Genomic DNA, 72,089 nt, shown 5'->3' on the forward strand with positions numbered 1-72,089 from the left:
AGAAAAAAGATATTATAGTACAAGATAGAGATTGTCGCTAGTGTTCCCATTGTCTGCCTTGCCGAACCATCCTTGCATCTGGTGGGTACACAACTGTCATGTTCAAAAGCGAATGTGTTAAGGTCAAACATTTTGTTACTCTACAGCAATTACTATGATACTCCGCTTACGCTCATGTTTACGACACAAATCTCAATTGTAATTGAAAATTTGCATTTAATATTAGTTTTAATTACTTGTAATGCAATTTACTTATAGAAAGAAAACAAATAAACTCTTTATATTGCTGTTTTTGTGACGATTTGTGGTTTTGAAAACGGCGCGCAGCAGTGACAGTGTAAACATTTGGACTCTACACATTTTGACCTTAAAGGCGGCAGCGGAGCTTCTCTTTTTCAGACACGCTTAACAAGATCCACACAGCGCATGTGTTCGAACTTCACAGAATGAGGCAACCAATGCAGAACTGGCTGAATGAGTGAATATTGTGCATAAGTCGCACTCATTCTGTGAGTTGCCAATGGCCAACAAGCAGTGTGCGGATCGAAGGAAACGGAATTCATCGGTCATCTCATGCTCGGCAGCAAACAATTGGCCATTGGAATGATGAGAAGTTTTGCGGGATTTTTTCTGAAAAAAAAAGCCAAAGGTTTTTTCCCCAAGCGGGGAAGTGCTTCGGCAATTCGAGTAGGAAAATCTTCGAAAAAAATTGAATTTTTCAGAGGCATGTTCGTGATATTCAGAAGCAAAATAAAAATGTGTTCTCGGCTATCATTTTTGAGCGGAGCAAGTTTAGCGTGAAAGTACAAACCGTTTGACAGTTATCGCCCCGGCATGTTTCGGACAGCGACGACAGCGACAATCTCTATCTTGTACTATAATATCTTTTTCACAGAATGACTAAATTTAAGTATTGTCGCGCGCCCACCAAATTGGAACGCGCGTGTGGGACACGCGACGTGTGACTCGTTCCCGACATAACTGTCATAATGACATGTGTGGCGCTGAATTCTTACGATGTTCATGAACACAGTGCACTATTCAAATATTAGTCGCGACGCTTGGAGATTGAGAAAATATATATTTAAAAGAAAATGTTTGTCCTTATTTCTGTCGGATCCATAATAATTTATTTTTTCTATCTGCCTCTCTTTCATTCTGCAGAGAATTTTATTCCTGTTTGCCAATTCGTCTGGGTTGAAGCATCGCTAAGCTTCAACCCAGGCAAAATGACATTTATGGTGGTAAGCTCCATCGAAGTTAATACGCCAATCGCGTATTATCATCGATTTTACTATCCAGCTTTTTACGAGCGCCAATGGCTGCCACAAATAGCCTCACTTTCTGGTAGGGATCAAACGATATGACATTTGGCTTGGGCCCTTTCAATAGAAATGACCCAAGCCAAACGTCAAATCGCCCGATCCCTACCAGAAAGCGAGCCTGCTTGCGGCAGCCATTAGCGTTTTTAAAAAGCTGGATATTATAGTACGCGATTGGCGTATTAACTTCGATGGAGCTAACCACCATTAGTGTAGAATCCACAGCAGAATGAAAGGGTTTATTCACAAATTTCATAACGCTTAAAATGGCTATTTTCGACACCCACCCACCCCCTTGTAACGCTATTTGTATGAATATTTTAAAAATTTTGTGTGAGCCGTAACATCACGAGGACACCCACCCACCTCCTTCAGCGTAATGAAATATGTGAATGGGCCCAAAGAGAGTCAACTTTAGTAATTCTGTGAATAATTTTATTTCTGAGTGTGCACTGAGGAAAAACCAAGGGGAATGCCTCACCTCGTTTCAAACAACCAAATCGGCTCAGTATGATTTTAATAGTTTACACTTGCTTTTCATACAGCATATGTCCTGCGTGCAAATAGGTTGTATTCATTATTGAGCATAATGATAAAATCTTAAAACATCATAAAAACATAAGGGGTCATGCACAAATTACGTCACGCTCCAAGGGGGGGGGGGGTCCAGCCAAGCGTGACAAGACTTACAAAATTTTCGGAGAACTCATACAAAAAGTGTGACAAAGGGGGGGAGGGGGTCGAAAAATTTGAAATTTAGCGTGACATAATTTGTGTACCATCCCTAATGAGTAAATTACGCACGACGAAAATACGCTCGAAATGCAGAATATGCTTCATTTTTATTATGAAAACATGACAACGTAGATCGATCACATGCGATGCGTGAATATGGTTTAGCGTCACCGAAATCACAAGAACTCCACGAAAAATGGCCGTCGTTGTAGCTGGACAAATTTGATCTTCTTCAACTTAGAAATCCCATTTCAAATAACCCATTCATCTCATTGCCTGAAGCTGCTGTGGTGCGCTGGATGATCCGTGATAGGTTCCTGCTCTCTTGTGGTTTTGTGGCCGGCGGAAAACTGGCAACGAAGATTTCACTGCGCTGAATCACATCATTTTTATTCCCGGATATCCAAATCAAAATATTGTGCTCTGCGAGATAAATCCACGTAATGCGATTATCTGAAAATGTCGGTATATCGTCGCAATATGAAACTCTCGATTTTTTCGGGCGAACGGTTTGTAGAATGTGAACGACCCACGGTACCCACGCTCATTTGACGTTTTCCACAGTTCCATAATTTTTGTTTGTCCCTTTTTATTCGATCGGTTTTGTTTTTGTTGTTTGCATCAACAGTTTGTTGTTGTTGCAAATTTAGCATCCAATTCGCAGCGATCCGAAAGTGATTTTATTACAAACTCGGTCACCGAAGTTCCCCAGTAAGTAAGTATTGTGATAACTTGAATTGAGTACGTTCACTCTCTGTAGGTACATACAATAATCTGAATTTATTATTTCCAAATCTAATCAAAGCCTACCACACAACGATAGCACAAATATCTTCAACAAATTCATCCGGCTTTCCGTGACATCAAGGTGCTAACGTCTTCCGAGCGCAAGACGCTCTTCGCCAACATTGTCCCCGTGCACGAGTGCTCCGATTTAGAAAACTGTTAGCATGACAACATCATGCTCCTGGGCCTCAGTCGCAGTATGTACAAGCACGCCGAGAAACACTTCCACGTGTACGTTAACTACTGCGAGCACCAAGCGAAGATCGATCGCACCCTAAAGAACGTCAAGGTGAACAAAACCGAGTTCACCAAAACGCAGCTGGAGTTGGAATCAGACCCGATTTGCTGTGGCCTCAGTCTGTCATCCTTCCTGATGCTTCCGATGCAGCGGATAACACGGATACGCCTCCTGCTGGACGCCGTTCTTCAACGACTCAAATCGGACGAAGACGAGTTCATCAGCTGGGAAAAGACCTTCGTAGCGAACAGATGTACGAGATGGAGATGATTTCGCGGCAGATTGAATTCCCGTCGCGGAATCGGTCCACCAGGCAGCGTGATGTGTAAGCTGGAGAGAAAGGGCGAACTGGTGCACTTGCTGTGGCGCGGTGACGACGCCAAACTCACCTTCGGCAAGAAGTTCGGCATCTACGCGTTTCTGTTCACCGATTTGATCGTGCTGAACAAGGGCAACGAAACCTACCTAGTCACGGACTACTGTCCACGTGCCCTGCTGACGGTCAACTCCGGCACAATTGTGCCTCAGCTGCCGACCAAGGAGATGCAAGCCATCGGAAAGCACCTGATTATAATGACGCTGATGGAGAACCACGAGGGAAAAACTATCGAAATGATCATCAACTGTCTATCGGAAACGGAACGCGAGCGTTGGCTCAAGATGACGGAACCCTTGTCCTCGGAAATCCTGACGAGAAGATCTACGAGCAGTGGGACTGAGAATTTACTGGAATGACTAGAATTCTTAAGCGTTCCCTCAAGAAATCTGTGAAGAAATCCTTGAAGAGCATGTATAATTTTGCACATATCTAGTTTCTAAAAGTGGCCAAAGGTTGACGGGAATGTTCCTGTGGTCGGAGTTATTCCGATGGATCACTGGGTCAGGCGGGGTGAGAAGGGTACTGGGCCTTTGTGCCCCTGTAGGAACGCAAATTTCAAGTTTCAGATTGTTTCCGGAATCGGTTATGATGTGGATTTGGAGAAAACGCAACAAGAAAACAACCATTTGAGAAACTACTAAATTGGATAACTATGTTTTCTTAATTTGATTACCATTTCTGGATCCCTGGGCGCCTCATATTAACTTTAAAGTGATTAATTTGTAACTAAACATCTGTGCGTTTATGGAAATGCATTTTTGTTAACTATTATGTTTAATCTCTACTTTTCAAGAATTGAAACGGTTTAGTATGCATCAAATCTATAGCCGGTTCTTCGTGGCATTAAGTCCGAGTGTCCTCCGGCCACAGGAATATTCCCGATTATTAAATTATTTTTTCTCTGGCAACTTTTAGAAACTAGGTATGTCTAACAGTATACTGACAAAAAATATTTGAATCCATTAAGTATTCGCTGAGTACCAGGAGCTCCTACAAGAATTTCTCCAGGGATTAAAAAGGGTCAAAAAAGGACCAAATTAGTACCAATAAAACAAACAAAAAATGCTTAACAGGAACTAGAAGATAAAATGTTTATTCCTCAGAGAATTTTATCAGACATTTATCTAAAAATGTGTCAAGATATTTGTTTTTAATTCCTCGTTAATTACGACAAGTATTACTTTCTTGGGTAACAATGTGATAAATTATACCAAATCCTGGTGAAATTATAATATAAACTTCTAGATGTCAAAATAAATGTTGGTATATAATAGGTCAATAATATATATTCATTTACGTAATGATGATTGATTTAATCCCCCTAAAGCTCCAATATTTATTGAAAGTAAAGTTGTAAAATGAAACAATAATATTTAAATTATAAGAAATAAGCATTAAAGCAGCATTTTTGTTTGTTAAGATATTAAAATTAAACCATTAATTCAATTAATAATCCTTCTATAACTCCTGGGAATCAAAAATAGAAAGGAGCTACTCCTCTTTTTTATTATTATTTTTTATTTGAATGATATTAATTTAGTTAAAAGTAAAATTTTGTTTATTGTACCTTGTGTATCAGGATTTATTAATAAATTAATTATTAAATTATTTTTTCTCGAAGTTTAAAACTTACTGTGGAATATTTTTTATGATAAAATTAGTATAGGTATTTAATTTATATGCATTATTTAAAATAAAAAGCTATTCAAGGAATTCGTCAAATAATAAATTCACCTATCTATCATCAAAAATATGTCTTTTTGAATTCAATTTAAAGTCTAACCTGCCCACTGATAAATTATTAAAGGGCCGGACTATTTTGACTGTGCGAAAGTAGTATAATCAGTAATTGAAGGCTTGTATGAATGATTGAATGAATTTTTATAGATTTTTTTTTATTAAAAAGTTAAAATGTAATTGAAAGACGTGAAGACACTATAGATTTTTAATTTTGAATAATTATAAAATTTATATTATATATAAAAATAAAAAAGGTATATTTTAATAAAAAAAATTCTGTTGTGGTAATAAAATTTAAAAAAAAACTTTCATGTTTTGTTCACATTAAATTATGAATATTTGATCCAGTTATTGATTAAAATATTAAGTTACGTTAGGGATAACAGCGTAATTTATGTTAGAGTTCTTCTGTTCGACCTATGAATTCTTACATGATCTGAGTTCAAACCGACGTTGGTTTCGATCTTTAATTAATTATTATACTATATAATACGAAAAGACTCTAATATAATAAATATAAATTTTAAATTTATGAACTATATTACTATTTTGGCAGATTAGTGCAGTAAATTTAGAATTCATAAAATTCAATCAATTATGAATAGTATTGTTTTATATAGGTTATTTATTATCATTGATTGGAAGTTTATTATTGGTAATTCGTGTAATAGTAGTGGTAGCTTTTTTAACTTAATTAGAACGAAAAAACCATACCAGAACAATTCTGTAAGCAGTCCAGAACAAGTCTAGAAGATCTAGAATAGTTCTGGAAGCATTCTAGAACAATTCTGGAAGCAACCCAGAGCCATTCAGGAAGCATCCCAAATGCTAGAAGTATTTTAGAACCATTTTGGGTGCATCCCAGAACAATTCTGGAAGCATTCCAGAACAATTCCGGAAGCATCCCAGAGAAATTCAGGAAGCATCCTAAAACAATTCTTGAAGCATTCCAGAACAATTCTGGAACCATACCAGAACAATTCTGGAAGCATTCCAGAACAAGTCTAGAAGATTTCCAGAACAGTTCTGGAAGCATTCTAGAACAATTCTGGAAGCAACCCAGAGCCATTCTGGAAACATCCCAAATGCTAGAAGTATTTTAGAACCAATTGAAAAAGTTCTGAAGATCCGATTCGTTGTGGTCCCTTTAATCGGCAATATTGCTCTGGTCAGTAAGACAACCGGGATCAACCTGAGTTTCAAGTTGTATATGACCGTTGAATTATCTTAGAATTTCTCTCAGAATACCGGAATTCATGAAGGGATCCATAATAACATTCCTCCAAAAGTGTTTTGAAGATTTTTTAGAGTTAATTTATAAATTTTTCAGGCATTTCATGAACAATTTGACTTGGAATGTTTATAAATAAATTTTCCTATAGTATGGAAACTAAGAAGCATTTATTTCTATGGATTAAATGCGTAAAAGTATCTTAGTGAAATTCTTTGTCGGTTTCTTAAAATCTTTCTAGATGATTCGTGTAGGAATCCTTCGATAACCTTAGCAATTTTGCGAAAATTTGAGAAGATAAATTAGAAGAATTTCTGAAGGAACCTGTAGAACAGTTTTTAAAAGCATATTCGAACTATCGAGAAACAGATTTTGTATGAGTCCCAAGTCAAACTTCATCAAGAATGTCCTGAGCAAGCTTCAAAAATCGTATTTTTGGAGGGTTCGTATAAAAAGATTATGGACTCATTCAAAGCAAAACTTTAGGAAGCAATTAAAAGAATATCTTGGGAAATATCTGAATAAACCCCTGAAAGAATTTAACAAGGAGTACAAATACGAAGATTATTATTGAGGTATATAAAGGACGAAGTCTGCCTGTCATCTGTAGTCGATTGCAAAGAAGCTTGGAAATTTTTTCTTCATACTTGCAAAAATACAAGATTTCTCCTAATGCTTCCAAAACTCAACTAATAATATTCCCACATAAACCAAAAGCTCTTCATTTGAAACCTTCAAGTAGACACGTTGTCACGATGAGCCAAATGAAGTTAAGTATTTAGGGCTCATGCTAGATATGAATTTAACTTTCAAAAATCACATTAAGGGCATTCAAGCCAAATTTAACAAATATGTAAAATGTCTCTATCTCCTTATTAATAGAAAATCAAAACTTTGTCTTAAGAACAGGCTTTTGATACGCAAACAAATTTTCAGGCCAGCCATGTTGGGTGCTGTACCGATATGGACTAGCTGTTGTAATACAGGTCGGACTCGATTATCCGGAGACTCGATTATCCAGGGATTCGATTATCCGGGATTCGATTATCCGGAATTTTAGACTCGATTATCCGGAATTTGTTTTTTGATGTTCTTGTTTTTAAATTTTTATGCATAAATCTGTGATAATTTGGTATTGCAATATACAATATGGTTTTGCAGTTTTGAACGTATTTAAGAAAAGGGGGGTTTGAAAAAGTGATTTTTTGTGTATGATGGTCAAAAAAAATTTTTTTTCTTGTAAAGACCCCTACTGTTCCTAGAAATAATTTCTGGCTACGCCCCCGCATCATATAAGTAAAACAACAAAAACAGATAATATAAGAAAGCTCCGCAAAGAATTCAAAATAAAATTTTGAAAATGATTCTGAAGCTTCCTTCCTGGTATAGTACCAGGATTACCAGGAGTTACATAGAATATCCAATGTTGAAACATTGGAACAAATGTAAAAAAAAAATTAATAATTTCAGGCAAAAATTCTTACAATCTTTTATTGTCACGATTAATGCGTTATATGTTTAGGTTATATTAGGTTAAGTATATTCAAAGCGTTTTTTTTTCTCTGAATCAACTCACCTGTAAAAAATCTGAACTGCTACGGCAAATGAAATGTAATATGTTGTTAACAAAATGTTAATAAAATCTTAAGTTTGTTTTACCAAATTAGGATGATAGTGTTGTCTAATAACACAGAACACCTAGATATAAGAAATGAATGTAATGTTTGGAATGATACTATTAAAGAAATAAAAAAAATATTGAGGTATATAACAATTTATGAAACTATTGCTTGAGCATTTTTTTTAAGTTCCATATGGATTCCATAAATTGAGTTTTGGAGTAGTATTGAGAAAAATCCCAGATATATTCAAGAACCTACACACCTAATTCGTTTATCATGAACTCGGTAATGCGAATCTCGGTTTTTCAATTTTAACCGAGATCAATCTAAAAAATTGTCAAGTTTCTTAGTTACGAAGCACGATTAACTTATACTCGAGATTTCTTGAAATTAATTTGTCGACTACTGTGCATATCTCGTTTAATTTAAGCCGAGATTCAGCATACATACTTAATTAAGTTTGTATGGAAGAGTTCGAAAAAGGCATTCCCAAAAAACACTTTAATATATTGTTGAGGAATCGACGGAGAAATTCGAGGTACTCCTAGGAACGATTTTTGGAATAATTACGAGGATAATTGAAGAAACACCTTGAAGAAATATATAGAGGAATATAAATAAAACCCCTAGAGAAATTGTTGGGAAAATGAGAGGAGCTTTCTCCAAAGTGGTATTTTGAAGAATTCCTGAAAAGATTTATTTAAATGATGAATCAGCTGACAATACATCAAGCAGAATCTTTTTGAGTTGCCTAAATGATTTTCGGCAGACTCCTCTAAAATTGATAAAACCTTCGAATAATTTATGGCAAGTTGTATTTCAAAAACCTGACTGTTCGGTGGACTTCATAAGATTTCCCATTCATCATGACGTAATTATCGTATAAATACGAATGCTGGAGACAATCTTTGAAGAATTCAAACACACGAATTACTCCCGTAGTAAATATTTTCCATCGTCCACTGGGGGCAAGCATTATCCTATCTGGCTACGCTCATGCATGCATGCAATCAAGCATCATCATCAGTATATTAAAACGGGATAAAGTATAATGAAAGAAAAGTTTTGACATATATAGAAAAAAGGGGACCCAGATAGCCGTAGCGGTAAACGCGCAACTATTCAGCAAGACCAAGCTGAGGGTCGTGGGTTCGAATCCCACTGGTCGAGGATCTTTTCGGGTTGGAAATTTTCTCGACTTCCCAGGGCATAGAGTATCTTCGTACCTGCCACACGATATACACATCCAAAAATGGTCATTGGCATAGTAAGCTCTCAGTTAATAGCTGTGGAAGTGCTCATAAGAACACTAAGCTTAGATGCAGGCTCTGTCCCAGTGGGGACGTAATGCCAGAAAGAAGAAGATATATAAAAAATCTGACAAAATCGGGGGCTGAGTAAATCGGGTCAGTACTATAATTTGTATAAATTATTTAAAATAAGAGGCTTAAATAAAGAATTCGGCACATTATATATTCACCTATTTATCACAAACATGTCTTTTTGAATTTAATTTAAAGTCTAAACTACCCACTGATAAATTATTATAGGGCCACAGACCCACAGTGTTTTGACTGTGCGAAGGTAGCATAATCAGTAGTCTTTTAATTGAAGGCTTGTATGAATGTTCGAATGAGTTATATATGTTCTGTCTTGTTTAAATTTTTTACAGAATTTTATTTTTTAATTTATAAGTCAAAATGTAATTAAAAAACGAGAAGACCCTTCTTCTTCTTGACATTAACGTCCTCACTGGGACAGAGCCTGCTTCTCTGCTTAGTGTTCTTATGAGCACTTCACCAGTTATTAAACTGAGAGCTTTCTTTGCCAAAGTTTCAATTTTCGCATTCGTATATCGTGTGGCAGGTACGATTATACTCTATGCCCAGGGAATTCAAGGAAATTTCCTTTACGAAAAGATCCTGGACCGACCGGGAATCGAACCCAGACACCTTCAGCATGGCTTTGCTTTGTAGCCGCGGACTCTAACCACTCGGCTAAGGAAGGCCCCTAGATCTTTGTTTTTGGTAATTATGATTTGAATTGATTTGATTCTGCGGAAAATTCATCTTTTCCCGGAGGAATCATCGGATTCTGAGGAATCTTCCGGTTTCTCGGGGGAATCATTCCAATTATTCGATCCACTTTTTTTAGGTGTCAATACGGAATGTGCAGCCGTATCAAGCTTTTCTTTTGAGGATTTGAGTTCCATTATTTTTTTCATAATCCTTAAACATTAGAGAAGAAGATCCCTTCGGGCATTGTTACTTAGTAAACGCAAAATAACACCCGGAGAAAGCGAAGGCTTGCCACCTTTCACTTTTCCTCCTGCTTGGAATAGATTAGGGTCAGGTGGCACTTGCTGCAGTAGTGACGATCTTCATGGGTGGCCATGACGACTCCGGCACAGCAGGACTCGCTGGTGCACTCACGACGTAGGTGGATCTTGCCGTGTTCATCGACCTTTTACTACTTGAGGACGGCAAGTTTGGCCTTCTTCCTCCTGTGCTTGATGTTGGGGTGGAGTAATTATTCTTCTTGCGCTTCTTGACATAACCGTGGAGGCGCAGCAATAAGTGGAGGGTGGACTCGGTGGACTCCTTCTGGATGTTGTAGTCGGACAGCGTGCGGAAATTTTTCAGCTGCTTGCCAGCTAAAATCGAACGCTGATGATCTGGCGGGATTCCATCCTTGTACTGGATTTTGGCCTTGATATGTCTTGCCCGTCACGGATCCTTCTCACCAGGAACGAGTTGTGTGGGGTGCTGATCTCCAACAATTTTGGATTTCGGCCTGAAATTAAAACAAATCGGATTGATTTATTGATGAGTTAATATAAAAAATCCATAAAATACTTATGTCGTTTTCGATTATTCCCGACGGTGCACCGTGCGAGTGTAACAATTGACACCGGAAAATAGAACGGTTTCGGTGCAATATTTTGACAGCGTATGATAGTATTAGTGAAGGCGTCAATCAAAACAAAATGTCATTCTTCAAACAGATAGAACAGCTGTTTCTGTTATTCATGATTTTCTGTAAGGGATTCGGAAACATTAGATTCGTTCGGGTTTTGGATAGTTTGTTAATGGTGTTTACAACCATGGCTGAATGTAAAATGTTTAAATAAATGTTTGGCATATGAACATTAATTTATTTTTCCTGAGAATTGATACCATGAATATATGCTAAAAAAATCAGAATTTTCATATTTCAATACTGTAAGGACTTATTTAATTTCATCGATCCTCTCTCTGGCTACTAATTTCGCCAAAACTCATACTTCCGCAATGTTTCTAGCTCACGATGCAAAAGCTGATTTTTTTATAATAAGGCGAAGAGAGCAACAGAAATCAATCATCATTAGAATTTAATTCTATTGGAAAATCAATGTCGATTACTCGTCAATATTTTTGAAAAACATAGAACCAGAGATTTTGAATTCCGTGCTTAAGATACGGGAACATACAGCTCCAGCCGCTGCTTATTCTATTTTGTTGGCATCCATGAGCAAATTTCGGAAAATTTGACCGAACTAAAGTGTTTTTAATGTATTACTGTAGTACTGGTTACATGCAATCCAAACATCTGAGAGAAGCCTTCCTTTTTTTAATATAAGTCGTAAAAGCTTCTACTGATGAAACATACTCAGTATATCTTATTATTCTTATAAAACCTGTATTTATTGTAGCATTAGTAAATACTAAGAATATTCAATTTCGAAATAAATACATTTTATCTGCGTAGTCGAAAATGAGCGCAAATGAAGATCTTGCTTGTTCGTTACCGAAAACAATAAAATCTACCAAAACGACCAAAACAAGAACACCACTGACAGTTAAGAACCATATATGTATTGGTAAAAAGAGTGCATTACCTGCTACACCCAGCTCGATCAGGGTGTAGGATTTTCTGCACCGGTGGCAATCGAGTGTAAAAACGGTGTGCTACCTGCGGAATAAAAGAACGGTTTGGGTGCAACTTTTGCTACACCGGTGGAAAAACGGTGCAGGCGGTGCAAATAAAGAAAAACGACATTACATTATAACGCCTGATGATAAAAAAAGTTGACAAGAAAAGAAACAACAAAACAAAACATAAAACTCGACAACGAACTGTCAAAAAAATAAACGTCAATCAGACAGTTCGATGTGCACGGAAATTAAACTACACGGAAAATGCTTTTACTGGGTACCCGACTGGTCCCCAAAATTTGAAGCCGTTTCTTCGACAGTCCAAGGTCTTACTCTTTAAGTCTATGGTGATGATGAAAATCACCAAATGTTTAGTGTCCTTGAAGGGCGAAAAAATCCAAGCCTACTTGAATTTTGACGTTGCGTTTGAATTGCGCGCATATCTTCTGCGGGTTACTGCAGCCGCTTGATGTGGAGTTAATATAAGCGCCGCAATAATATATTAATCGAACAGCTCTTGCTACCTTGAAAACGGCATTGTTCCGGATTTCAAATAGGGATCCAATAGCTTAAAAGACGATATGCTGCCACACAGTCAAATTTTTCGTCGCCAGTTTTCCAATGGCCACAAAACCGGGAGAGAGCAGGAACCTTTTCGAAAATTATTCAGCTGGAGCACCACAGCAACTTCATGCGAAGGATAAGAAGGGGATTTTTAATCTGTTCGTGACGAACAACCCCACACACTCAAACAGAGTGTGAAAGTTCGGTAAACAAAATCACCGAATTTGATCTGTAATTCACTAAATTACAGACTTTTCGGTAATCCAGTAGTTTTTGCTTAGCTTAGCTTAGCTTAGACTGACTACACATATCAATGGTTGCTATTCCGTGATTGACCGAAGTCAGTGAAAATGCACAAAGAATCAACTAGAAGTTCGGCTGGGATTGGCCATAATCTTCTTCAGTGTGCATAATTCAGTGCCTCTATTTATACAGGGTCAATAACGGCGCCGGCCACGTCCTTGCAGTCAGGTGGGATTGGGGGAAGGAATGTTAGTGTGTAACCTTTGCTTTTTGGAGACCGTGTTTGCCTCTGCATCTCCACAAAGGTTACTGGGAGGGATGTTTGTTAATGGGGAGGATCGTTGGGTCATAGGATTCACTTTGATAAGCGATTAGACCATGATAAACAATGATTTGTGAGATATATACATGCTTATACGTAAATATAATATTTTCATTTGATATGAACAATTTCTATGTAGAGGAAAATTATGCCGACACTTGAGGTGACGAACCATTCAAAGTTTGTTGAACAAATACCTAAATGTAACATTCTTTACAGCTGTCAGGACGAAAGCATGTGTTATTATATTTTACTCATTTGAAAAGAAACAAAAAACTCGATTGGTTGGGACATCATAGAACACTCTTATTCTTATGCCGACACTTACAGTGGCGAACCATCCAAAGTTTGTTGAATAAAGTGAACCTTTCGCAAGTCTACACTTGTAGTGTCGAACCATTCAAAGTTTTTTTAATTACAAAAATAAAGGTATATATGAGGTGTTCTGAAAAAAAAAAATGTTAAACATAAATAAATCATGAATCAGAGTTTGTGTCGACACTCACAGTGACGAACCATCCATAGTTTGTTGAAAAATCATATTTACATCCCACCATTGTAACGATTGAATGTGCAGTCATACATATTTTATAGATTAGAAATAGTAGCATGAAACGAGCTCACCAATATTGATCCGTTATCCTTGACTGAACAGCCACAATCCACTTTCGGCTTCACTCGTTTGCTCGGCTATAAAAAAGCACTCAGGAAAAAAAAAATAAGCGCGCGACCCAAAAAGAATAAAAAAAAAACTGTTCGGGCTTTCTTGACGCACTGCCCAGGAGCAAGCGTCAAGGTCGAAGGATCAAACAGAACTAACCGATCGTGGCACTTTTTCAGTTACTCCAACCGAACTCACCGATCACGCCACTTTTTCACTTACCAGACCAACGCGCGACATGTTTGATCCTGCCCTCGTCGCTCACCCCGGCAAAAGCAAGTGTCAAGGTCGAAAGATCAAACAGAACTAACCGATCGCGGCACTTTTTTACTTTCTTCAACCGAACTCATCGATCACGCCACTTTTTCACTTACGAGACCGACGCGCGACATGTTTGATCCTGCCCTCGTCGCTCGCCCCGGCAAAAGCAAGTGTCAAGGTCGAAAGATCAAACAGAACTCTACAGACTTTTCGGTAATCCAGTAGTTTTTGACAGCAAAACTACCGAGTTTCGGTAAATTGACGTGAATCTGTCATACTTTTTACTGAAGCGTCTGTGATTCGCCAGCATTACCGACAACGGTGAAACATTCAACCGATGTTTCGGTAATTAATCTGCTAATTTACCGGAATCGGTAAATCTGCAAATTGGCAGCACCATGTCATGTGTGTTAGTTTTTTTTTCTGGTGGGTCTTTGGAAGCAACTGCAAACATTTTGTGTAAAAAATATTAGGATGAAGGTAAGCATAATAGTTTTTTAATGGTCTAGACAATAATAAACAAAATTATTTGCAGTACGCTGCTAGGAACCACCACGTAGAAGCCGTTTTGTCCGTCCCGCATTAGTTGCAACGTAGCCAGCTTTCACCAGCAACAACGACAGCCTCATTCTCAGTATTGCTTGGTTCTGGATCTATCCGTGTCGTAAAGCAGTTTAAACCCGAATGAATATCGTACAATCATGAAGATTGAATAAAAATATGAGATTATTGTGATATTTTGTCTTTTTGTATTGTGATGATGAGAAGCAGGAGGAAAAACAACCGGGGGTCATGGATTACATTTTTTTGGTAAAAATTACCGATCGTTCGGTAGTTTTGACAGCCGCGCTCGAAAATTCAAATTACCGAGATTCGGTAATCGGTTCGTTTACCGACCCGATTACCGACCGTTCAGCTGTTGAGATTTCGGTAAATAAATTACCGACTTCGGTGATTTGAGCTAACACTAACACTAACACTTAACACTGCAGTGTTAAAACTAAAAGCCCTGTGGTGTTTTTGTCGATTGAGCGAACGTCAAACGTGATCAAAAGTGTCAAGGTTCATTTATGGCCCCAATTTTAAAATTAAAGTTTAAATATGATATAGCCGTCATTTGAGCGGGAAAAATTGCTAAAATAGTTGCAGTAACATGCTCTTTCGTGTCATTAAATAAAAACAAGATTTCATTCAACATTTTAGGACCCAATTGATACACACAGTTTTTTCATCTTAACAAATCTTTCAGTGTCTTAGCATGGGATGATGACGGTTATAAAATCTTTCCGACGGTTGGAATCGGTTTTTTATGTGAATTTCGTGGAAATGAAAAAAAGAAAAAGAGTTACGGAAAGTTTTTCCAAACTTTTTTTTCCGTGATCGAACCAGAACCTGAGTGGAAAATTATTAGCGTACATATTTACCTGATGTGGTATAAAAGCAACGACACGACAAAAGACGCGTTGGTCGTCAACTGTGGCCTTTCTCTCTCCTAGTAAACTGTGGCTCCCTACGAGAGCTAGCTGTCGCTTTTTAATCCAGTCGTGAAAATCAGAGTGAGCAATGGCGGAGGACAGCGGCAGCAAGAAAATCACGATTACCGTGAAAACTCCGAAGGATAAGAAATCCATCTTGATCGAGGAAGATGCGGAAATCAAGGAGGTACGTTTTCACGATTATTTCACCCGGATGGCGGCGGTTTTTGGTGCCGAATTAGGCGAAAGAAATCGGCGGCTACATGACTTTTGGAAATCGAATAAAAACATGGGAAAAGTGGTTCACTCACACACAGGCGCTGCGACGTATGTAAAATGAACGGCAAACGTAGGGATGCTCAGTAATTTTAGGATTGAGATACGAATGTGCACATTAACAAAGTAGCTGGTGCGAATGTGGGGAAATGAACCACGGCACACAAATGCAACGCATAACTTTCGATTTGTCCTGAAGAAATAATTTCACTACCAATCAATTATTGATTCAAACATCTCTTTTAGTCTGTTAGGCAGCATCCATTTATTACGTAACGCTAAAATTGAAAATTTTCGACCCCCTCCCCCCCTCCGTTAAGCTTTTTGTATGAAAATTTTTAAATTTTTGTATGAACCGTAACGCTTGAGCCTCTCCCCCCTCCCCCTAGAGCGTTACGTAATTTGTGGATGCCGCCTTATCTACGGTTTGATTTTCTAAAAAACATTTTTGCAATTCCGTTGCAAATCAATCAACTTTTCATTGAGAAGTTGATCAACATAACGGCCTACTTTTCCTACCGAAACAAACAGTGCTGAAAAGTACTACTTTTCAGCACTCTTTTCGGTGCTGAAAAGTAGCACTTTTCAGTACTGTTTTGGTATCAACCGAATAACCCAGCCTCTACATGCCATTTGTGCTTGTTCTGCGCGAGTGAGTCGAGGCGAGTTGTTCTCACCACGGGTGACGTGAGGCGACTAATCAAATGGGAGCGAGTCGATACCTCACCAACTTGTCTCGCTTGCATCCCGCACAGCATAAGCACAATTGCATCATATTCTTGGGTATCTTGTACGATTGGCGTGAGGTGAGATCTCGTACAGCGAGGTGGCAATTCTCGACTCGAGTGAAGTGACTTTCTATTTGATTTACATGGCGAGTCACTTCACTCGAGTCTATATCCGCTGTGCGATCTGGTTCCGACACAGGCTGGTGATTCTGATGTGGGATCGGATCGTCCAGCATTTGTAGTCAGCTACTGTATGTGCTGTCTTACCTGTGAACTGCATGATACCGATGGGAGCGAGAAAACTTGTGACATTCATGAGTACTACTGTATCATAGCCTACGTGATTGAAAAATACAGAATGCGTAATTTCACGCATGGTTGTATGCCCATGTGGGTTCTCTTGAAATGTTTGTTTGTGCTTTTAGAGTTCATCCAGCTGAAACGACATTTTTCGAAACAGCAAAAAATGTTGTATGCAACTCGTTGCAAAACTCGATTTTTTCAGCACTCGTTGTATTTATCCAACTCGGCGAGCCTCGTTGGATAAATGTACAACTCGTGCTGAAAAAATCATCATTTTGCAACTTGTTGCATAAATAACTATTATATATCTGTAGCTTATTATCGTCTAACAGCTTTAGCAGATTTCGATGCGCTCCATGCGTTTTGTATTGTTTTCTCTAGTAGGGAAAGATAAACATCCGCAAAATATACGTGTGTGAGTGGAATTTGATACCGGAGTATAAATTATGCTCCAGATAAGGAGGCACAGCTCAACCTGTCAAATCCCATAGTGAAAAAATAGGACGGCATCCCTCTGGTGTTTCTGAAAACGTAAGCATGCCCTTGGCTGTTTATATATTTGTAGGCTGGGTGAAAAATGTTAAAACAATGAATACACAAAAAAGTTCTAACTCAAAATACGGCAGATATTTACATTCTCAAACTACTATTATAGTACGCTATTGAGACGATATGTTAGTTTTTTTTGCATATTCTGAATCTATGTTGAAAATTGAATCAGAACCCTAAACCAAAGTTTCGGAATTTTCCATCCTCTGGAACTATTTTTAAAACGCGTTTGAAATTAGTATGGAAATCACTTTTGAATCATCCTACGACAAATTTAACGTCGTGACGAGCTGCCATTAAGTGGATTGAAATGTCATTGCGTCAACATTTTAAAATCAGTTTTGATCTTTTGTAATATCAAAGCTAAATTATTGAAGTGCAATAAAATTGAATTATACTTAGACAGACAATTGTACTCTTCCGATCAAGCTACAAAAAACTATTTTTTTTAATATCAATTGAAATCGATATTTTAAAACTTAGACATCCCTAACCATGATACACGTAAGAGACAAGAGATATTGTTCAGTGGTTCTGCAAGCCTTAGCAAGGTTTAGAAATTCAAGGCAACTTCTATATAGCTATGACCGGCGCAGTTAAAATTGCAATAACGAAGCGATATGATGCAATGACTGAACTCAGGGGTAAACAGGGCAAGATGAGCACTAGGGCGGTTGAAAATATGGAAATTATTAAGAAGAAATTTTGAAAAATGTTCAATACACTGTAATGTAATGTAAGTACAAACTTTCCATCTCATAGTGAAAACTCGTTCTTTAACCCATCATCAAAAAAATTGCTAAAAAAACAAAAATTTGTTAAGCTTATTTTTTAAGATTTTTGCTTAAATCTGCATGACTATATTTCCATATGGGGCTAAATAATATCAAATAAATTCATGAATATTTTCTCTCCCATTCGTACGAATAAACAACTTTTTTTTGTCTAGTTTTAGCTTCATGCTAAACCCTACATTTTGACATTCTGCCTATGTTTAAAAACCTTTTCTTGTCCCTGTATTTTCCATACAATATTGCTTAACGGAAAAGGGGTAATTTTCTTTTCGTTTCAGAGAGCGAGTAATGGCGTTTAAACCAAGGCTATCAAGCCAGGGGATAAGGCCAACATACATATGTCTCATGCCAGGAAAAAGAAACAATGGAATGGGCACTCCCAACGATTTTACCTATCTCCTAAAAACGAAACGGTTTTTACGGTTGCCCGGTTTCATCCTTCATGAAATTTAAAAACATTCGTCTATCATGTTATTCATAAGTGAATAATTTGATCGTCGTCAATTTTTAAATTATCTTCAACACAAATGTTGCAAATGTTAATAATGACAAGAAAATACCAAAAGAAATTCTGATATTTCCATAATGATTATCAATATTGGCTGTGCAAGCGCTTAGATTAGAATTAGAGTAGAATAGAATAGAACATAGTTTCCCAAATTATGGGTCGCGACCTGCAGGAGGGTTGTGAGACAATGCCAGGGAGTGGCAAGAAAATTTCTAAACTTTCACCAAAGTTTTCGTATACTCCTTAGCAACTTTTCAATTGTTTTGCAGTACAGTCCGATTATCCGTAATTTTAGACTCGATTATCCGGAATATGTTTTTGATATGTATTAGCTATAACAGTGGGCTCAACGGATTGTTAAGAATATTTACCGTACCAAAACCTGCAGTTTCCCATACAAATTTTGCCTGATAACCACAACGTGAGCGTATTCTGTAAGGTTCACATTAGTGCTATTGGAAAACAGGTATTCATGTCAAGGTACTGTAATACCATATCGAGCAACGTTTGGTGGTATGGTTTACACAATTAATATTTGAGTTCCTATTTACTTTTCGGACTTAACAAAAATAAAGAATTCTTAATCATAATTCTGTTTACTGAAATATTGTTGCACACTGCTATAAAAAAATAAGCATAATAAACTAAATGTTTGGTAGCTGGCACATGTGACGTCCCTACCTCGATGTCCAACTCTTCTGGATATGCTGTAATGGTACAAAACAGATTCTAATTCACCACATTTCATTACCGCAAAATCATGTAGTCTTACCTTTGTTTAATCGTGGTTCCTGGGCTCTCCTTCCTGCTCCGGTATCAGCACGACTGGCTTCGTATTTTTTCCCAACCGATGTTCCTATCCAAAGTTGATCCGGAACATCATTGTTTTGAGAAGCAACAGTAATCTCTAGCGTTTGCATATTCCCGTGGTGGAAAAAAAGATCACAAGAATATTTTTGAAACATTTTCAACATATCCAGCTTTTTACGCTAGCCTGCTATAAACTTTGGATCACCCCTTTTAAACATTTCTTGCCTACACTATAATATGTTTTATGGTTTAATCAAAGCATACAAGTGTCTTTGTTTTCAGGAAACGAAAATCTAAAAATATAGGTATTCCTAATTTTTTAAAACTTTTTTACCATTTTAGATTATTGATATGCTGTCATCACTGGTTCCTGTTAATTCTCGACAATGAGTTATTATAAGAACTGAACCACGTCAATACATGTTATAAACTGTACAGATAATTTGATTCCAAAACAAATTTGATGCCAACCCTTGGGCAATCATTGAACGAGTTTTCAAAGCTCATGGGATATAATCCCTTAATGGCTTTTCATTATCGCGACCAGAACGGCTCTGGCAATTTTCCTTTCAAACGTTCGTTTGTTAAATTGGTACGGAACAGATAGGTTTGTTCTATGAGTGGCGTGAGATGGGAATTGTCGATCTCGCATAGCGAGGTGACAATTCTCGACTCAAGTGAAGTGACTCGCCGTGAAAACCAAATGGCGTGACCTCACCTCAATAAGCCCAAGAGTACGGAGGAAGTCAAACATATTGTACTACACTTCCAATTTGGGTCATGTTTTCTGTATCCAATACATAGCCTGCCCCTACAAGCCCTACAAAGTTTCTAATGTGTCTTCAGTTATCTCTAGAAAGATTCGCGAATCAGGCGAAACTGACAAACTGACACAATTTAAGAAAACATAGCGTCGAAATTGTAGCTCGATTGTCTATTCACTGCACTTGAACTTTTCCCCTATCGATAATTTAACTATTCAAAAAACGCAAATTTGTAGAAGACGAAACTTCACCTCATGCCAAACCACACACTTTATTGATTACGCCTGTGTTTTTGTTTATCAAAGTGATGGGCGCATCTGAAATCGAAATCAAAACACGGCGAGAGTAAACGGCGACACTGCAAACAAAAAATAAACAAGGCGTACATGGCGGGCTTAATTGAAACCAGAATGTAAACACGGCGCAAAAGTAATAGGCGACACTGAAAACAATATCGATTACAGGCTCATAACATTGGGCGATACTGGCATTCTTGAGTGCGTTTAAGGCGAAACCTTATATTTTTTTAGTACGAAATAGCTAGGGAAATTGTAGGAAATGTGTGTGGTATTGATGAGGATTTTAAAACTAGGTTTATAAAATGTGTATTAAAGTGAAGAGACTAAAGTTTGAGTATATTTTCTCCAATTGGGATTAAAAATTGCACATGAGAATTTCATTGGTTATTTTCTCATTGTTATTGAATTGTCAGATAGGCCCTTATCGCAAATCCCTCTCGATCTATTTCTATGTCGATTATTCGATAGAATTAAAGTTACATATAAAAAGTATTTGAAGTACAGAATATCTCAACCTCTTAATAAACAAGCAAATTGAAAGATTTCTCACAATTGTTCATCAATCAAGGAAAACGGCTCATCGGTTGGGAAACCCTGCCCGGCCCATTATATGTTTCCTCACCTGGTAGTTTCATAGTCAGCATAGAAGACTGTTTAGCCATTATCCCTCCTATCATCGGCTTTAGATTGACTTACGCTTTTGTATGCCACCAAACGCTGCAAAATTAAAATTACCGTCAAACGGGGTGACTTGCAACACATTGTAATTTACAAATAAATTCCACTATAAAACAAAATTTTCAATAGAAAATTCGTTTTAAATCGGTGCTTCAATACGTGTGACTCACATTTCAAGTAGGGGCCACGATTAAAACTGTTATTATAAATATGTTCATACAATAAACATAATTCTTTTAAATGTCTAGAAAACTGATACTTGATGGAGGTTCGAAATCGTGACTTGAAAACATGAGATAGATTTAATGTACAAAAGTAATACTCTACATGTTGTTTCTATTACTAATAAGTGATAATATGACGAACTTTATTTTACGAAATTGTAGTAACAACTTTTTAATAAAAATAATTTATATACACATGTACCTATGCGGGGTGACTTGCAACACTTTATTTCTAAGCAATTTAGAGTTTTAAAAAAGGTTAAAACTTTTGTTTTAGGTCTACTTTATAATTAAAAGAGTAATAATTCTCGAAAACTTATTCATACAGACTCAAGTCAAAAAAGTATGCAAACTTACTTTATCGATTCTACGTGTTTCGCAGGCAGAATTCTACACGTACCGCTCTGAACCAACTCGATTTTTCACTTTTAGAACGTTTAATTTCCGGATTTATAAAACGACGAAAGCAAGATTTTCAACTTTCGCAACCTAACCACTACTTTCGCAGGGTGTCTACTACCTGGAAAAACCTGGAATTATCAGGGAATTTTATTCAACCTGGAAAAAACCTGGAATTCTCAGGGAATTTTGATCAGAATCAGGGAAATTATTTTGAGGCAGTAATTCATGATAGAAAATGTTCACAACAAAGGATTTTAGCGTTATAACCCAGAGCTATCATTAATTGTCAGAAAACTTTCATTCGAAAAAAAAATTCAGCTGCGCCGCTCTCCAAACACTATATGAGCTGTTTAGTGAGTATCCATTCGAGTATGAAATTTTATTAGCTTATCAAAACATGATTGATGTTTTTAATGTATCTAAATTTATTCGGTAAAGGATTAATATATCTAGGGCTGGTAGCAGGTTTCTTTTGAGATACCATTTTTATTCAAGTCTCTGAAAAGTTTCTATTTTTGATGAAAGGTGTCTGAAGTCTTTATTTTAACCAAAATAGTCTCTAAAGTCTCTTGTTTTCCTTATCTTGCTTGCAGATAACTGTGATGCAAAATTTATTCTCGTATTTCCCGAGAACAGCCACAGGAAATCCTTGTGGTTGCTCCAGAGATTTTATCAAGAATTCTCCAAAAAATTTCTTCAGCATTTTTTTCATAGGATGCTTACAGGAGTTCCTCTTTTATTTGCTTCAGGAAATCCTTGAACATTCCAACGTTACTAACTCTACAAATTTTTCTCAGGAAGTACTTTGAACAAAGACTATCCTAGGACTTCCTCCAGATATTTTTTTCACTAACTATCCAACCGAATTCTACAGTAGTTAATCTAAGAGATATCCAAAGTTTCCCACAGAATTTCTCCCAAGAAAACTCGACAAGAATTTCAACGCAATTTCAAATAATTCACTCAATTCGACCTGTGTTTCATTATTGATTTCATTATTATTGTGTTTCATTATTATCTTTAGAGTTTGTTTTCTTGGAATTTCTCCAGCATTTCATCCAAGGATTACTGGAGCTTATCCAAACATTTGTCAATGAATTTCTCGAAAAATCCCCATGGAATATTGACAAGTTATTTTAAGGTTTCACACAATTTAACATCACTGCAATTTTTTTCTATAAAATTCTTCGATTGTAGGAATGATTATTCCTATACAATTTCCTAGTAATTTCGTCCTGAGTTCCAGGAGATCCTCTGCGCAATATCCTGCAAGATATTATCTTTTTTTTTGATTATTGTAGCAACAATCTGGGAAATCTTCTAAAAGTTCTTCAAGAGTAAGTCTTCCTGAAAATCCTCTTTGATCAAGGGTGACCTAAGAAATTACATAAGTAGCTGTAACAGAAGATACCCATAAATTTGCTCTAGGAATACGTCACGAATTTTCAAACCATTTCTCAGCTTTCTGGGTAATTTAATTCAAATTTCCTTGGTGAAAACTCCTAGAAGAATGCTTGAGAATGACAATGTTTGGAAAGTTCTGGTTCTATTTTGAGATATCCAAAACAAAATTTTTGGAGGAATTTCTTAGGAAAATTTTTGGAGAGTGAATATCTCAAATATAGATTCAATCCATCGTAATGTCGTCGTAATACATCAATGAATGTTTGTCCTTCACTGGCATATACCAGATGTGCTGGTATGTCATCGTAATGTCGCAAAAAAATATAAATATTTGCAAAAAAAAGTTTTAAAAATATTTTTAGAGAATTGTCTGGTCTGATTAACCCGTATAGGCCTGAGTGAAAGCAAAAATACTGAAACCCTTACCGCTCAGCGAATTCTTAACGGATTCAAATGATTTTTTGTCAGTTCACTGGCCTACTTATTTAGGTAGATGAAAAAAACCGAATTTAGTACTATACCATTTAATTCCACTAGAGTTTGTATCCTTTGACAGATACGCGTCTTTCGACCTCAACTGTAAGGCCGTCTTCAGTGTCGTGTACTAGACTCGACTTGAAGAAAACCATCGTATGCACACATTATATATTAACACTAGGTATAACCGTATTTCCCTACCCATTATTATTTTTTAACTTAAAATTTATGAGCTTTAGGTACATTCCATCCCTCTTTTGTTGAAACTTTAAATGCTGAAAGGTACATCACGGGAACGATTAGTAGGTACCAAGTTGAATAGCCATGTATTGCCGTTGCCGTTGTCTCTGTTGAGTAGCGTCGTAGGTACCTGTTTGCAAATTTCCAGACTCTCCGCCACATCCAGTTTCCAAGGAGAAGAAACATTTCTCAAAATTTTGATATCGGCCGTCGTAATTGTATGTCCTTCTGAAAAGATATGTTCTGCCACCTTAGATTTGAAATCGTATGTCATCCCCTTGTCTATCGTCTTCTGAGCTTTTCCTATTTCCGCTAAGTGTTCCTTGAATCTAACCTCGAGAGACCGCTTTGTTTGACCAACGTAGACCTTATTGCAGTGGGAACAGCTGATTTTGTAAACACCAGCCTTGTTTAGTGTGTTTACCGGATCCTTGGTAGAGCCTAACGAAGTTCTAAGTTGGTTGTCTCTGCTGGAAAATACCAAATCGATTCCGAAATTCCTTAGCTTTGGGCGGAGCTGTTTGCTGATGTGTACGTCGTATGGGATGGAGACTCTCTTCATGGGTTCGGTGATAGGGGTTAGTGTCGTCAAAGCATTCCGAATTCGCTGTCTTTCCTTTTTGTCGATGATAGCTTTTATCGTCCTTTCCTTGTATCCGTTGATCCTTGCCGTCTCGTAGATATATTCCAGTTCCTTGGTCTTTCCGTGTTCGCTGAGGGGTAGAGTCTGCATCCTGTGGATCATGTGGTGAAACGCTGCCATCTTATGTTGGAACGAATGATTCGATGTGTAAGGGATAACTCGCTGGGTGTTTGTAGGCTTCCTGTAGATTTCGAAATTGTAAGTTGAACTTTCTTCCCTGGTGACAAGTAGATCCAAAAATGATAGTTTTCCATCCTTCTCCTCTTCGTGGGTGAACTTGATATCCTTGTGTACGCTGTTGATTGTATCCAAAATTTTAGCCAGATCGTTCCGCTTGATAACGCTGAAAATGTCGTCGACATATCTCCACCATTTATCCGGTAATACTCCTTGTTTCTTTAAATTTTCCTCAAAATTCGCCATGAATAGTTCGCACAAAAACGGGGAGAGAGGGTTTCCCATGGGGGCTCCTTTCGTCTGTTTGTAGAAATTTCCTCGAAATTGAAAGTAGTTTTCGTCCATGCACAATCTTGCCAACCTCATGTATGTCCTGACCTTTCCTTTCCATGCTGCATCCGTCCTTTGGGGTAATAACCAGTCCTCGAGAAGATTTAGGGAATCCTTTACTGGAACGCTGGGGAAAAGTGCCGCTACGTCGAAAGAAACCATCATCTCGTCATCCTCGATGTGTCCTGACTCTAATAGTTTCTGGGAGAACTCCTGGGTGTTTTTAACTGACCTAGTGGGGAATGGATTCGGCATACTCTGGAATTCCTTGACTAACCATTTCGCCAGTTTATGAGTGGGGGATCCGTCGGCCGAGATGATTTCTCGCATTTCCTTTCCTGGTTTGTGAATCTTCGGTAGTCCTTTAATCCGTGGAAGAATGGGGTTTGACTCTTTCAAACGAGCCTCGCCAATAATTGCCTTGCAGTCCTTCAGGGTTTTGTCCGTGAGCTTGATGAGTCCGGGTAGTGGATCCACTCTCAAATGTCGGTAGGGGCCTTCGTTGATCTTTTTCGCCATTTGTTCGTCGTAATCCGTCTTGTCCATGATGACGACTGCGTTGCCTTTATCCGCCTTGATGTAGAATACTGGTTTATCCTTGAGTTCTTTCACGATCCTCGTCTCGTCCTTGTCTGCCTTGCTTCGTTGTCCTGTTGTAATGGCCTTTGCTACGATGTTCCTCGTTGTGTTCTGGTCCTTTATTGGTACGTTTTGGATGATTGCTGTTTCCATGTCTACGATTATTTTCTCCACATCAGGCTTCGTAGTCACCGCATATCCTAACCCCTTGTTGAGGTGTGTCAATTGCTCTACTGTGAACTGCTGCGTCGAACGGTTAACTACGAAATCTTCAATGGGTTCTATAATCGGAGCAGGAACGCAGTTAACTTCCGTCGTCTTGGATCGCATGGAGGCTAGTTTTTTCCGATGTAGCCTGTTCTTCCTGTCGGCTTCGCATTCTTCCGCTCGTTTAACCTTGGTCAGGAATAATGGGAATCCTTCCGGATATTCCTGAGCCAATTTTAAATGCAGAAAATAACACCTCGTCGTCAGCTTGTCCAGTTTCGCATAGTGCGAATTAATCGATGCCGTGATGTACTCTTTCTCTGCTGTCTTCTTGATATGTTGTGGGATATGGGGGCCCATCTTAATCCTATGGCTAACGGGTGTTAGCTTTTCCTTCAGACATTTCTTCAGAAATGCTACGTCCTTTTGGGTGCTTACGATAGATCTCTTCAGGTCGATGAATATACTGTGCTCCGTCCGCTTGGTAGCCATGATGATAATAAATCTTCGAGCTGTTTAGTAGAATACCTATAAGTAGATGAAAAAAAACCGAATTTAGTACTATACCATTTAATTCCACTAGAGTTTGTATCCTTTGACAGATACGCGTATTTCGACCTCAACTGTAAGGCCGTCTTCAGTGTCGTGTACTAGACTCGACTTGAAGAAAACCATCGTATGCACACATTATATATTAACACTAGGTATAACCGTATTTCCCTACCCATTATTATTTTTTAACTTAAAATTTATGAGCTTTAGGTACATTCCATCCCTCTTTTGTTGAAACTTTAAATGCTGAAAGGTACATCACGGGAACGATTAGTAGGTACCAAGTTGAATAGCCATGTATTGCCGTTGCCGTTGTCTCTGTTGAGTAGCGTCGTAGGTACCTGTTTGCAAATTTCCAGACTCTCCGCCACATCCAGTTTCCAAGGAGAAGAAACATTTCTCAAAATTTTGATATCGGCCGTCGTAATTGTATGTCCTTCTGAAAAGATATGTTCTGCCACCTTAGATTTGAAATCGTATGTCATCCCCTTGTCTATCGTCTTCTGAGCTTTTCCTATTTCCGCTAAGTGTTCCTTGAATCTAACCTCGAGAGACCGCTTTGTTTGACCAACGTAGACCTTATTGCAGTGGGAACAGCTGTTTTCACCACATGATCCACAGGATGCAGACTCTACCCCTCAGCGAACACGGAAAGACCAAGGAACTGGAATATATCTACGAGACGGCAAGGATCAACGGATACAAGGAAAGGACGATAAAAGCTATCATCGACAAAAAGGAAAGACAGCGAATTCGGAATGCTTTGACGACACTAACCCCTATCACCGAACCCATGAAGAGAGTCTCCATCCCATACGACGTACACATCAGCAAACAGCTCCGCCCAAAGCTAAGGAATTTCGGAATCGATTTGGTATTTTCCAGCAGAGACAACCAACTTAGAACTTCGTTAGGCTCTACCAAGGATCCGGTAAACACACTAAACAAGGCTGGTGTTTACAAAATCAGCTGTTCCCACTGCAATAAGGTCTACGTTGGTCAAACAAAGCGGTCTCTCGAGGTTAGATTCAAGGAACACTTAGCGGAAATAGGAAAAGCTCAGAAGACGATAGACAAGGGGATGACATACGATTTCAAATCTAAGGTGGCAGAACATATCTTTTCAGAAGGACATACAATTACGACGGCCGATATCAAAATTTTGAGAAATGTTTCTTCTCCTTGGAAACTGGATGTGGCGGAGAGTCTGGAAATTTGCAAACAGGTACCTACGACGCTACTCAACAGAGACAACGGCAACGGCAATACATGGCTATTCAACTTGGTACCTACTAATCGTTCCCGTGATGTACCTTTCAGCATTTAAAGTTTCAACAAAAGAGGGATGGAATGTACCTAAAGCTCATAAATTTTAAGTTAAAAAATAATAATGGGTAGGGAAATACGGTTATACCTAGTGTTAATATATAATGTGTGCATACGATGGTTTTCTTCAAGTCGAGTCTAGTACACGACACTGAAGACGGCCTTACAGTTGAGGTCGAAATACGCGTATCTGTCAAAGGATACAAACTCTAGTGGAATTAAATGGTATAGTACTAAATTCGGTTTTTTTCATCTACTTATAGGTATTCTACTAAACAGCTCGAAGATTTATTATCTACTTATTTAGTTTCTAGAAGTAGCCAGAGGAACTCGGAAATATTCCTGTGGCCGGAGTTATTCCGGTGGGTCACTGGGTCAAGTCGGGTAAAAAAGGGCTATTTTTTGGGACATGCCGAGTTACCTTTATTTATTTGCAATGACAATCATTTTAACTTGCGTAAATCATTAAGATCTGATATTCAACATTATAAATGAAGAGTTTTGCAGCGTTCAAAATAAACCGGATGTGGCCATTCGGACTTAATGCCCGGAAGAACCGGCTATAGGTTTGTTGGATACTAAACCGTTTCAATTCTTGAAAAGCAGACTTCAAACATAACTGTGCACTAAAATGCGTTCCCATAAGCTTGGCACAAATGTTCAGATACAAATTAGCCGCTTTATCGTAAGTTTTAGGCGTTCCGGGACCCGAAAATGATCATTTGTAGGATAAATCAAATGCAAAACTCATAGATATCTAATTTAATCATTTCCTAAAACGTTTACACTGATACAATTTTCTTCAAATTCCGTCATGTAGTGGCCACATTATAGCCGATTCCAGAAATTATCTGTGACTTGAAATTTGCCTACCTCTAGGGGCACAAACGCACAGTACCCTTCTCACCCGACCTGACCCAGTGACCCACCGGTATAACTCCGACCACAGGAATATTTCCGCGTTCCTCTGTACACTTCTAGAAACTAGATATATGTGCCAGTATACTGACAAAAAATCATTTGAATCCATTAAGAATTCGCTGAGCGGTGAGGTTTTTAGAATTTTTGCATTCACTCAGGCCTATACGGGTTAAACTATTTTGTCCTGGTTTCTGTTAGGTTTCGTTTTTTGATTACTGTTTTATCTCTTTTCGGTCTATTTTTAATTACTTTTTAATCTCTTTTTTCCTGGTTTCTAAATTTCATATTTTGAAGAAACTTATTCACGGGCTGATGGGCTGAATCCCACCGGTCGAGGATCTTTTCGGGTTGGAAATTTTCTCAGGGCATAGAGTATCTTCGTTCCTGCCACACGATATAAGCATGCAAAAATAATCATTGGCACAGTAAGCTCTCAGTTAATAACTGTGGAAGTGCTCATAAGAACACTAAGCTGAGATGCAGGCTCTGTCCCAGTTGGGACGTAATGCCAGAAAGAAGAAGAAGATTCACGGGCTGATGGTGAAAGACTTCATGCACAATTTTTAAAATTATTGGAAAATATTTAATTTCAGAAAAAAAGATTTTCGAAAAGTAAACTGGAATTTGAACAATTTTAAATTCGAAATTTCGAAACAACTTCAAATTAGAACATTTATAATTTATTCATATTACCAAAGTTAAATGTTATACGGTCCGTGTTTCTATAATCCGGGATCCAAAAGTTTTACGAATTATTTGTGTTAATTTAGATTGTAGATATATTGCCACATATCCAAATAAAGTTTAATTTTGCGCCCATGAAGCTGTCTTAGTTATCCAAACGACCGATGGAAATGAATGGTACAACGGAATCGTTTTTGGCGATGTCATTTTTAGTAAGAATCGTATTTTCCTTGCTCATATCGTTTGCATAATTTATGTGAGACATGAATCTTCGATAATGTCAACCTTAACCATTGAAATCATTGTTTCGAAAAGTTGACGAATATACGCATAAGGTAAACGCAATTTTAGCAAAAATCTTCACTTTTATTAGCTAATGAATATAAGAAAGAGAAGCACCATTTGTGATTTGGAAATGTTTGGTCAATAAATGATGATACGATTTTTTACGAGATGAGTCATTCCGATCAATGTTACCCCGCTGATCAATGATACCCTGGATTACGGTACATAATCTGTACTAAAAATACTTTCAAGAAGACACATACTGATGTACTTGAAAGTTCCGTTCAGTTTACAGAGCTCTTACAAACGAAATGAAAGACATCATCATTGGCAAACTTAGCTTTGGTATTGTTATCAGCTTCATACTGTAATATTGGAACAATTTTAGCATAAAGTTTAGAACTGTAAAAATAGCTATTAAATCGAAAACACTTTAAAATTAGTCATTTATTTGTTTTAGACATGTAAAATTAGAGTAGGGGAATTAGGGGCATAATGGACACGTTAAGCAAATGTTCGTTTTAAGACCCTTAAATGGCAATGTTTTTAATTTACCCCCGGCTAGTTTTCAAGTTTGATGTTAGTACGATGTGCCGCATTCATTCATAGTGATAAAAATCATATCATATGTCAGAAAAGCGAGATAGAAAATTGGGTCGAAAACAAGGCTGGTAAAAAGGTATCGGGGCGAAATGAACACCTGTATGAAATTTAGTTATTCCAATATATTCAATGACTATCAATCATTCCGACATGCAAAAAGGCTCTCCCTCAATCATAATAGCTAAAAAGAACCTTTCTGGGTTCGTTACTTTGCTCAAAAATTAGATTCTTCCACGGTCTTGCTTATATGCCAATTTGAAACTGAGAAAAATTTTAAGTCAAATTTTGAAGAACAATTGAAGCAAAAAATAAAATTTTTTACCGTCAATCATTTCAAATGCATTACAGATTTCATGCAGTGAATGAACTTTTGATGAAATATGTGTATTATCAGATATTGAGAGGGTGTCCATTTCGCCCCGTATGTTCATTATGCCCCTAATCCCCCTATTTCTTGAACCTGGAATTGTTTTTATAAAACTTGAAAAAACCTGGATATATCAGGGAATTTCATTTCGCTAAACGAGTAGACACCCTGTTTCGCCACCCCGCTGTATGAAGAGACAAAGTGACTTAACCACGAATCAAAACAAAACACTACTTGAGTCGATTTTACACTGGTAGAAAAACGTCGAAAGTAACTGAATGAAACGGCTTATCATTTTGTTATAATTATTTTTGTGGGAAATAATAGGAACACCATAGTTTTTGAACGCGAGCTCATTGTATGCAAAATTTAAGAAATGTACACGTCGAAAAAATGTTAAAAAGGTGATTCATTTTAAAACAGTTTTAGAAGACAGGTTGCGATTCTTCTGAATTAATTTTCTCAAAACCGTATGCAAGTTACTTACGTCGATTTGAAAAAGTAATCGAGAATTCATCAATCAACTACAAACACTCGTTAAAAATATTGTTCAGTTAAGATATTGGACCTTGATGATTTAACGCCTCTTTTTCCCATACAAAAATAGCTCAATTATTTTCTTACAAAAATGTATTCTAAATGTTCTTGTACTGGTTCGAATGCTTTAAATACATGCATAACAATACTTAACAAGTGTGACCAATAAAAAATATCAACATTTTGTTGGAAAAAAAATAAATTAGCAGTGAGTGTTGCAAGTCACCCCGCACAAGGACATTTAAAAAGTTACACCTTTTTGATGACTTTTGATATGACAAAATAATTCGATTCAATTTTCTATCATCTCATTCTGTAAGCGAGCCGGCCATTCAAAGTACTACAAGGAATTTAGATTTTTAGATTACGTTTAGATCATGGTTTTGGTTGATTGAAGTTGAAAAGTGTTGCAAGTCACCCCGTTTGACGGTACCTAAATTTAATTTTCGTTTTTCTCTCTTCGCCAGCTTCGGGCAACTGTTGCCGAACAGTTCGAATCGGATCCGGACTTGGTGTGTCTGATTTTCGCCGGGAAGATCATGAAGGACACGGACACTTTGAAGACCCACAACATAAAGGACGGTCTTACGGTGCATTTGGTCATTAAAGCGGCTCCGAAAAGCGAACCGGAAGGTCCTCGGAGGGCACCGGCCGATGTTAGCCAAACTCCTTTCGGGTTGAATCAGCTGGGCGGCTTGAGTGCTCTCGGTGCACTTGGCGGCAATCAGACCAACTTCATGGATCTCCAGTCGCGAATGCAGCATGAACTGCTCGGCAATCCGGAATTGATGCGCACTGTGCTGGACAATCCGCTCGTGCAGCAGATGATGAACAATCCGGACACGATGCGTCAGATTATCACTTCGAACCCGCAGATGCAGGATCTGATGCAGAGGAATCCGGAAATCTCGCACATGCTGAACAATCCGGAACTGCTGCGCCAGACCATGGAACTGGCTCGCAATCCATCGATGTTGCAGGAACTGATGAGGTCCCATGATCGTGCCATGTCCAACTTGGAAAGCGTTCCGGGAGGGTACAGCGCTTTGCAGCGGATCTATCGGGACATCCAGGAGCCGATGCTGAATGCCACCTCCAGGAATCCATTTTCCGGAACATCCGATTCCGGTAGCGCAGGTAAGTGGGTTTGCAATGCCTTTTCATCGTTTGGACTTTCTGTCATAGTTGGGAAGAAGACTTACGGTTTTAGAATATTTAAAATTTAAAAAGCGCTCTATTAAAAACTCGAAATGATGCATTTTTAATGGAAATATGCTCAATAAATCGATTGGTACTGGTTTCATTCTGTACCGTTCTGGTCCGTTATTCTAATTTTCGTATACAATTTTGCCATTTTCGGATATTTTTAGCATAAAATCATTAAAAATTCTGGTTAACTAATGCAATAAGGGTTGTTTTGTGCCAGGTGTTGCAAAATCCGGTTTGTTTTGTACAGTTTTACCCGAGGGTAGGTGTACCAGTTATGGACATAATGGTTCCCTATTTCTTCGCCATTTGTGATAATTTGGTTATCTTCAAAATTTCAATCATTCTGTGTGTTTAAGTACCGTAAAGTGCCGTAATTCAGCGCAGTTAAGGAATAAACCATTTCAATTGGCTAATTAAAAATTAGTATTGCATCAACAAAAAAGCTTTATGAGTGGATCGCTAGCAAATCTGTTTGAGATTATGGGAAAAATATGAACTAGACTATATTCATAATTTACAATTGTGATTTTTTGAAATAGTTCACTCGTTGGAATTGCCTAATTCTGCGCATTTTTTAAACGCTTTTCCATATTCCGCGCAGAAGAATGCCTAATTCCGCGCACTCGCGAAACAATCAAATTAACATTAATTTTTAGGAGGGTCTGTAGCCTCGAGGTTACGCTTTGGCTTTCGCTTCTCCACTGTTCATACAATACAAGGTTCAATTCGCATTATTGCTTGGAATCGATATGTCTTAAACAATTCAAATAATGATAGCCGCTAATGCCACGGGTAACCGGAACTTAAATTTCTTACGTCACACAACATATGGCTATTTTCAATCCTCATAATTTTTGTATCAAGGCTTCGTAAATTATGTATGGATCGTCACGTTTCCGTGAATCCTTCCCCGAGAGTGTGTCGTAATTTATAGAAAACCCCTATTTGTTGCTATCTCAATAAGTATAAATATGGATTGTATAATATAAATAAGAATCACAATCAAGGGAACATTGGTAATGTTATTTGTGGTTCACAATGTTAAGTAAATTTCGTATCTACAGATGTATAGAATCAGGGTGACCAGCGCACCGGGAAATCGGGAAAACCGGGAAAAAGCCGGGAATTTCGAATCACCGGGAGAAAACCGGGAAATAAACGGGAATTTCAATTAGTACCGGGAAAATTTTGCATACCAAGTAATGTTTTAACCAGCACGATCTATACCAGTGCTTCCCAAACTTTTTCAACTTTCGCCCCCTTGAGACCCCCTAATATGTGATTCACATATTTTAATCAAGCGTTGTACGCCAGAAAATTTCCTTGACTCGCATATCCATAGAATCATAATAAGGTACCGTGGGGCAAGTGGGTAATGGAATTCGCATAGTTGATATTCTTCAAATTCTAGAGACTTTAAATTGAAACAAATGAGGTAGTGTATATTTTTTAGCTTGACTCCCACCAAATATAAGCAGCATGCTAAAATTGATTTTTATGAAAAATTAAAGAAAAAAATACAGAAAAAGTTTTTAAAAAATGTTTCTTTACTTTTCACTTTCCCCAAAAGTGGGGCAAGTGATAAGGTTACCGTTTTTAACAATAAATTCAAAAACAAACAGTTATATTCACGATTTCTATTAGCTTTAACACTTGTTAAGGCTTCCCAATGAACAATAACATAAGTAACATGTAAACAAAGAAAATGTTATTCTTTTCACTTGAATTTTCTTCTGTTCAGTTATGTTAGTTGAAATGATTCGACAACATTACAACTGCAACATTTCCAATGTTAGTTCTTACATTATAGGACAGCAATTACATTTCTGCTCTGTAGAATTTCCACCGCTCGTTATTTGTTTTTGAGAAAGTCGGATATGACGTCGGATAACTCTTCGGGAGAAATCAAAAGGAATCCTTCAATAACGTATTTCGAATCTTTTTTATGTGGATAGACCTATACTCCATTTTTATGTTTTGAACTAGCTTTACATAAACATTCCACGAGATTTCCGTGTGTTCTTTAATATTGCAACTTTTCAGTCAACGTCTTCCTTTTAATTGGCTGCCCGAAGTAGACATATTAATATTGTAAGAAGTTTCATGATTTCTAATAGCTTTTAACGCTTGAGTATAGTGTTTCTTGAATTATCAGCACGTTATGTTTTTCTATGTTAATTGCGAATCATGTAGCTTTAAACTTAAACTTATAAACTTAAAGAGAAAACACAAATTCAATCTCTAATGATAAACTTTTCACTTGCCCCCCACACTTTACTATTTATTTTATTATCAGAAATTGTGAATAATAAATGTTTGATGTTTCTGGGAACGCATTTTTATCCAATCCAAATACCCTGAAACATATATAAAAGTCTAGAATGTTTTTCAACTCATTGTTCAATGCAATTTTTCTACCACCAAGAAAACTCGATTTTTTTCGGAAGTTCTGAAAGTTCAAATCTGACGCATCTCTGAAAATTCTTCAAATGTATTTTTAAAACATTTTTAAAAAATACATTTGAAGAAATTACGTCTTTAGAATCGTTGGAACCCGATTTTTGCTTGCTAAATTTTTCAAAATTTGTTTCTAAAATGATTTATACCATAATAACTAATGAAAAAGAGTGCAACCGGAACATAAAAATGGGCACATTAGATTTTTTTGTCCGTTCTAAAAACTCATGATATTAAAAAACCTGAATGCATCACACAATCATCAAGTGTTGTCTATCATAATTTGAAAATGATCATGATATAACGGTTTAAGGTAAAATAGTCCTGGAAATTGTTAAGTTTAGAATTGATTAATCATCAGATATGTGTCCTCCAAAGGTTATGAGTAATTCTTTTTAAATACTTCCTTGTTAGCTTTTTAGCCCCCTTTCTAGATTTTTCGCCATCCAAATTCTGTTTTACAAATTTCCGACCACTTGAGCCTGAAAATCGCCCCATGGGGGTGAATTCGCCCACTTTGGGAATCACTGATCTATACTTTAGTGGATTTTTACTAAAGTTTTTGAATTCCCAAGTTAGTCAATAAAGCCAAGAACATATTCTTTATTTTTTATCAGAAATAATTGCCTTGAGAAAATGTTCTAGATTTGTGGGGATAAAACATAACAAAAAATTATATGCTGATGACCATGGAACGAAATGTTGAACAATTGATATATTCATTTTTATGTCTACCAAACCTGTGACCGTTTAAAATTTAAACTATGATTCATTCAAAGATTGACTCGATCCCATAATATAAGCAAGGGTCAATCTTTTTTAGCACTGAACTTTTTCATAACAAATTTTACGATTACCTAAAATGACCGTCTTAAAATATCGTTTCATAGATCAAACTGAAATTTAGCAGAATCAGTATAAGCCCAGAAAATTTGAATGCGCAGCAAAATATCTGATTTCCGTCTACCCCTAATAGAAATGCTTTGGTTTAAACAAAAAACTCGTACTTAAAAGTCGTTTGAAATAGTAAAAAAAATCGTAATAATGATTCTTAGCATATCATTAAACCGGGAATATTTTTGAAATATCGGGAAAAAACCGGGAGAAAACCGGGAATTTGAAATTGACTTTTCACTGGCCACCCTGATAGAATAATCCTTTGGGGCTGTCCATAAGCCACGTAGTGTTTTTTTCAGAATTACCCCCCTCTCCACTTGTGGTCTATTGTTCACACAACAATTTTGATTTTTTTGGCCCTTTGTGTTTGGACAAACTTTTCCTTCCACCATGAATGAACAGTGGTTTCTGAACAGCCGCTAATTTCCCTGTAAGTGGGCTTTCCAGATATTCCGCTTGTACGTGAAACGTATTTATGAAGTACTTATTGAAGTACTAGCATGAAGATACTTTCTCAGAGAAATAGTCATATGAGAAGACGAACTTAGCATGTTTTACTTGTTTGTTGTTTAATTTTAATTTTTATTTATTTGGAGCAGGGAAAAGCCCTTGGGAGTGAAGATCAAGTGTATCCTCTTCTCCAAAAGGCATAAATCCTACTCTTCTTTTCGATATATATACATATATATATATATATATATATATATATATATATATATATATATATATATATATATATATATATATATATATATATATATATATATATATATATATATATATATATATATATATATATATATATATATATATATATTTATATATATATATATATATATATATATATATATATATATATATATATATATATATATATATATATATATATATATATATATATATATATATATATATATATATATATATATATATATATATATATATATATATATATATATATATATATATATAATGTGCACTTCCAGTGAGAATATGTTCTCTTTTAAGGAAGCGCCTACTATAATGAACTTTATATAAATTGAATTAGGTAGCATGAGCTGTTGACTATGTGCTGTTGAAATGATGTCTCGCTGTTAACGAGTGTGGAGGGAGTGTCAGAGACTGACGTGTTATTTGGACGAGCATGTACAACGTAGTTCTGGAAACATAAAAAAAAACTCCGTTACGGGCGTAGTATCACTGGCTTCGGCCAGACATATACCAGTCTATGTTACCTGACAGGGAAACTGGTGCTACTGCTGACCAAGGACACCAGGATAAAGGACAACGAAAAACGATGTCGCTGTAGACTAAGAGCTAACAGCGCAATGGTATTGCTGTTGAGTGCTATCCAAAGGCTGGAGACATTACTGCAAAACTGAAGTAACTTCGGGGCGAAGTGCATGTTTTAGAAGTGGATACGGAAACGTATTGATGAAGTTGAAGCTAATTTAGTCAAGCTAAATCAAGTACAGGTTTACATTGTTTTTAACGTATCGTTTTGCAGCAGCCTTAAATTTCATTAGATTCATTTCCGATTTCAACGCCGCGGATAAAGCGTTATATCGCAGGAATCCATTGTACGTGAAGGATTTCTTCCCAGCTTCCGTATTACGACGAGTAACGAATAAGTTATTTCGATTCCTCGTTCCATGCGGGTGATGAGCTCGCTGAAGAGTGAAGTTGTGGTGGATCCGTGGGTTGTAGAGGATGTTTTTCATCATAACCACGGTTTGCAGCTCTTTTAATGCTAATATAGGACTGATTGAAAGAGCTGCATTTGTGTACAGATTTATTGTTGAATATAGTCGGGGTTTGCCGTATACAATTTTGAGGCATCGATTTTGTGTACTCTGCAGTGGTTTCAGAATAGTTTTTGATGCAGCAGCCCATATAGAAACAAGGTATTGAAGTTTAGAATGAACAAACGCATGATATATAGTAATGACTTGTTTCAATGGAAGAAACTTGGAAACTCTCCAGAAGAGACCACAATACGAACTGATATCGCTTCGCAGTTTGTCGACGTGGGAGCTCCAGCTCAAGGTAGAGTCGAAGATCAACCCAAGGTATTTAAACACCTCGACTTTCTCAACAACAGTAGATCCGACTACTAGTTGAACACTGGTTTTGGAGCGTCTTGTTGGGTAGTGCTTCGTGAAACCCAAGCAGGACAGTTTTTACATTCAGAAATGGAATAGTGAAAAGTGAAAAATGAAAAAGTGATTTGTTTGATTTGTGTTCTCAGTACTGTTGGTTTTTGGCTGCCCTTAGTTCACCGAACCATCCGGAAGTGACAGGCAGCACATAAATTTAGAGAATCAATCCGGTGAGTTTGTTCCAGTATGATACTTTTTCTTTTGTGAGCCTTACGGATCGTTTTTGTCCGCGTCGTGGAACTTCTGATCGTTTCTTGAACGGAAAATGTTATTTTCGGAGTTTGATAATTATGTTCAGATTGCGCATTCTGTCCGGGCGAGTGTTACGCAACTAACAATCGGTTGTGGATGCTTTTTAACCGTTCGATGACCCTGGAGGGATCGATTCTGCTTTTCGTATAATTTCGAGCAGAAAAACCGACTGTGTTATCCTAGGGTGTTTAGTTCGAACGCGCTTCCTTTCGTTTTTCGATTATCTAAAAATACAGTACCACCCAGTACAGTTTTTCAATGGGCACAGTACAGTTTTTCAATAGGCGTGATTTTTTTTACGCGTATCGTTATTTTATACAATCCGATGGCCCTGGAGGGATCGGTTTTGCTTTTTACTGGTTATTGAGCAAAAATATTACTGCACAATCGACAAGCATTTCGCGAAATACTATTTATACTATAAATAAGCTATTGTTTTCTCTTTTGATTGCCGGCATTCAAAAGATTAATTTGAAAACGCTCAAACAACAAATATTTATGGTCTATCGCCAGCTTTCTAGGCGAATCCTGACAATATACCTTCCCCAACCTCCAACTCCGTAGCACTTATGAGGGTGTCGCTGAGTCGGTGGCCTCTCATTAAGTAAGTGCTACATCAACATTTCCTTCCCCTATCCCAAGTTATGGTAAAGATGGGCGTGGCCGGGAATAGCGATATTCATGCTTTTAGTATTCTTGTTTATTATTTGAACAAGGTATACTCCCCTGCCTTGTTCTTGAAAGTAGTCAGGATGAGATTATTAAAAAGAAACATGAATGTTGCTAGTATCCAATCTACGAAGTATACCGTAACTACGCTAACGCTAACGCTAACAGTAGATCCGACTACTAGTTCTGCATGGCGGTCAATTTTTTTCCGCCGCGAGTTGAATATCATATATTTCGTCTTTCCGAGGTTTAACGACAGTAGATTTTCCGCAAACAACATTTGCAGCTTCAGGATATCTTCCTTCATCAAATTTATGAGGCAGGCAGGATCGGTTGCGGTATTTGTAACAGACGTATCGTCCGCGAAAAGTCTCGGTTTCCCGTGCAATGGTAGCTTTGCCAAATCATTTATATAAAGCAGAAACAGTAAGGGTCCTAAATTACTCCCCTGAGGAACTCCAACTGTATTTTCTCTCTTAGAACTAGTTGCGCCATTGACTGATACGTATTGTGTTATTGCGGTTAGATAGCTCCTGAACAATGCGTTAGCAGTACCACGAATTCCATAGTACTTTAATTTTCTCAATAGTACGTCATGGTCAATGGTATCGAAGGCTTTTTTCAAATCCAGGAACAAGAATGCGGCAATACAACGATTATCCATTGCCCGATAGATATCGTCAACAAGCTCACTCGCAGCCGTCCAGGTACTTGAACCAGCTCTAAAACCGAATTGGTGATCGTAGATTACCTTTTGTTCGTCCAAAAAACTGGAAACTCTGTCGGCTAAGAGTTGCTCGAGAAGTTTACTTAAGACCGATAGGATCGATATCGGTCGATAGTTATTTACTTCCGATTTATTGCCTGATTTGTGAATTGGAACAACACGTGCAATCTTCAGATTTTCGGGGAAAATTCCTGAGGAAATAGATTCGTTGAACGTGTTGTTCTTGGCCAACAGTTGTCGATTAGCTTTGTCTAGTTCCAGCTCTAAAGAGTCTACCTTGGAAGAGAGATCATGGTGCTTTCTTTGCCATTCGCCGACTTCGCTGCGTATTTTGACGTTCTCTGTCTTAATCGTGTCCATATCCAACTTGAATTGACGAAAGTCAGTCTGAAGGGTGTCGAATTGATTCGATAAAAACTGCTGGGATTCTTCAATTTTTCCGCTGGTCTTTACTAAGGCTGCTAGCTGTAACCGAGATTGCTCCACAACGTATCGCAACTGAGATGCCTCTTACTTCGACTCACTCATTCCTTGATTCAGCGTATGAAACTCAGCAACAACAGCATCAAAACTTACAGTTTTCTGATTGGTATGCGAGTTCATCTCCGAGCATTCAACAGAGCATAAGTAAGGATTTTTCTTCACTTTGGTACATAATCACATTCCCAAATAGCTTCTTGCATCGAAAATGCGCAAACCTTCCACAGTATGCACAACTCACGCCAATAGCTGTGGAGATAGTTACTTCATATAGAAACATATTTCTACAGTACGGCAAAAACAAAGAGGATAACACCACAATAGATCAACTTAATGGTCGCAGTGGTATCATGTCCCCACAGAGGAAAAAAAAAAAAAAATGCACAACTTATGAGACGAGCCAGGTTTGGCTCCACTTTCTCACAAACATAACAAACAGCTTCATTCTCCAACTCTGACATCGTATTACTGTAGATATAAACAACGTAGAGGTAATATTCTCAATCAAGACCACAAGTCAGCTCAGGTAGGACCAATCGAACGACCGTTAGCACCAGTCATTTAGAGACTTATAACACCACTACACGAATGATTTGGATGTGGGTTAAAAGATGTCGATAGCCTTCTTCGATTGTGAACTCATGAAATGCGTATAAATAATGTTATACTTATGCTTCCAGTGCGATCAAGTCACGGACCCCAGCGAAATTTATTGCCATCCAAAGTATCACTGGTATTAACTTTTTAGATGTGATTTAACAACCAATAAACAGATAATTAGAACGGAGCTTAACCACCTAGTTTTGGCTGATACAGTGTTTCCCGAAAACATTTTAATTAATGTTCTGCGAAAACATTTAATTAATGTTCTGCGAAGAACAGTGCGCTGAATTAGGACATTATGAAAAAAGACGTGATCTAATTCCGCGCAATACTTTTTGGGATAAAACTCAATTATTATGCTAATATTTGATAAAATTTCATGGAAGCATCATGAAACATATCTGTAGCAAGTAGTTCCATAGAAAATTGCATAAAAAATTAACCATATTCAATAAAGAAATCGCGTTTGTTTGTGTCCTACAGTCTTAGCACGGACACTAAGGAAATTAGAAAAGTTGTTCTAAATCATAGTAGCATCAAATGGCATTAAAAGTTGCTGCAATAATAATGTGTATTCCCATATATAAATAACTTTGTATGAAATGCGCGGAATTAGGCAATGCGCTGAATTAGGGCACTTTACGGTAGTTTGATATCACATATATCTTGATGCTAAAACATTCAAATAGATTCAAAATGTAAAAGTTTTTGAGAAAAACACATATGGCCAAATAGGGAACCACTATAGCCATAACTGGTACACTTTCCCTATATCAAGTTTTTGGGACTTGCCATACAATTTCAGGGCTGGTAACAATTCTCGTTTCGAAAATAAATTTCAAAAAATATTGGTTCATGTTGATGCATTATTAAAACTGTTTATCCAACGATCTACCAATATCGTTTAATTTTGAAGGAATCCATTTGGTTCAGCTTGGGAATATTATAAGCTTTCATTAGCATCAATAATATCCATAGAAAATATTGTTTTCGAATAATAATGAGGATTTAATTATTATACCGCTATACACCCGATTCTGTTTTTGCACGGGGGATGCGTACCGTGCAAAAAAAGTTTTCAGTTCAAAATTTCAAAAACCGTGCAAAAAAAGTAACACCAGTTCTCGACGTTTCATGCAAAAATAAGGTTTTGGCGGAAAAAAATGTATGCAAACTTTTTTTGCACGGCCGTGTAAAAAAAATCCGTGCAAAAACAGAATCGGGTGTAATAGGGAATATCGCAATAATGGGCAAATTACGCTAGATTTCACGTTAAGTAATCGCCGCTGATTCTGCGTGTATAACAAGATGAAATTATCTTTTTTTCTGTATCCACTTACCCCGTCGTACCTTAACGTTATCTAATTCTTATTGTACTGAATTGTAGAAAATCCTCAACAAGGATCGGAGAATCGTAGCCCACTACCGAACCCTTGGGGTGGCAATCAAAGCGAAGGCGCGCGCTCAGACAATCCACCGCCGAATATCTTGAATACACCAACTATGCAGAGTTTACTCCAGCAAATGGGCGACAATCCGTCGCTAATGTCCAACATGATGAGTGCTCCTTACACGCGCAATATGTTGGAAGCATTGTCTGCTGATCCGAATATGGCCGCTAATGTATGTCAAATTGTGATTCTGTTATGAGAGACTTCAATTGATTAATTCATTTGCTTTTTTTAGTTGATGAGTCAAAATCCGCTGCTGGCCAATAATCCTGCACTGCAAGAGCAAATGCGAACCATGATGCCGCAGTTCTTGCAACAGCTCCAGAATCCGGAAATGCAGCAAATGATGTCCAACCCGCAGGCGATTGAGGCCATTTTGCAGATTCAACAAGGCATGGAACAGCTGCGTTCCGTCGCTCCGGGTCTCGTCAACAATATGGGAATTCCACCGCCGCCACCGGGCGCTCCAACGACCACCTCGGCCAGCTCAGGAACTACGAACACCAACACGACGGCATCGAATCCGGCGCTGTTTTCCGATTTTATGTCGCGGATGATCAACGGAATGGCCACGGGCTCGAATACGAATTTACCCCCGGAGGAACGCTACCGATCGCAACTGGAGCAGCTCGCGTCGATGGGATTCGTCAACCGCGAAGCCAATCTACAAGGTGAGTTGGGGTTACATTGTGTTGTGCTTTGAGAACAGTTCATTCGGTTCTACACACGGTCAATTCAGACATTTCGTATTATTTCTTATCATACATTTTTGCACATGCACTTCATAGTTTGTATGGGAATGACTATGAGAAGCGAAGTAATTTAATTGGTCGTACGTTTAGCTCATCTGCACTTTAGGATTGGTATTCACTCTTACTATTAGCTAGCTAGATACATCGTTATCATATACGACGTAGGGAATACTTAGGAACTCTTAGGAAAATGACTAGTAGATTCACTGAGTAGAAATAAGTGGCGACAATCTTATTTTAACATGGTTTTTACATTGCCATAATAAGAAATACCTCTTTTGTAACAGCGGTATAAATAATCTAATTCCAGCTTCATTTTCGCAAAATTTACAAGTAGAAAGTAGGCGTTGTGAAGCATTGCATTTGCCACCGAAAAGTGAATCTTGTAGGAGACTGTAATAGAAGCCTAAGGTAACTTTACTCTTCAATATTCACTATAAAAATGACTATGGAAAGTAAGACGCTGAGATCGATCATTAGGGTACACTTGCTAGTTTCGAAAAATTGTTGAACAGACAAGGAAAGCGACTTTTTTCTTTAAGGATATATGAACGTAATGACCAATAAATACTTTTAACAACAAAAATGAAATTAACTAGAACTACTACTAAACAGCCTAATTTTGTTAAGACTTGACGACACTTGACATTTAAGACTCTAATCTTACGTAAAAGACAATAGTAATCAGAATAGCACTTGTATGACAAATTATTCAAAACCATTTCGACTAGACAGTATTAGTGATGCACTACTATTTCAAATAAATTCTACACTACTATTTCAAACAAATTCTAATGGAGCTGCTGATTTTCATAATGCTTCCTTTTCTCAGAAGCAAGGGAATATGGGTACTTTTCAAAAACTACCACGTCACAATACTAATAAAAAACAGTGTTCATGTGGGCGCCATTGCCTAGTCCGTCTGAGTATTGGTCCTGGTAGAGGAGAAACTTGGCAAAATGCCAGACCGAGGGTTCAGCCTTGACAAGTTAAGCTGTCAGGCAGCTCCAACTGAATACCACAAAAAAAATGCACTTTAGGATTGGTATTGTATTGATTCGTCTGTCTTTTTTTTTGTTTTTTATTTACAAGAGGGGGATCTGCAAACAGATCTGCTTAAAAGGTAACTCAGGGAATGCGGGGATGGCGCACCAACGACGACCCACTAAAACCAGCGCATGCACTGTACTTCAGCAATTCTTTTAGAATTTCACTCGTCAGTACCTTACGTTTGCAGAGCTGTTAGACATCATCTTTGAAAGCGCCGCTATAGCCGTAGATGCCCTTTATAGGCATATTCAACGTGGCTAGCGAAGCTTAACTTGTCATCGATTATTATCCAAGATGCCTAAGGGATCGCTTGGACTGTATGGTGCAATCACCAGATAAGCGCCCGTTACTCGAACTTGCGGTTGTTGATACTGATCACCACCACCTCAGTCTTGCCATGAACCGTCCTAGTTTCGTAGACTTCATTTATGCCTCAAGTATGGAGATAGAGTGCGCTGCTGTCAACTTTACTTCCTCCATCGATTTGCCATAGACAATTAGGGTGATATCGTCGGCGAAGCCAACAATCTTAACATCCGTCGGAATGGGCAGCCTCAGTACGTCATCGTACATCGCATTCCATAACATCGGGCCCATGATTGAGCCTTGAGGTACTCCCGCGGTAATCCAAACGCTTTTCTGGCCCTCCTCTGTGTCATACAGTAGAATCCTACTGTTGGCGCGAAATGCATAGCTGGCTACCCTAGACAACAGTTAATGTTGTTTGGCTCTTCAGATTGAGAGAATGTATAGAAATTGTTGGAGGAAGCTATATTGAACTCACAACCTATTGAAATAAATAGAGATTTGAAACCAAATAAATAGGCGTAAAGGAGCACTGTTAATTTGATCTTCTAATTGATAACTTGGTTATGCCCTCCCCTTGGTTATGCGACCTTGCCGCGATGGGAGGGCATAATCCATTAGCCCATATGATGGAAACCAAAGGCGTAACCTGTAGTGGTGGTATCACATTTTGGCACTTTTTGCTTAACGCCGCGTCATAATTCATATGGCATAGACGCAATAATATCTCGGATGTGATCCAACGGACATTCTGCGTCATTGATAGAATTGATGCCCATTTCAAATAATTAATCTATTCGAAGTGGACATTAATACTATTGGTGACGTTCAGTTTGCCTTTTGCTAACCAGAATGATCCGTAGCCACTCTTACTATTAGCTAGCTAGATACATCGTTATCATATACGACGTAGGGAATACTTAGGAACTCTTAGGAAAATGACTAGTAGATTCACTGAGTAGAAATAAGTGGCGACAATCTTATTTTAACATGGTTTTTACATTGCCATAATAAGAAATACCTCTTTTGTAACAGCGGTATAAATAATCTAATTCCAGCTTCATTTTCGCAAAATTTACAAGTAGAAAGTAGGCGTTGTGAAGCATTGCATTTGCCACCGAAAAGTGAATCATGTAGGAGACTGTAATAGAAGCCCAAGGTAACTTTACTCTTCAATATTCACTATAAACTGACTATGGAAAGTAAGACGCTGAGATCGATCATTAGGGTACACTTGCTAGTTTCGAAAAATTGTTGAACAGACAAGGAAAGCGACTTTTTTTCTTTAAGGATATATGAACGTAATGACCAATAAACACTTTTAACAACAAAAAATAAAATTAACTAGAACTACTACTAAACAGCCTAATTTTGTTAAAACTTGACGACAATTGACATTTAAGACTCTAATCTTACGTAAAAGACAGGAGTAATCAGAATAGCACTTGAATGACAAATTATTCAAAACCATTTCGACTAAACAGTATTAGTAATGACACTACTACACAACTATTTCAAACAAATTCTGATGGAGCTGCTGATTTTCACAATGCTTCCTTTTCTCAGAAGCAAGGGAATATGGGCACTTTTCAAAAACTACCACGTCACAATACTAATAAAAAAACAGTGTTCATGTGGGCGCCATTGCCTAGTCCGTCTGAGTATTGGTCCTGGTAGAGGGGAAACTTGGCAAAAGCCAGACCGAGGGTTCAGCCTTGACAAGTTAAGCTGTCAGGCAGCTCCAACTGAATACCATACAAAAAAAAAAAAAAATATATATAACTAATTGATAACTTAATGATTTATCAATGAGGGATATTAGCTGGATAACAAAACTTGTTATCAATGTGTTTCAAATGATAACACAATGAGATATTTATATGGTATCTTTAGTATAAACTTTTGTTATCACGTTTGTTATGTTGCCTGCTTATTCAACCAAAATGAAAACAAAATATGTTTTCAAATGCTTGTTATCGGATAACACAACTTTATCTTTTTGTTACCCAACTTTTCTCGGAATATAAGAAAAGTTTTTTATGACTTTTAAAACCTTGAATTTTTGAAAATTGTTTAAAAAATTGTATTCTTATATAACCTACAAATGCCTGGGGTTCATTTAACGTGTAATATAGAAAATCGTACCTTTTATTTTTTTTGTTTTCCGTTAATCACACGAAAAATAAAAAAAATCCAGGAAAAAAAAATAGTATTTTTAAAAGTACAGTAACAACTTGAATTTTTATTATTGCTTAATAGCAGTAACTAGAAGAGGTTTCAAGAAAATATGAAAAAGGATAGGGATGTTCAAAAATAAAAACTATAAAAATTAAAAACCAAAATTCATAGATTTGCGAATAAAAATAAATCATTGGCCAAAACGTGATTAGAACGATTTTAGATAACTAAAAATGATATTTAGATCAAAAATAAAAATTTGGGTATTAGAGGGTTAGTCGTGAAATTTTGCCTAAAGAAAAGAATGATCGTTTAGTTCCAGAAAAACATTACCATAACATAATTTGGCACTGGATTCTGCACCAGGATCATTTCGTTCTTAGTGTTTAGGTCGACTTAGATTTACACATTTAATACATTCCAATTTTCATTTCTACTTTCAGCTCTGATTGCATCGTTCGGTGACATCAACGGGGCTGTCGAAAGGCTTTTAGCCCTTGGGCAGCTGTCGCTGAGTTAACGCGCTTAGAGATGATGCACGACGCGGAATACCTACAGCTATACATTTTTAATACTTTCCTACTTTGACTAGACGGTAACAAACAAACAAAAATATGAAAAAGCAAAAAAATGATTGTAAAATTAGGTATCCTTCGTATGATAAACAAAAGAATTGTAAAGTCAACTTTAAACTCTACTCTAGATAACTTTTATGATGGAATTGTCCTCCGGCAGTGACGAGACTGAGAACTGTGTGGATCAGTTTTCCAGTATTGAATCAGCGATTTTCTTAGTCAATAGTTGCGGGAGTGCCATTCCACTGATTGTTTGTAACACTTCGTATATGTAGATTTGCGTGTGTTGAGGCGCGGTGTCTGAAAAATGAAAGAATTGAACAAGAAAATGGTCTGAATAGGATGCAAAGCATGGGATTCTTACTCTAAATCTATACATTACCCAATATACATGTTGACGTATGAAAAGATAAATGCGAATTACGATGCATACATTGTAGTAGTGAAGCGAAAGCAAGTAGAAGAACTGTGAACCGAACACTAAATAAACTATTTTAGTCAGTTACAACATACAGACAGCATAACAAAGACAGACACACTAGATATCAGGCTTAGCTTCGATGGATGGTCGATAGTCCGCGATCGGAAGGCTTTAGATTACTGTGGCGTTTATGGTCAAAAAAGGAAAATTTATCTTTACTGTTTTCTGCAAACAGGTTTATCCATTCAAGATATATAATAAAGGTGGTATAATGCTAAAGAATTTGGCTTATATGTTTAATTTATCCGACGATTTCGTGCTTATCAACCATTGGTTATGCATGCAAATAAGCTTTGTTGAGTCCGACACATTCATCAATTTATCTGGAGTGAACTTAGCGACGAAATGGAATAAAAATGTCTTGAAGGACCGCGATTTCGGAATCGTAGCTACGCAGGAGGTGCGTTGGGAGGGGTCATTGGTGTGAACGTTTATAGGTAACCATATAATCTACCATAGCTGCGGAACATACTGGGCGAACCGGGAACTAACATTCTAGGGTGTCTCGTGTTTTAAATCGGTACCACGAACCTTTGACCATAGTAGTGTTAAAGATCACAAACGGGTAATTCAAGCTTTCAAGAGGAATCTCAGCAGGTAAGTTATGGATGATGAGACGTATGTAAAACCAGATTTCGGGCAACTTCCGAGGCTCCAGTTTTTCACTGCTCATCATAAATTCGATGTCCCTGGAGGACGCTAGAAAGCAGAAGATGTCAAAGTTTGCCAAAAATATATGATTTGGCAAGCAATTTGCTTGTGTGAAAAGCGGAGCACCCCATTCGTGACAACTGGAACGGTCAATGGTCGGGTGCGCCTTAAGGAATGCCTCCAAAAGCGTCTACTTCCTCTTCTGAGGTCACACGATGGTCCTACGATTTTCTGGCCGGATTTGGCCTCGTGCAATTACTCGAAAGAGGTTTAGGAGTGGTACAAGGCTAAGGAGGTCAATTTAGTGCCGAAGCATCTCAACCCCTCGACCGCACCGGAACTCGGAAATCGGAGGAGATATGAAGAAAAAATGGACTGCCACGCAATCAAAAGTAAGTCCAAATGTTCTTGAAGACCTTATAAGCAGTGTGAAGAGAATGCATATGGATATGGAATTGAAATTGAATAAAACAAATTGGGGTGGGTAATGTCTGTTACATTACCGCGGGGTTGACGTAGAACTACTATGGACACAACTTCGATCAATTATGGGTCAGACTCTTACAACAGTGCGGTAGCTTTTTGCAGGTGATAGGATGTTTGATGATAGGTGCTGTGATTGTGAGTATTCAATAAGGGAGATCTGTTGAATCTGCTTGAAGGTTAACAGCTCAGCAGCGAGGTACTTCTCGCTAAGCAAGTTCGGAGGAGCTCTTACCAGCTCGAAAGCGGAAATGGAATGAAACTGAATCCGACGAAGGAAGTATGTTTTATAACCTTAGAATAGCAGATGATGCTCCTCCCTTTTGTGCTCTTCGCTTTCTGATCGACCAATCTGGGAAATGGTTATGTGCCAATAATGTGTTGGGCTTAGAATTACTTGAAAATTGCGGAGAATGCTAATGCGTGAGAAATTGGTCGAACATGAACTGTTGGAAGGGTTGAAATTAACTAAATATTCAATACGAGCTATTGATAATCAATAGTTTTCTTCATTATGAAGGTAAATTTCTGATCCATGAGTGCCAAAATTAATACACTTGTTCAATGAAAATTTCTTTTCAAAAGCATTCTAAATATGTCGCAATTTTGTTACATGTGATAATTTTTCTAATCAAAGTGTTCCTATAAAATATGACGCTGACATCAAAGACGCTGTTGGAAATGCCACTCTATTTTACAATCGTTGTGAAATGTTGAGCACTCACCCCGACGGCACTGCAGCAGTGCCCGCGAATACAGTCACAAATTGTTGAGTCATAAATTATTCATGACAAATGAAATTTTGTATGAAGCTGTAAAATTGATTTAGGAATATAAGAAGTTATAAATAAAGCCGGAAATATTTCTCTTGTACCTCTTTTCCACTAATTGTATGGCCCTGAAAAGGGCCGATGGCTTTGTTAGCTTCGATGCTCTTACAGATAAATAACACTGCGGGATGTTAACAGTTGATTGTCATGGTCAAACGGGAAATCCTCAACTCAAATGCATAAATTTGAGCAAGTTATTTGCTTATACGACGAACCAGCTGAATGTTTCGTGGCGTGGATGGCGCACAACACCAACGGGTAGTGGATCACCGAGCTTAAGTCGAAATCTGGAAAATTTGCTCTCTCTTGAAATCTTGCTGATTTGATCACAAGTCCAAATCTTGAAGCGCGGGTCAACAGCTTCTCGGCCAATGAAATTTGCGGCGGCAATGACGATGGCTGGGTGAACGCAAACGAGCGGTGAACCACAAAGCGAGAATGACTCGCCCGACCGTGTTCACAGTTCGACCGCAAATTCTCATGTGGACTGCTTCCTCTTCCTCTTCTTGGCGGCGGCAGCGGTGATGGCTTTAGCTTGGACGGCATCTTCTCTCGCTCGCTCGACAGTTTGATTTGAGTGAAGCAAGACAAACGGGGGCGTCCTTCGCTATCGATGTCTGTGCCTGAGAAGCAAGCCCAGTCAGAGCAAGCCGGCCTGTTGCCTGCTGATATGCGAGCCAATCGGAGAGTGAAAAGCAAATGACGTCAAATTTTCCGTAGCACCCCTTTTATAGATTTGCTTGAAATCAATGTGTAACGCTAATGTTGTGCACACAACGTACAGCAGTTTAAGCGCCACTCCCGGGTTAGGGAGACTGCTGACTGGCTCAAACACTCGGTCTTATCCGACAACCCAAACCGAAGCACCAACGAAATTTGAAAAAGAAAAAAAGGATATCCGAATAAAAAAAATAAAGTTAAACGAGTGTAAACATCCATCAATTTAGTAAAGCAAGCAAAAAGTGTCTATTATAGCCATAGCGTTATTTTTACAATTATGAAAGGGGGGAGGGTCCTACCTTGAGCTCAAGGGTTCTAATAAATGACTTACGGTTTTACAAACTTTGTTCTCGCAATAAACTCCGTCGAAATTATGATCGCGTTGCACCAAGGATTGTCGTGCAACGGACTAGCTGCAGTCGAAGATACAACTTTCCTGGCCGGCGGTGTCACGTGTCCCCTTGAGAAGCGACAACTTGTTGCGTAAGCGCTCCTAGCGCGTAAAGCTTGCGACGCGATGAGTAATGCCGGTCAAGAGCGACGGCAGTCGATGTTGCAGCAGATCGAGATTGATGAACGGCGTCGGCAAATACCGGAGCGCCAACTTTCTCCTTCAGCGTGATCGTGATGTCGAAGCTCAACGAGAATTCCAGCGGGCTATGATCATCGGCGTGAGTAAAGCGTCGTGCTTGGCACGCACGTTGGGCAACGTACACACACGGGGATGGGCATGCAACTTCGGAATCGCTCGCTGGCGCGCATACAATGCGAGGTGGGCGGTTGTGATGATGATGCACGTTGCACTTAGGGGTTTTCAGAACCAAAGAAAAATCCTCCGTTGAAGGGAAAGCTGTCCAACAACGGGTATTAGGATTCTGATACAAATTGTAAAATACCGTAGGTCTTACCTATGCTTTTTTTTACTAGGCATACAGTTCCTATAGCTGGCTATGCTTTCGAATAAAGTTTCTAAATTCGGGAAACTACACAGAATATCGTTACAACAAAAGATTATAGCCCGAAATGTTGACTTCTCACCTTACTATTTTAGCTTAGGCTTAACTTTGAGTGCACTAATCTTCCACTGGATGTTAACTGAGTATTAATTAACTTTTTCTTTTGCTAGGTCTGACTCGCTTGACTTCACGAAACTAAATGAATGCTTCCACCCAAAAACTGCCCCATCTAGGCCCAGCAAACGATTAGCAGATCAACGGATTATCGTCTGATGCATCGGATGATCCTGATGCAAACAAAAAGTGGCCAATCAAAATCCACCACGTGAAACGCGATCCGGAGATTCTCTTTTTCTCCCAAGAGCAGGTGCCGCAATCTCTCTTGCGATCCATATCGCTGGAATGTGAGCCATCTCACTTAGCAAGCACTCATGCTCGATCCGTTGTGCTACCTGACTTTGGGCTATCGGAGAATATTGAATGGTGCCATAAAATACGTAACGCGAGTGTAGCAATCTCCCCCTTTCTTGAAAGCTAGTACTAAAAAATGCTGTCAGTTCTATTTTCTGTTGGGATTCCTATGGAAACTCCTATGGATCAGTAAAAAGTCGTTACATTTCGCACTTGCTAAATACATAAAAATTTTGAAATTTAAATAAATTTCAAAATTTTTATCAAACATTTATATTATATAACACATTTAAAACAAGACATAAAATTGGATTAAGTAAAGTTTATCGAACTGAAATTACTAATGTGAATAATTAAACTGACCTTCTGTATGACTATGTATAATGAATTAGTTACCGAATGAATCACTATGCTGTACTGTTCCATCTATAAGGGGCGGTCCATTAATTACGTAAGACAATTTTCGAGGTTTTTCGACCCCCCCTCCCCCATGGTAAGATTTTTTGTATGAAAATTAAAAATAGATTGTATGACGCGTAAGAAATCTCAAACCCCCCCTCCCCCCATAAACCCTTACGTAATTAATGGACAGCCCCTAACTTTCTTCTCAACGGTTGATCAAATTCATTCTCGCCTTTCATTCACCTAATAATCGAAATCTAATAACCTCAGATATATCTGAAAAGGGGCCCAGATAGCCGTAGCGGTAAACGCGCAGCTATTCAGCAAGACCAAGCTGAGGGTCGTGGGTTCGAATCCCACCGGTCGAGGATCTTTTCGGGTTGGAAATTTGCTCGACTTCCCAGGGCATAGAGTATCTTCGTGCCTGCCACACGATATACGCATGCAAAAATGGTCATTGGCATAGTAAGCTCTCAGTTAATAACCGTGGAAGTGCTCATAAGAACACTAAGCTGAGAAGCAGGCTCTGTCCCAGTGGGGACGTAACGCCAGAAAAGAAGAAGAAGAAGAAGATATCTGAAAAATTGCTTATCCTAGTCCAAATTACCGCTGAAATTTCAGGAAATCGTTATTGACCGAACCGATAACTTCAAAACGGATTTTTAAACCTGACTAAACTATCCTACCGACTCTCATACCGGTCTTCTGCCTGAGTGCGGACAAGAAGTGCCCTCACCCGTAGGATGGAAAAGTGAATTCAACGGAGATGGATGTAACAATGCTATTGTGGTGAGTATGTTCAACTATTCAAAATTTACAGGATATATCGACGATTTATGGTACTGGACGGTGTGAAAAACTATCTGACGCAAATCTTAACTGGTACATATGAAAAATAACGTGAAAATAGTGTAATACGCGGACAAGTGTTAAAATTCCAAAGTGACTATTTTACATAACGTGCTATGGAGTTTTGCGAGATTCTCTTTGGAGAACAAAGGAAATCTGCTGTATAGCAAAAGTTTTGCTTTGCTTCGTAGGATCAACGACCTTTGTCTGACTGGCAGACCTAAGGTTGACTCTATTTTGATCAAAGTTTGATATTTGCCAACAACGCGAGGAAACCATTGGACATCTCTAACGTGTGACTTGTTCGTGCACCTCAATGAGTATTTTGATTTTGCCATTTTTGACTCAGTTGTTCGTGCATCTGTCCGATGCACTTTCATAGCTTTAGATCTGCACTACTGAATGCAAATCTACAGAGGTCAACGCCCGAGCTGAAACTCTAGGACGTGACTAAACCGTATCACCACGCATTTGTGTGTTTTGTTGGTTTACTAATAGTGTATGCAATACCCGGTAAACGTATAGCAGTCACAGCTTATGTTTTCTTATTAGGAAATCGTGCCTATTCTTCCTCAGCTTTCCTTCAAGCCTTTTTGAGGAACGACCCATGGTACGTTCCAGGGATTCGATGACCTTTTTCATCTTCTAAGACAAAGGTGTTTGTGCCTAAGGCTGTCTGAATTTTCGCACGACTGTATTTAGTGCCGAATTTTCCCACAAAGTGTTTACCTTTATCCGACAGGTGCATGTCTCGTTTGTAAACGATGTCACCTGGACTAAAGGTGTGCTTAGAGTTGGCTCTCAAGTTATAAGGTCTGGAATAACGTTGGTAAGCAGAATGTAGATTTTGCCGAACAATGTCATACAATTTTCGAACTTCTATAGGTCTGTGCGAAGGGTCATATTCATTTTCTGACTCAAAGTCCCGCAGATATTCATATTCAGTCCCAGTGCTAATCATGTTGTGGCCGAAATTGACTAAATACGGCATTAAACCGGTGCTCTCGTGCGCATTGGTTCTAATCGCCGCCGCTATTTTGTGCACTGATTCGTACCAATTTCTGTGATCTGTTTGACGGTTTAGTGCACATCGGATACCAGTGCACTATGGTCCAGGAATCAGTTTTACGCGGAAAGATGCATTTTGAGCTTTAGAATGAAACATTAGACAAAAACGGTCTTCTACAAAGTTGTTTGTATTAGTAAGGTCTTTTGTTTGGTGTTATTTAAAATTAGGGTGGACCACATCTTCATAGAAATTGTGTAACTAACTTTCTTATTTGTAGAAATTATACTATACATGCTTCAGCAAAGTTGTAGACCATTCAATTTCAAGCAACTTTGCCTAAAAAAGTTTTTTTTATATCTCTTAAATTGACCGATTTAGAGCTATTTTACTACGGTGACATAGGGTGGTCCGAACAAAATTGGTTTCCTGGCTCTAGAGTTTTCAATTCAAATTTCTCATCAAAGTAGTCTATGAAACACTTTTAGAGCTTTGAAAAATGCGTAGTTTGGTGAGTGAAGAAACTCGCTATCTCTTTCCGTTTGTGAGTTATTATTGTTTTTCTCTCAAAAACATGCCTACTTCGATTGTGAATATTTCTGATTGGGGCAAACATAAAAAATATCTTTTGACGGCATTCAAAAGACAAAAAAAATTGTAAATTACATCAAAAAATTACAGATGTGTTATTTTTGTAACTCTAATAAAACACCTTGAAAATCAAATATTTTTTATCACAAAAACTTTAATAACTTTTGAACTAAAATAGATATCAGCAATATTTTTGCATGAAAATTTGCGTTTTGTTAAGTTCTAAAAGTCGTTCATAGATGACTTTGACGAGAAACTAATATTAAAAACACTAGAATTGAAAAACTGATTTTTGTTGGACCACCCTATGATGATTGGGAAAAAATGCTCTAGATTGGTCAAATTTTGAGCTACAGAAAAACTTTTTTTGGCAAAGTTGGTCAAAATTCCAAGTTCTACCGCTTTGCCTAAGAGTATATACCAGTATTTTTGCAAATAAAAAAGTTGATTATATGATTTGTGTGAAATTGTGGACCACCCTAGTTTTGAATGACTCAGTATGAAAGCCTAAATTTTTATAAACAATTTTGTAGAAGATCATTTTTGTCTAAAATTTTATTTTCATGCTCAAAATGCAAAATAATAAAGAAATACATACTATAAAAATCTTCAAAATAGTTTTAAAGCCCTATCTTTCTTATTTCAGATTTCTCGTCAAAGCGAACGACTATGAATGACTTTTAGAACTTAACAAAACGCAAATTTTCATGCAAAAAGATTGATGATATCTTTTTTAGTTCAAAAGTTATTAAAGTTTTTCTGCTTAAAATCATTTGTTTTTAAGGGCATTTTATTAGAGTTACAAAAATAACACATTTGTAATTTTTTGATATAATTTACAATTTTATTTTGTCTTTTGAATTCCGTCAAAAGATATTTTTTATGTTTGCCCCAATCAAAAATATTCACAATTAAAATAGGCATGTTTTTGAGAGAAAAACAACAATAACTCCCATACGGAAAGAGATAACGAGTTTCTTCACTCACCAAACTACGCATTTTTCCAAGCTTTAAAAGTGTTTCATAGACTACTTTGATGAGAAATTTGAATTGAAAACTCTAGAGCCAGAAAACCAATTTTGTTCGGACCACCCTATGTCACCGTAGTAAAATAGCTCTAAATCGGTCAATTTAAGAGATATAAAAAACTGTTTTTTGGCAAAGTTGCTTGAAATTGAATGGTCTACAACTTTGCTGAAGCATGTATAGTATAATTTCTACAAATAAGAAAGTTAGTTACACAATTTCTATGAAAATGTGGTCCACCCTAATTTTCAATAACACCAAACAAAGGACCTTACTAATACAAACAACTTTGTAGAAGACCGTTTTTGTCTAATGTTTCATTCTAAAGCTCAAAATTCATCTTTCCGCGTAAAACTGATTCCTGGACCACTGTGCAGTGACGATAACACGATTTACGCGTTCCGCCGGATTTGGGCTCGGATGGTAAACTGCGAGGTTCCACTGCGTTGCGCCATAATCGGCTAAAAGTTTCCGGAACATCTCAGCCTGAAATACTTTTGCATTATCCGTAATGCACACGGACGGTGCCCCAAACAGATTGAAAACCAAGTTTTCCATTACTGTGCACACGCCGGGCGTTGTGGCCGTTTTCATGCACTGAACAAGCACGAACTTCGAGAAGAAGTCGCAAATTACAGGATCCATACATTTCCCTTTTTTGTTTTTGGGTAAGGTCCGAGAAAGTCGATAGAAATGACCTCCCAGGGTCGACTGCATAACTTTGGTTTTCCACAAGGAGGCCGTACGTTTAAATTCGGTACCTTGGATTCCTTGCACACAATTCAGCTGGCACAGAACTGTTTGATTTGACTCGCCATTCTTGGCCAGTAAAATCTCTCACGAATTTTAGTTAATGTTTTGAGAAACCCTAGGTGGGCGATATTATGAGCTTTCTCAATTATCGACTTTCTTTCCGAAAATGGAAGCACTTCTTTCCACCGAAAGGATGGATCTTCAATAAGAGAGGAGTTGGTAATAAATTTAAAAATTTTACCATCGACCACTTTGAAGTCTTTGAATTGATCGGGGTTTTTCTCAATTTGGTATTTCAGCCCTTCAATATAAGGATCTGCTAGACCCAAGTCAACCGTATACACACTGCGGCTCAATGCGTCTGCCGAGACATTTTCAGACCCTTTTTTGTACTGCAGAACTACTTCGTACTTGGACAACTTCAGGGCCCAAGGAGCAATGCGCGGGTTTTTCGATTCGATGCTCATCGACTGCAGAAAGGTCAGACTCATTGCATCGGTCTGAACAATGAACCGATGCCCTTCAACGAAGTGGCGGAAATTTTCTATACTGAGCAGTATGGCGAGGCATTCCCGCTCGGTCGCACTATACTTCCGCTGAGTGCTCGACAGCTTCTTGGAATAAGAGGCAATACATTTTCTCTCGCCGTTCTGGATTTGTACCAAAACCGAGCCAATTGCCTGGTCCGAACTGTCGGTCTCGATTATAAAGCTCTGCGAAAAATCCGGATTGGCTAATATGGGAGCGGATATTAAAGCTTGTTTAAGGGCATCTTCTGCTTCAGTGGTCCATATAAATTTATGTCGTCCCTTTTTCAGAAGGTCCGTAATCGGAACCGTAATATCTGAGTACTTCTGGATAAACTTTTGGTAGAATCCAGCAAGACCAAGTAAACGTCTAACATCCTTAACGTTCCGAGGTGCTGGATAATCCAAAATGGGTTGAATTTTTGCCACGTCCATAGACAGACCTTCTTCGGTTAGCACGTAACCCAGATATTTAATGCTGGTCTGGCAAAATTTGAATTTCAAGATATTTATGGTCAGACCCGCCTTACTCAAACGTTCTCCCACCACCTTGATCAACCGAAGGTGTTCTTCTAACGTTTCAGACGTTATTATAATGTCGTCCAGATAGACGTGAACTAAATCGTGCCCTAAGACTTTAACCATAAGGCGAGCCATGGTCGCGGGTGCATTCGTCAGCCCAAAGGGCATGACTTTAAACCTATACAAACCCTTATTGGTTCGAAAGGCCGTTTTATTTTTCGCGTCATCCTCAAGTTCAACTTGGTAGTAGGACTCGGTTAGATCAATAACGGAGAAATAGCGGGCTCGCTTTATTCTCTGCAAGATAACCGACATATTGGGTATTGGGAAATCATCCTTTTTTGTAAGTGAATTTAATCGACGGGAATCCAAACAAATCCGCCATTTGCCTGTAGGTTTTTTGATAGGCAACAGAGGGTTGATGAAGTTCGCTGAACTGTTGCACTCCTCGATAACATCAAGACGAAGTAAACGATCCATTTCTTCATCAATAACTTGTTCTACGGCGGGTGACCACCGATACGAAGAAACTTTTTTGGGGGTTGCTCCAGGAAGTAATTCTATGGAATGTTTTAATAAGGGTGTTCGACCTATATTGCCATCTTTGGTCATGGGCAGATATTTAATGGCGTTGAACAATTCAGTTTGCTGACCTTTTGTTAATTTATGCTGCGTTTCAATTTCATCGGGTTGCTCAATAACTTAGGTTGGAATTTCAACCGTGGGCATCTCGAGGCTTTCATCAAGCTCCAGAGGTTCACTTCTTGAACTCGGTTGACTAGCCGGCACCAGCTGAAAGCATATTTGGTCCACCTCGTCTCCAAAATAATCTTGTAGATAATTAAGATCAGAGGATGGTTCTGGTATTTCAACAAACGATTCATTTGAATGTGTTTGATTTTGATCGCAAACCAACCGGAAAATAAATGCTCTTAAAAAATCAATCCCTAAAATCAATTGCTTCGAAATTTCCGGCACAACTAACGTTGAAATTACTCTGGTTACATCTTGGTATCGAAAGGGAACATTTACATAACCCAGGCAGGTGTAAGACGTTCGGTCTGCTGTCAAAACGTTCAAATGGCAATCGTGGATTTTTAACCCGAGACGATTAATCAAAGATGTTGAACTAATAATTGACACACTTGCTGCTAAACCTTCAATTTCTATATCTAATATGGAAACCGTGAGATGAGGACATCGCCGGAAGCAAGTATGAATCTGATAAGTCTGATTAAATTGCGAAAAGGGTATTAAGGGAACCATGCCGTTGGAGTTCGAAGGAGTTTGGTCCCCGACATCTATTCGTTTTTTGATTTCGTGTCAAAGGAAGGTCGGATATCATGCTGTTGTGGACAACGAAACGCTGTGGTGTCGGGATGACCACACATGTGGCAGAAAATAGCCTTCTTCTGGTCACATTCTCTCCACAAATGTCCTACCTTTCTACAATTCCAGCATAGAGGAGGTCTATTTCATTTACCATAAGAGGTCTATTTGCACTTCGAGGATGATAAAGGTTTCCTTCCAGAGCGTCAAATTTATAGCAAAGTTGTGCTAAATGTTCCAGAGAGTCAATTTTCTCCAATGCCAACCGACGTTTGTATGACATTTTCATATTTTCTACAGCAATGTCGAATTTTTCGTCATCTGGAAGTTTTTTCATCAACCTCTGGCAAAGTGTTTCAATATCCGTAAGAAATGCACTAAAATGTTCATTTGGACGCTGCTTTCTATTACGCAATTCCTCCTTAATGAAACGATCACGGTTCGGATTATCGTACCGCATACGAAGGTAGAATAATAAGGTATCCCAACAATCGAATTTCGGCTCGTAGGCGGTGTACCAAACATAAGCATCTTCCCTGAAAAGAAGATGAGCATGTGTTCTCAATTCCTCTTTGGTAATCTCGTACGACCGACACAAAAGTTCGATCTGCCTCAGAAAATCGATAACCGGAATTGTACTTGTGTCCCCCGCAAACTTTGGCCAGGTTTGATGAGGCAATCTTCCCCGCGGAATATGATTTGAAGTTCCACTGCCTCGCAACGAAGGATTAGGAGAGGGGTTGGATGGATAATTAACTCGAACTTAGGGTGCATGTCGTTGCCCTTGTCCTTGAATAGCCGTAGGTCTTCCAGGATACACTGGATTCTGGAAACTCGGAAACGAATTACGCAATATATGTCGGAAAGCAAAAGGGGTAGGGTAAATGAAGGTTTCGGCACCCTGAGGGTATTTTCGGCAACACTAACTTATCGTCCTTGTTTAAATTTATCAATGGAACAAGAGTTAACTTCAATGTACTCAACATATTCCTTGAACTATAATCTTCCATGTAAATCACATCTTTCACAAAAATATCGTTAACATGGGTTTTACCATTAAATCAAATAAATGCTTACGAAATTATCGTCATTCGTGAGCTGCCGAATAAAACAACACAAGAACAGCTTACAAAAACTCACCACTTTAAAAGGTCCAATTCTCAGCTCCAATGCCAATTTTTTCACACAAACTACGCACCGATCACTTATGCACTATTGAACTTTTGATTTGTATATAAAGCACTCGAAAATTTTTAATTTTTATGCTTTAAATCACAAATTGAAATTAATGCACTTTGATTTCCTCGGCAATCAATTTTTATTGCTGGACTAGGTTGCCATAAAACCATATTCAATTGCGGTGTATTTATTATTCACGATTTAAATTCACCGAAAAAATAGAACACAACTAATGAATTTATTGAAATAAGCCAACAAAGCATGCATTGGTAACAATTGAGCCTTTTAATACTTTCTTATTAGTAGATTGTAGGGCATAATCTTCTTCTTTCGTCTTTTAATAGTTGAACTATTTTGGCAACACTCCTGTTGTTCTACAGGCAATCAGAGGATGATGTTTTTGTGTCAAGTCATAAGTGAATTGATTTGCAAAGGGCCTATTTTGAGGGGGTGGGCCATTTCGCCTAAAGACGTTTCGCATAAGGACGTTTCGCATACGGACGTTTGGTATAATGGACATTTGGCATAATCAGAATTATATGCCTTCTTTAAAATGCTACCTGTTCTTGTATGAAACCGCTTTATGCGAAACGTCCATTATGCCAAAAGTCCGTATGCGAAACATCCTTATGCGAAACGTCTTTATGCGAAATGGGTCACCCCCCTATTTTGATTTTCTCATACACTGAGAATAATAGGAACGCAAATCAATTTTACTGGCAAAGTTGATCCGAATGGATCGATCAATACCGTTTTGATTCATATTACGGACACTTAAGGCCTCAGTGAAGTATAACCCAGCACAGAGCATACAAAATAAATCATTCTGTATGGTTCCTTAGCGTTATCGAGCGTCGGAAGCCCTTAACTTTCAAATGGTGGGTAAAGAATTCGCTTCTGCAACTTGAAAATTTTTTAATAAATCAAAATGTGTGGCCTTTTCATGATTCTTATTCCGGACGCTTCCTCACTTTTGTCTCATATTCCGGACACTTTGATTCGAATTCCGGACAGCTCATGATAATCATTAATGGAATAGTCAAATCATTAATTGAAACCGCCAAACCACCAGAGAGACATCTAAGGTAGTTGGGCATCAAACATTTTCAAAGATATTTATGGAAAAAGCTTACTCAAACGAGCCTTGAAATTGAGAACTTTTAAAACGGCGAAAATTGAAATATTTCGTTTGAAATTTTTCCCATACAAAGTAGAGTGTCCGGAATTTGAAGCTGTCCGTAATATGAATCAAAACGGTATTCATAAACCAGAAAAAAATCGTGGAACATTGAAAACAAATGTGCCAGTACCGTCGTTGGGGGTGAGATTTGGCCAAAAATGCGTAAGTCCTCATTTATTTTTGAACAAATTTCGCAATTTGACTTGATGCGTTCGGCTAAAAAAAAAATATGTATTCTCATTGCAAAAATATATTTCACGGGCAGGCATCAAAATTATCAGATAGACGATGATACTGTCATCTATCTGATAGACAACTGATACTACCAGTTCAGCCAGATGATACTATCACTTCTTGTCCATCCTGATAGTATCAATGAGAGAATGGTTCCTATCAGAGAAAGAGGATAGAGTGATAGTAACCCTATCCCAAAAAAATCTTATGATGATACTATCAGTACAACATCTATCAAATAACAATGATAGAGGGGCCCAGATAGCCGTAGCGGTAAACGCACAGCTATTCAGCATGAGCATGCTGAGGGTTCATGGGTTCGAATCCCGCTGGTCGAGGAACTTTTCGTAATGGAAATTTTCTCGATTCCCAGGGCATAGAGTATCTTCGTACCTGCCACACGATATACGCATGCAAAAATGGTCAATCGGCAAAGAAAGCTCTCAGTTAATAACTGTGAAAGTGCTCATAAGAACACTAATCTGAGAAGCAGGCTTTGTCCCAGTTGGGACGTAACGCCAGAAAGAAGAAGAAGAAGAGGTTCTATCTTTATCAATTGATAAAAATAGAATAAAAATTGTTGGACGATGGGTAAAGAAAATTAACTAAATTCCATATTTAGCAATCCAATGTGGCGGCTTCAGGAGTGTAAGAATTGTTGGCAACCCATGCAATATGGGTATTTTCGGAACGGGCACGATGAGGATATGACGAAAATCGATATCCGTCGCCATTTTGAAATCCAAGATGGCGGCCTCCGGATTAGTAAAATCATTGAAAACCCATGCAATATGGGCATTTTCGGAACGGGCGCGACGAGGGGATGACGAAAATCGATGCTCGACGCCATTTTGAAATCCAAGATGGCGGCATCTGGTCAAGGAAAAATGTTGAAAACCCATGCAATATGGGTATTTTCGGAACGGGCACGACGAGGGGATGATGAACATCGATATCCGACGCCATTTTGAAATCCAAGATGGCGGCATCTGATCAAGAAATTGTTGAAAACCCATGCAATATGGGTATTTTTGGAACGGACACGACGAGGGAATGATGAACATCGATATCCGACGCCATTTTGAAATCCAAGATGGCGGCATCTGGTCAAGGAAAATTGTTGAAAACCCATGCAATATGGATTTTTTTTGGGACGGGCGCGACGAGGGGATGATGAAAATCGATGCTCGACACCATTTTGAAATCCAAGAGAACGGCCTCCGGATTAGTAAAATCATACCTCGATATAACGTAACCTCTTTATAACGTAACTCAATATAACATGAGCAAAAACATGATTTATGAATGATTCATGATTTCCGTCATCCCCTCATCGTGCCCATTCCAAAAATACCCATATTGAATGGGTTTCAATGATTTTACTAAACCAGAGGCCGCCATCTTGGATTTCAAAATGGCGTCCGATATCAATTTTCGTCATCTCCTCGTCGCGCCCGTTCCGAAAATACCCATATTGTATGGGTTTTCAACAATTTTCCATGACCAGATGCCGCCATCTTGGATTTCAAAATGGCGTCGGATATCGATGTTCATCATCCCCTTGTCGTGCCCGTTCCAAAAATACCCATATTGCAAGGGTTTTCAACAATTTTCCTTGACCAGATGCCGCCATCTTGGATTTCAAAATGGCGTCGAGCATCGATTTTCGTCATTCCCTCATCATGCCCGTTCCGAAAATACCCATATTGCATGAATTTTCAAGGAGGCCGCCATCTTGGATTTCAAAATGACGTCGGACATCGATTGCCGTCATTCCCTCGTCGTGCCCGTTCCGAAAATTTCCTTGAGAACATACCTTGATTTATTTTTATTTGCCTTTTCCCATTATGCGCAAGATTTTGGTTTCAGTATTTGTATCAATGATAGGATACGCAACTAACAATTCAGAGCCACAAACAAGCATCAAGTTTAATTATTGTTCAATAATGGTAATGGCAGCTGAATAAAAAATTTGCTCTATAAAGAGCTGAGAAGGTGCTTTTATAACACAAACTTAGATCAATGTTCAACGTTATGCATTAGAATGAACAAAAGTTGAATCGCCACTTATTAAACGTTTCCAAAGATTCTCATTCGACAAGTCAAGATTTTTCTACAAATGAGCTGAACAAGACATGTTTCCTCCAATTAAAAAGCCAATATTCCACTAAACAAATGTATATGTATAAAAGGATATTCAGAAGACGAACTAACGTTTTACTTGCGTCGCACTTCAGCTATTCCCACATGTTTAACATAAGCATGAATAAGTATCTTATAAAATCCTAATTCAGCTTCAGTATATTATAAGAACAGTTGATCCAATAGAGGCCAAAATGACGTTTAACAAACACATTGTTCAGCAATAAATAAGCCTTGTAAAAGCGATCACACTATAGCTAAATTTCATAAAATGGACAAAATATCCGAAATTCGTGTTGAGTTCCGAATGCATTTCAAAGCTCATAAATTATGGTTTCTTAAAACTTTTGAAATAGCTGTTCCGAAAATAAACATGGTCAATCTCCAGAAATGCAGAATTATTGTGAAAAACAAAAATAAACATTTAAGCTAAGTATTCCGAGTAGGAGCAAAGTACTGACAAACAAAGCGTGATATTGACTTGATTGACATAAGAGATAAAATATCTGAAGACAATATCAAAATTTTGTTCCTAGAACTTCTAAACCTATGAAAAATTTGATGTACGCAGATCTAATGAATAGCTCGCAGCTATTGGTAAAATCCTGCAGAATTTATTTATTTTATTTATTAGTTTAACATCTTTGGCGGAAGCCTCACAGACTGCTTAAATATTCTTAATTCTATTTTTAAAAACTAATCTACTAATATTGAAGTCGAACAAATCGTAAACGCCGTTGAATAATCTACAAGATCTGTCCAATGGGTTATTATATCCATAAGCGGTTCGGTGTGCAGGAGTCCATAAGAAGTTAGTGTTGCGCAGTTGTCGGAGAGGGGCATGAATATTGATTTTCTGGAGCACGCTGTTGCAATCAATATGATGATTTATCATGTCAAATATGAACAATCTCTGCAGCGAAGTACGGCGTTTTGACAGCGTTTCCAGTCCGATAAGCGCACATCTATGTTCGTATGCTGGTAAGCTATCTGGATTGGTCCAAGGGAGCCGCCGTAAAGCAAATCGTACAAAACGTTTTTGGATGCGTTCAATACGCAATTCGTGGACAGCATGATGTGGAGCCCATATTTGAACTCCGTATTCGAGAACACTTCGAACTATCGAAGAATCTAAATATGACATGCCAATTTTGTTCTAGTAGTTTATATTAGATATCATTTTCAGATATATATCTATCAAATTAATATCTCTTTTAGCTATCCATATTATATTTTTGAGGGTCGTGGGTTCGAATCCCACTGGTCGAGGATCTTTTCGGGTTGGAAATTTTCTCGATTCCCAGGGCATAGAGTATCTTCGTACCTGCCACACGATATACACATGCAAAAATGGTCAATCGGCAAAGAAAGCTCTCAGTTAATAACTGTGGAAGTGCTCATAAGAATACTAATCTGAGAAGCAAGCTTTGTCCCAGTTGGGACGTAACGCCAGAAAGAAGATTATGTTTTTCTATTGCTAAGCTTTTTTAGCCTGCTCGGGATGTTTTTCCGTACAAGAAAAATGGAAATTTCTTTGACAGAATTGATTAAATAAATTTCTATAGCCAGCTACATTTGAAATTACATTTCTTCACAACTGAATAAATACTGCGCTCTAAGAAAAATGATTTAGGGAGACTTACGGCTTCGGCACCATTCGACTATTATCGGCAACTATTTTTCAAACACCAAATATACAGTATTTTTCTATCAAAACACATCAGTGGAAACATTCAGACGATTCTTTGTTCTACCCGCTTGCCGCTGGCGAGATTTCCGTGACTAAACAAACGATATCGCCAGAGATGTCATCAATTCAAATGAGCACGCCTCAAAATGCGACTGATTTGGACCTGCCGAAGAGATCCACCAGCAGTTGTTATGGGAAAGTTGCCGAAGAGATTGAGGCTGCCGACAATAGTCACACTGACAAGGGATGTTCGCAGCGTTGTAAAAACGTTTCCAAAAGCATTTTGACAAGTCGATGTGAATCGATAGAGGATTGAGCAACGCATAAATGTATATAGACAAACCCGGAATTTGTCTGGTGATGTCCGAGAAAATTACAAAAGAAGCACGGCATCGGCTTAAGCTGCCGAGAATAAGTAAGTTCCCCTACTTGGCCATTTCCGAAAATAAAAATCGCATCAAGATATTCGAATATTTTTCTATTCAGGTGGGTTCTGAGGACTAACCCTTCAAATGATTCAAATATATTCATACAGAGAACTTTTACTTCAAAGCATATGTAATAAGTTTATGAAAAATAATCAAACTATAATTTATAAAATTATTTAAGTTAATTAATCAGTTTTGAACAAACTAAAACTTATTATGAAATTAGATTAATCATTTCAGACTGTTTTCACTTTGTGTAAATATTTTGACCAACATCGACATAAATTTTTTCACTGTCCGCTAAAAATAGCCGACTGAACTCAGCTTGGATCAGCACTGAACAGCAGCTGAATAATATGCTTGTTCAGTTGTAGATTAGCGTACCATGTGTTGATTAGACGTTGTCGAATAGAAGCTCGAACATGGTCAATATTCAGCTATGAGAAGTTTATATTTTGCACTGGACGGTACAATCATCAATTCTAGGATGGCGCAGATGGCAAGGCATACCGTTGACGATTGGAAGGTCTCGAGTTCGAATCCAGTATACAGGCGATTTCTAAATAAGTTTGTTATACTATCATAATAATAGTGCACACTACATTTATAAAGTGCCTAGAAAAATATTTTTTTGTTTTTATTAGTCTTTAATTATTTTTAGACCAGCCGTATAAAAGCTAAACTAAATGCTTGTAAAACGATTTTAAAGCTGAAAATTAAAGTTGGTATTCAACGACATGCTTTAAAGTTTCTCCAAATTTGTGTGAACAATGCTTTAACAAAGGTTGGCCATGGAAATTATTAAAATGTTATAAAACATGATGCTGGATAAAACTGCCATAATGGTGTTTGTTAAATGAGTGAATGTTAGTTGGGTAGATAGGGATAGCTATAGAATTTTGCAAATAGTATATTTAGATAGATGATAAAGACACAGACAAACAGACGTCACACTCTCATCGCTGTTCATCGACCAACTTTTTAACGATCGATTCGAATATCTTGTAGGTGGTCAATCGACCATCCGCAGCGCTCGCGTCGTTTTTGTTCGTGTTTGACGTTTACACATTACCGCCACCTGTTGGTCCATCGGCCAACTACAGTGTTTTTAGGATTGGGCGTACATGTTTTCGCGACTATGATTTTGATCGCGATTTGTTCTAAGTGTTACGTCTGTTTCTCTGTGATAAAGATATGCTTGATCCAACAGTGATAAAAAATGCTGATAGTATCTCCACAGACAAACAGACGTAACACTTAGAACAAATTTCTTCAAAATCCATCGCCCAGTTTACACCATCATCATCTGGTGAGCATGTTGTACAAAAAGGTGTTTCGTGCAACAAGACCGGCAGATGGCGGTAGTGTGAAACGTCAGATACGAAGAAAAACGATGCGTGCGCCTCTGGTTGTGAGATTTGTAACATAACGAATTTGAAATGATCGTTAAATGAGTGGTCGATGGAAATTTCGCCAGTGTTACGTCTGTTTGTCTGTGGTATCTCCATCCGTCTATCAATTGATAGAGATAATATAGTCTATCTTCTATTCATCATTTTAAAGAAGTGATAGTATCCCTATCACTACCCATAGTGATAGTATCATTTGATAGTATCATAAGATAGACGTGATAACGGTAAATGAGAGGGATAAATTTGAAGCCTGTTACCTGGAATCGAACCAAGAACCCTGTGATCGATAGGCTCGTGCGCACTCCCCTCGTCTATCGGGTTTATGGACAAAAGGTTGAAGGACAAAAGGTCGAAAGGACAAAAAGACGAAAATGACTTGCTTGGTGGGAAATTTTTCCTTCTTTGAAAAAATTTTTTCGAGCTTTTGTCTCTCCTTTTTTGTTCTTCGACCTTTTGTCCTTTCTACCTTTTGTCTTTCGACCTTCTGTCCTTTCGACCTTTTGTCATAGATTCCGTCTATCGACGCCTTGATGTGAGGTGATGCTAAAACGATAAATAAAGCTTTCGTATTGCAATCGTTCCATCTTTCTTAAGGCAAAATGTTTGAATTTCTATAGTCCAGATCGCCGCATGTATAATTGATATGCAATAAGAACAAATCAAGAGAACCGTGTTCGACCATTCCCCCTCCGCAACGGTCCTTGTATGAAAAAGTAAATTTTGTGTTTGAGCCGCAACGTTTGAGCCTACTCCCCCTCCCCCTAGAGCGTTACGTAATTTGTGGACGGCGCCTTAGTCTGCACAAATTTAGTGACGTTGTGTATTCAATATGAATCTCAGCTATAAGCCATTTTACGAGACAGTCGGTTGACGTTTTCTGGCGGGCCGCTCATTGTTATTGTTTTAAAAACTAACATGATATGCGAATGGCGCTGGTAACGTTTTTGTTGGTGATGACATTTTCATCTCTTTCTGACTATTTTTCTACGCGGTTACATGTCTGATGTTACCAGTAATTAGAATAAACTCTTTCCTGCCTGCTGATTTTAATTTTACTGGGGAAGATAGAAAAGCTCGTTGCACTCCATTATTGAATGAGCTCCTCCCAAATGTGGCGCTATAAGAAACGTAAATAAATGGGCCCGCCAGCAAGTTTCAAAACTGGTAAACAAACAAAAACCATATGATTCAAAACGTCTCATAAAATGGCTTATTCTATTTATAACTGCAAGGCTGTTCTCAGTGTAGTCTGTATTTTTCTGCATTGGCCCTTTCAACGAGTAGAACATAATGAGTGACGTTCAATTTCAGGCATTGTCAACAAATACGAAAAGTTACCAATACATAACCTAGTTTTTGTACTTTTTTGGAATGCCGAAGAGAACAATTTTGTTGCCGACAATAGTAATTGCATTGCCGATAAAAGAACAAGTGCCTCGTGACTTTGATGAGGATAAATAGACGATTTAGAGAACAAAATAGTGTTTTGTGCATAATAACTCATAAATTAAGTGTGCTCAAGTGTAGTTAAAGTGTCTCCTGTTAATTGTTGTGCTCTGTTGTTTCGTAAAATTGCCTTTCTAAAAGTTCAACTGCTTAGGCTGCCGACAATACGTAAGTTCCCCTATTTTCATTCATCGATTTTTCTCTATTTTCTGAAACATTTCCAGAAAGTCCGGTCGCTTGTCTCTGTAAAGGCGGAGATAGTGTTGGTCGCCCTTGAGGAGTCGAAGACGAATGGGACCTCCGTGTTACATCCACATTTTGAATGCCGACTTCTTCCATTTGCTGAGCAAGCCGATCAACATCGACGTCATGGAAAATTGGATGCCCCTGGGAGGGATTCGCCAGCAGCTGACGAACGTAAGTCTCGACATAGTTTTGAATTTCAGAAACATGTACAAAGTTATTCGAAAACTGTGTCTCATTTTCAGGTTGAGACGAAGACTGATTCCCTTGAGGACATGGCTGAGAATGTCGGCGAGGAGGAGTTGGTTGCGCGGAAGCGTCAAATTCCGAAAGGAAAGGATTCAACATTCGTGATGAGTCCTCAATTACTTCGGAGCTAATCGCCGCCGATGACCAGGCCGCTGCTTCCGATAGATTTGGCTGTACCGTCGAGTTCAAGATCGGTCTCAAATCGCCTTCTAAGAAAGTGGATACTAACTCAGGAAGCAAATTTACTGTTGAGGTGGTTACAGTCTGCAAACCAGGAAAGTTTCCACCATTCAAAGGGTTCCCGGTACTGTATCGAATAGCACCGGTTCGGAAAATCGAGAAGTGTTTGGTGGTGCTGGTAACCAAGCACTGCCATAAGGAGTTTCTTGCGACGTGGTATTTTGAACGGCACGGAATGGGAGTTGAAATCCATCCGCGGAAAAATTTACTCTTGAAGCGCGTTCAATTTCGGCCTGCAAATTGTTCGGAGCTGGCAAACGACTGTCCATCGAGTGATTTTGGATGATCTGATCAGCCCAGGCCAGACGATGCTCGCGGTACTGACCGGCTTCTATCCGATTTCCAATGATTGGTTCCCGTGAAAATTCGGATTCTCCCCTCGGAGGTGTCACCAAAGTTCTTTGGGAGTTAGAGGTCGAATTCTGGACCATACGGTCGTCCATGTTGGTCTGTAAATATCAAAATGCAAAGCAAATTCAGTGGTATGTATATATAATAATAATAGTCACTTTATAAAAAAAAGAAAAAGAAAAACTTATACCGTTTTGATTCATATTACGGACACTTAAGGCCTCAGTGAAGTATAACCCAGCACAGAGCATACAAAATAAATCATTCTGTATGGTTCCTTAGCGTTATCGAGCGTCGGAAGCCCTTAACTTTCAAATGGTGGGTAAAGAATTCGCTTCTGCAACTTGAAAATTTTTTAATAAATCAAAATGTGTGGCCTTTTCATGATTCTTATTCCGGACGCTTCCTCACTTTTGTCTCATATTCCGGACACTTTGATTCGAATTCCGGACAGCTCATGATAATCATTAATGGAATAGTCAAATCATTAATTGAAACCGCCAAACCACCAGAGAGACATCTAAGGTAGTTGGGCATCAAACATTTTCAAAGATATTTATGGAAAAAGCTTACTCAAACGAGCCTTGAAATTGAGAACTTTTAAAACGGCGAAAATTGAAATATTTCGTTTGAAATTTTTCCCATACAAAGTAGAGTGTCCGGAATTTGAAGCTGTCCGTAATATGAATCAAAACGGTATCTATAGATAGAACAGCACAAATAAACAAAATCTAATCCTAGAATATTAAGCTCACGAATTCAATAAAGAAACCGAAAGAAAATTCCAAACTAAAACTAAACCAAATCCAATAATATAGTTTCCAAACTAATTCAACGAATACTAAATTTACAAATTTTCAACTTATTCCGAAAAACGAAACAAATTGCCCAAATATCTCAGGGCCCCACGTTGGGCGCCAAATGTAACGCTAATGTTGTGCACACAACGTACAGCAGTTTAAGCGTCACTCCCGAGTTAGGGAGACTGCTGACGCTTTTCACAGGTCCGGCTATGAGACTCTGTCGAAGGGCGAGTTTTAAGAGTGGCTCAAACACTCGGTCTTATCCGACAACCCAAACCGAAGCACCAACGAAATTTGAAAAAGAAAAAAAGGATATCCGAATAAAAAAAAAAAAGTTAAACGAGTGTAAACATCCATCAATTTAGTAAAGCAAGCAATAAGTGTCTATTATAGCCATAGCGTTATTTTTACAATTATGAAAGGGGGGAGGGTCCTACCTTGAGCTCAAGGGTTTTAATAAATGACTTACGGTTTTACAAACTTTGTTCTCGCAATAAACTCCGTCGAAATTATGATCGCGTTGCACCAAGGATTGTCGTGCAACGGACTAGCTGCAGTCGAAGATACAACTTTCCTGGCCGGCGGTGTCACGTGTCCCCTTGAAAAGCGACAACTTGTTGCGTAAGCGCTCCTAGCGCGTGAAGCTTGCGACGCGATGAGTAATGCCGATCAAGAGCGACGGCAGTCGATGTTGCAGCAGATCGAGATGGATGAACGGCGTCGGCAAATACCGGAGCGCCAACTTTCTCCTTCAGCGTGATCGTGATGTCGAAGCTCAACGAGAATTCCAGCGGGCTATGATCATCGGCGTGAGTAAAGCGTCGTGCTTGGCACGCACGTTGGGCAACGTACACACACGGGGATGGGCATGCAACTTCGGAATCGCTCGCTGGCGCGCATACAATGCGAGGTGGGCGGTTGTGATGATGATGCACGTTGCACTTAGGGGTTTTCAGAACCAAAGAAAAATCCTCCGTTGAAGGGAAAGCTGTCCAACAACGGGTATTAGGATTCTGATACAAATTGTAAAATACCGTAGGTCTTACCTATGCTTTTTTTTTACTAGGCATACAGTTCCTATAACTGGCTATGCTTTCGAATAAAGTTTCTAAATTCGGGAAACTACACAGAATATCGTACAACAAAAGATTATAGCCCGAAATGTTGACTTCTCACCTTACTATTTTAGCTTAGGCTTAACTTTGAGTGCACTAATCTTCCACTGGATGTTAACTGAGTATTTATTAACTTTTTCTTTTGCTAGGTCTGACTCGCTTGACTTCACGAAACTAAATGAATGCTTCCACCCAAAAACTGCCCCATCTAGGCCCAGCAAACGATTAGCAGATCAACGGATTATTGTCTGATGCATCGGATGATCCTGATGCAAACAAAAAGTGGCCAATCAAAATCCACCACGTGAAACGCGATCCGGAGATTCTCTTTTTCTCCCAAGAGCAGGTGCCGCAATCCCTCTTGCGATCCATATCGCTGGAATGTGAGCCATCTCACTTAGCAAGCACTCATGCTCGATCCGTTGTGCTACCTGACTTTGGGCTATGGTCTAATCCACCGATGTACTAAATTCACTCGGTCTGAGAATTGTGACACTTGAGCGGGGCACGCTCCCGTATGATCCCCAAGTGATCTGGACCCGCTCTAGTGTCAAAATTCTTCGACCGAGTTAATTTAGTACACCAGTGGATAAGACCATCGGAGAATATTGAATGGTGCCATAAAATACGAAACGCGAGTGTAGCAATCTCCCCCTTTCTTGAAAGCTAGTACTAAAAAATGCTGTCAGTTCTATTTTCTGTTGGGATTCCAGCGGATCAGTAAAAAGTCATTACAAATGTTCTTTTTTAAAACAGGTTTTAAACTATTTGGACAGGTATGTGGGATTCAGTAAGTAAACGACATGAACCTTTGATGTCTTGTCTTTCGATTGAGGTGCTAATCAAGAAATTTCGTTAAGCCAGTGAAAAGTTATAAATCAATACAGAGTCAGAATTAGGGCGAATGTGAAGCCT

The 72,089-nt window shown here is 38.2% G+C and overlaps 1 protein-coding gene and 1 pseudogene across 1 annotated transcript; one reads left to right on the forward strand and one right to left on the reverse strand.

Moving 5' to 3' along the window:
* Positions 1–10,198: 10,198 nt before the first annotated feature.
* LOC5568861 lies at positions 10,199–10,779 on the reverse strand (annotated as a pseudogene).
* Positions 10,780–15,534: 4,755 nt separating this feature from the next.
* On the forward strand, positions 15,535–47,435 carry LOC5568862 (ubiquilin-1). The gene is made up of 5 exons (XM_001652537.2): positions 15,535–15,680; positions 31,628–32,297; positions 42,001–42,236; positions 42,300–42,735; positions 46,794–47,435. Exons 1-5 carry the CDS (start codon positions 15,582–15,584, stop codon positions 46,868–46,870), a joined length of 1,518 nt encoding a protein of 505 aa, XP_001652587.1. The 5' UTR covers positions 15,535–15,581; the 3' UTR covers positions 46,871–47,435.
* Positions 47,436–72,089: the final 24,654 nt, after the last annotated feature.

This window comes from Aedes aegypti, chromosome 3 (genome assembly GCF_002204515.2).
Source record: "Aedes aegypti strain LVP_AGWG chromosome 3, AaegL5.0 Primary Assembly, whole genome shotgun sequence".
NCBI classification, from domain to species: domain Eukaryota; kingdom Metazoa; phylum Arthropoda; class Insecta; order Diptera; family Culicidae; genus Aedes; species Aedes aegypti.

Bases quoted from the DNA above. Each gene is read 5' to 3' on its own strand.
- LOC5568862 (XM_001652537.2), top strand. From the start codon at position 15,582: ATGGCGGAGGACAGCGGCAGCAAGAAAATCACGATTACCGTGAAAACT. The intron at 32,298-42,000 runs GTAAGTGGGTTT...ACTGAATTGTAG, and splicing joins ATCCGATTCCGGTAGCGCAG to AAAATCCTCAACAAGGATCG. The intron at 42,736-46,793 runs GTGAGTTGGGGT...TTCTACTTTCAG, and splicing joins CCGCGAAGCCAATCTACAAG to CTCTGATTGCATCGTTCGGT.